The 72089-nt window shown below is 33.4% G+C and overlaps 2 protein-coding genes and 3 non-coding genes across 20 annotated transcripts; all 5 read right to left on the reverse strand.

Annotated features, from left to right (window-relative positions):
- Positions 1–7746: 7746 nt before the first annotated feature.
- LOC114301105 (small nucleolar RNA snoR80) lies at positions 7747–7869 on the reverse strand. Its single transcript, XR_003642914.2, has one exon. It is a non-coding gene; the product is annotated as a small nucleolar RNA snoR80 (small nucleolar RNA).
- Positions 7870–9922: 2053 nt separating this feature from the next.
- LOC114258007 (small nucleolar RNA Z152/R70/R12) lies at positions 9923–10043 on the reverse strand. Its single transcript, XR_003627804.2, has one exon. It is a non-coding gene; the product is annotated as a small nucleolar RNA Z152/R70/R12 (small nucleolar RNA).
- An 86-nt stretch (positions 10044–10129) lies between these two features.
- Positions 10130–10221, reverse strand: LOC145796489 (small nucleolar RNA R11/Z151). The gene has a single exon (XR_014336956.1). It is a non-coding gene; the product is annotated as a small nucleolar RNA R11/Z151 (small nucleolar RNA).
- Positions 10222–15835: 5614 nt separating this feature from the next.
- LOC114258004 (uncharacterized) lies at positions 15836–22713 on the reverse strand. 16 transcript variants are annotated; one of them, XR_014335954.1, is made up of 8 exons: positions 22448–22710; positions 21370–21424; positions 21018–21090; positions 20857–20931; positions 20286–20752; positions 20073–20184; positions 19670–19764; positions 15836–19512 (listed from the first exon to the last, which is right to left on the reverse strand). XR_014335954.1 is itself a non-coding variant. In XM_082879211.1 (3 exons), exons 1-3 carry the CDS (start codon positions 22604–22606, stop codon positions 20555–20557), a joined length of 432 nt encoding a protein of 143 aa, XP_082735337.1. In that variant the 5' UTR covers positions 22607–22704; the 3' UTR covers positions 20222–20554. The 16 variants fall into 16 exon arrangements, 1 of the variants encoding a protein (XP_082735337.1); XR_014335959.1 differs by lacking the exon at positions 21018–21090 and having other exon boundaries at positions 22448–22712; XR_014335956.1 differs by lacking the exon at positions 21370–21424.
- A 16242-nt stretch (positions 22714–38955) lies between these two features.
- LOC114257999 (peroxidase 3) lies at positions 38956–42125 on the reverse strand. Its single transcript, XM_028197828.2, has 4 exons — positions 41462–42125; positions 41101–41298; positions 40833–40995; positions 38956–39531 (listed from the first exon to the last, which is right to left on the reverse strand). Exons 1-4 carry the CDS (start codon positions 41663–41665, stop codon positions 39116–39118), a joined length of 981 nt encoding a protein of 326 aa, XP_028053629.2. The 5' UTR covers positions 41666–42125; the 3' UTR covers positions 38956–39115.
- Between the last annotated feature and the right edge of the window lie 29964 nt (positions 42126–72089).

Raw genomic sequence — 72089 nt, forward strand, 5'->3', positions numbered from 1 at the left:
CCTTAGGTATGAGAGGGGAAGGTCAATAATGAGCACCCCCGCCCACCCGATCAAAGATCGGCCTTTACTAACCATGATATGAATTTTATTTTATTTATATGTTCATGTTCTGATTAGTTAATAAATCCTAAAATTTATTATGTGAGGCATACAAGTATAGACTATGTCACCCATTTTGGAACAACTTGATTTCATGTAGTTTTGAAAGAGTTTCGAAAATGTATAACCCAAATAAATTGAGTTTACAAACATGAAAATCAACATCATTCCAAATTAAGCGACACAACCTCCATCCACTGGCATTCATACAATTATATCACATAAGCAAATAGCCACATGGTAGAATGCTTAAACATAGTAAGAAAAACATACACAAACGGGATGCTAAAGCATAAAAACTTACATGTTTGACGACCCGCGAACAAGCTACAAAACAAAGTTAGTAAAACATGCATGATCTTATATACAAAATCCTAATGCAATTCACTCATGAGATGCAACTAAAGATTCAGCCTCTAAAATATGATATGTGAATCATCTCAAGAACATGAGGTAGCGCACATAATCACATAGGAATTGATTAAATCCACAAATGCAAACTTAGCCGAATCAAGATGCATGAAACATGGATGCAAAGCATAACTATGATGAAAAATAAATATGATGTTTATGTACAAATAAAGAAAGCAAGTAAAAGAACGGGATAGAAAGAAGCGGGGCGGGAAATTATTACAACGCTCTGAATAAATTATTACAAACCAGATAAGAGAGAGAGAAAGGAATATTACAACAAAATAAAAAACCTCACAAACTCTCAAAATAAAAAAAATAAAATAAAATAAAATAAAATAAAATAAAGAAACTTCATGTGCGCCGGAAAATATTTTGCTTGACGTAGGAAGACTGCTCCGATCTGTTCGGGGAAACTTATTTTTGCGGGAGCACTATTCATCCCGAGATACTATTCACTGCCGGAAGTTACTATTCATCATGACAATTACTATTCACCTTTCTTGATCGTTATTCATCTTACCGGGCATTTTTCATCCGCTGTTACTATTCATCGTCGGGGTTACTATTCACCGCCGGAAGTTACTATTTACCGCCGGAGGTTACTATTCACCACCGATCACTATTCATTTGGCGGGGTCACATCTTTTAACAAATTAGGTGGTTCGACCAACCATTTAAAGTGATAAAATTACAACAATTTATAAATAGTAAACTACAACATTTTATGTAATTACAACAGTTTATATACAACAGTAAATTACAGCAAATAAAGTAGTAAAATTAGGTGGTTCAACCGACCATTTAAAGTGATAAAATTACAACAATTTATAAATAGTAAACTACAACATTTTATGTAAATTACAACAGTTTATATACAACAGTAAATTACAGCAGATAAAGTAGTAAAATTAGGTGGTTCAACCAACCATTTAAAGCGATAAAAAAAATTATGAAAAACAATAAATAAAGTACTTAAACAAATTATATCACATTTTGAAATTAAATGAAAGTTTGCGAAAACTCACCTTTCGGGGACATGATGAATTTTCTGATTCACAAACTTTCTTTTGATTACCCTCAAGTCTGTGGAATGTGTTCTCAATTCTCAGTCAAAATTTGGAATTACAACTTTAGCGGTTCCTTCTTTCTGATTCTTTTTCTCTCAAAATTCCCTCGCACCAATTCCCTTTTTCTTATTCTCTCTCCCAATTTTTTTGACTCTTCTAATCTCTCCCCTGCCAAAATCCTCCATTCCTTCTCTGATCTTCCCCCTTTTATAGAAAATAATTGTAAGAAAAGGACAAAAGAAGAAACGGCGGTAGGAGTTGTTTTCAAAAGATGCACAGTAAAATTACTATGCACTTTATAATATAATAATATATAAAAGAGATTATTAGCATAAATACATGTACAAATACCCAGAAAAATATATAAAAACACACAAATACGTAAAATTAAAATACATGGACTAATAAAATATATTTTAGTAGGCCAAATATGCAACATAATTTGACCAAAGCGGGTCTAAAGGCACAGAAAATAAAAAGACGCACGATGGGAGTGTAGTGAATTTTTTTTCAAATGAGGAATAATACCCTTATATAATATAATATATATATATATACATATATATACAAAAGTATGGTGCGTGGGTGAAACCAGGGTACTGAATAAATTTAATAAAATATTATATAATAATATAACATAATATATATATATATATATATATATAATACATAATAAAGGGAAAGAAAATAGAGAAGGAGTCTAAAATAATTTGGCAAAAACAGGTGTAAGACTAGGATTAAAGTTTATATTCCATCTTTTTACTGAGAATTTTGTGAGATAGCATATTCCTGTTTTCATCATTGAGTAATCAAAAGAAAGCACCCAAGTCTTAGGGCCGGTCAAAATGGGGTGTCTACAATACCTTGATTACCATCTTTCGCCGTAGCAGCCAATAAACAACCTTTGTGTCTTCCTTTCAAAAAAGTTCCATCAAGCATCAACACAGGCCTACAATACTTAAAACCATGAATACATGCCTCAAAAGCGAAAACAAGCATTTGAAATGTCTTCATTTACTATCAATATCAAATTCTATATCAAAAACACTCCTCGGATTGCAAGCATTAGCGGCATCAACATACCAACGAAGATCGTCAAATGATGATGAATAGTCACCAAAAACAAGACCCCTTGCTTTTTCAACACTCATCCAAGCTCGCCGATAAGAAACTTCTGTTCCATAATAGTCCTTGAAATCACAAACCACCTCACTAACTGATGTCAAAGCCTTGTTACGAATATCACTACAAATTAGCCCACCAATCATACTTGAAGTCATCCTAGCATGTTTAATTGTACGAAAAGAAGATCCACAAGTATGAACATCATCAAATTGTTTAATAACAAAAGCTTTACTATAATTTTTCACTCTAGCATGCACGCTCCATAAACATCCCAAATCAGCCCTTCTCTTACAATGAACAGTGACACGATCCTTATTATTCTTAACAAAATCAAAATTAAAACCGGAATGAATAGAATACTTTGACAACGCATCTCGAAATTCAACAACTCCTTGAGCAAACCTTTGTCCCACTCCTTTCATACAATTAACCCACCAATCGGAGAGCAAAGGTTTCAGTTATTTTGAATAAAATGAAGGCAAGAAATCAGTTTCACAAACAACACTACTACTACTACTACTACTAGCTTCACCATCACAAATCATATAACCTTCACCCAAAGAACAACACTTTACAAAAACATCAATACGATGAATATCACAAGAAAGTGCCAGTCCAACCATAACCTCCAAATCCTCTTCACTTTCTAGACCACAAGAAGAATGTCCAGCCATTGAATACGATATATTCAAAGAACTACCAACTAACTCACTCCACTTTGCATACAATTTATATACTAAATCCTTGAAATTAAATCCATCATTATACTTGATAACCAATGTCACACCTCTAAACTTGCACATAAGAAATGTAACGCCCTAAAAATTAACCCATTATATATCATTGACATGCATTATTTAAAGAAGACATTTTATTAATTCATTCATCAGAGTATTACTAAATAATCGAATAAAATGCCCTACAGGCTTACATCTTTCCAAGCCAACACTTGGATACAAAAAAAAATACGAGTTCTAACTCAAAACAAGAAAAGCCCTAGGCTTGAGTGTTTACATGTACTAACAAATAAAAGCAAACAACAGAAAAATAGTCTTCAGAATCCAAGTCCTTCCAAGCTAAGTCCTTGGAGGTAGCTTATCCCCTGAACCTGAAAATGATGTTCCCATAAAGGGTGAGCCACAGCCCAGTAGAAATATACTAAACCACATATAAGTAACGAATAAAGCAATAGCATTCAACAGATGGTTAACCAGGATAATCAATGACTTCATTTTACAGTCTCATGACACTATTGTCTAAAATACGTTTTACTTCCCAGTTTTATCAACATGGCTCAGAACCTGGCCAAACTTACAACAGTGAATTACATATATCGTATTCACATCTTTCCAATATCAACAAACAAATGAGACTCAAGCTCAAATAAATCAAAACACTTCATACTTCCAGATTGATACACATTTTAGTGCTGTATCAATAAAACACTTCTATATAAATAAGCACACATAAAAGTGATGCTAATGGAGTCCATCCCCTATCTCCTCCCAAACAAAATCCGGTTTAGAGGTCCATCCCCTATCTTCCCCTAAACCGTGGAGTACATCCCCTATCTCCTCCCACACACAAAACAATATATGCAAATGCAATGCTCAATCAATACACATATTCTCTATCAATGCAATAGTCAAAATTTATGACTTAACCAATGTGATTAGTTTCAGTTAATCCTAATCCACATGCAATGTCTACAACAATCACAACTATCCTCCACCGATAGCCCAAAACAGTTATTTCTAAACTGAAAATAACTATGCCCACAATTCAATAGACAAATGATACAAATTATCCAATTATGCCATTTAATCAATGAATTCCCCAATTCCATGAATTTAACCATCTTTTCCCAATTCCATGAATTACTTATACAAATCAATTCAATAATTCAACTAGGGTTTTTCCCAAAATTTACCAAAGTATTCCCAACATATTAAAATACCAAAACTTAGAACGTAACCTATAAATTGGAGTAGGAAATCCCTACCTCAGAGAAAACAACCCAAATGGTGAAGACAGAGATGAGTGCCCAAAGACCAAAATGCTCCAAATTGCCAAATGTTCAGATTAAATGAAAGCTCTCGACTCCCTCTATCTTTTTAATAAAGCAACTAGGGTTGAAACACTCTCTAAACAGATCAAACCTAAGAGAGAAGGTGAGTAGGGAGAGAGAGAGGTCGAACCTAGGGTTTGGAATCAAAAGAGTATGAAAAAGACTGATCAAATCCCGCTGCTGTGTATTTAAACTGGACAGGCTCGCTCGAGCGAAGACTTGGTCGCTCGAGCGACCAGACACAGAGAATCCATGCTCGAGCCAAGGAAGCCTTGCTCGAGCCAACAACCCAAAAGCTCGCTCGAGCGAAAGAAAGCTCGATCGAGCGAAGAACTCAAACCCTCAGGTCTGAAACCAGGCTCACGCTCGAGCGAAGGAACTATTGCTCGAGCGAAGAACAAACTAACTCGCTCGAGCGAAGAAAAGCTCGCTCGAGCCAAGAATGCAAAGCTACAGGTCCAACCCAGACGCAAACTCTCGCTCGAGCGAATAACCAAAATTCTGGACAGCAACACTTGGTTTCTAAACCCAACCAACCTGAACAAACCTGCCCAACACATCCTATAATTCCAAAAGAGAAAATAAGGAACAACAACAACAACCATTATACAATGACAGAATCTACGGAACAGTCCGGATACAATAATCAAATGGGAAAAGACCGGGGTCGTTATAAGAAACAAACAATTCTCCATCACTATAAATCCTGCAACAAACAACAATTACATTTCAGAAAACAACTCAAACACCCTAAAACAAAATCAAATACAATGATAAAATTATCTTCTATTCCCATACTCACTCATAAATTTATCACTGTTGAAAAAGTTAATCCAACATCACCCCCAAAATACACAGTGATAAAATTATCACTGTATAAAATAACAAACCAACACCTGTGTTCAATCAACACAATTTCGTAACCAAAAAAAATAAAAATCTAAAATTCAATCAATAAATACATATCTCAAAACTTTCAATATCATGATCAAAACACAAATTCAATCGCAACAGAAACAACAGAGTAACAACAATATCACCACAAAATCAAAATCACCAACTCAAACTAAAAAGAACCAAAACATTGAAATTGAAATCAAAATCAAACATACCAGTCGACCTAACTCCACAACACCACAAATCACAAAATGTAGCTATACACCAAACGCGAAATCGCAAGTAGGAAGAATCACTAAACACGCAATCGCAAATCACAAATCACAAATTGCGAAGACACACCAAGCGCGAAATCAGAAATCACGAAGCTCCACAAATCGCGCAATCAGAAATCACGAAGCTCCACAAATCGCGAAATCAAAAATCACGAAGCTCCACAAATCACAAAGATACAGTAACAAATCGTGAAGTTCCACAGAAATCCAAATCACAAACACAATATTTTGATGGAAAATCCAAACAGAAACGCACCAGAACAGAGGAGGGGTAAAACGGTACAAAAAAAAAGTCTCAAGACCTGTTGGTGCACAAGATCAAAAGTCAGGACTGAGAGGGGAATAAGTGAAAAACTCAGGACCGGCCAGTAAAAAACCCTTTTTTTCTAATAATTATATGTCTATCAAGTCAAATTAACTCTTAAGTCTCATTAAATGGAATCGGTTACATGAATCCTCCTTCTCCACTCGACTCTATCAAAGACTATTTTGTTAGTCAAAATAATAAGATTCATATATCTATTTATTACACTAGCTCACGTTAATCTAGATTTGTCCTTTCTCCTAATACTTCTATTTACAATCACTGTATCGCTTCACTTCACTACTGACTCTATTGGCCTTTGTTGTATATGACCAAACTATCTCAATCTATTCTTCTTCAGCTTATCTTCTATCGGTGCTAAGGCTGCAAATGAATAGAGCTATTCACGAAAGCTAAGCTCGGCTTGGCTCGACTCATTTAGTAAACGAAGCGAGATCGAGCTCGAATAAGCTCAGCTCATTTATCTTTATTTAAATTACATAATAAACACATTATTATACATATATATTAAATAATATAAATAATATTTTTTATTTAAATAATATTTAAAAAAAATCTTGTCGAGCCGAGCTAAGTTGAACTCGAGTTTTATCAATATTAACAAACCGAGCCGAACTCAAGCCGAGCTCGAGCTCAATAAACGTGCTTGATATGCAAACAAGCCAAGCTCAAGCTCAAGTTCAAGCTCAGCTCGACTCGTCTCGGCTCGTTTACAACCCTAATCAGTGCTACTTCTACCCATTCACGAATAGACTCATTTCTAATCCTGTCTTTTATAGTCTTACTACACATCTACTTTAGCATCCTCATCTTAACAACACTCATCTTATCTACATGTTATTTTTTAGTTGCATAATATTACATCCATACAACATCACTGATCTAATAGAGGTTCTATAGAATTTTCCTTTTAGTTTAGTGGGTACTCATTTATCGCACTGTACCTCAAAAGCAATCATCTACTTAAGCCATCTCGCCTTAATTATATGGACCACATCTGCATTACTAATCGTTGTGATAATCAATCTTAGATAACGAAAATGTTTACTCTTAGGTAGTTTTTGATTCTCAATATTTACTTCTCTTTTATTTCCTTTGTTACTGTTACTAAAATTACACTCCATATACTCTATCTTAATTTTGTTTACTCTAAATCTTTTAGATTTAAGTGTTTTTCTCTAAGTCTCCAACTTAGTGTTAACTCCTTTTGTAGTCTCATCAACCAACACGATATCATCTATAAAAAAATATACACCCTGACACATCGTTCTAAATATTTCTTGTCAACTCACAACTAAAACAAAATAATTATATGTATTTGAAAAAAATAAAAAACATTTTAACATCAAGTTACAATTTTAGTAGTAATTGATTCTATGGAAGCTCAATACTAAGTGCCCAAAAAGCTTTAGACCAGTAAGAACTGGCCAAAAATAAATAATACAAGTGAACGAAACTCAAATTATGAAGTAAGAAAAATGTATGTGGTGTTTCAGGGATGAAATGGCACTGGAAAACCATAAATCAGGATAGCCACAAACACTGGCGTCCTAGCCATTATACCAAGAGGAACCAACATATTTATCCCCCAGAATTGGTAATGGACGCAACCATAACCTTCTACCGAGGACCTTTGGTTTTGCCGAAAAAAGGTTTTTGTTTCGAAAACTATAACGAACCCACCATAGTTGAAAACAAAATACAATACTAATAGAGTATCTCCATCTAAGCTTTTAAAATTTAGTACGTTCATTTATTTTTTTTTTAAGACTATAGATGACAAATTAACATATATCAATTTGATATTTCTTACAAGAAAACTTTCCACCCCATATTCCGAATTTATTGTTCTTGTGGGGAAGTATTTTGAGAATGACGCCATGTAGCCAAGGTGCCTTTGAGATGCCAGCCAAGGTGCCACATGGACGGGTCGTGTTTGCCGAGGTGACTACGGCATTACTGAGGTTCGTTGCGGTAATGTCGAAATTCGAGATATTTGAATAGGAGACAAGAGTCCTAGATAAGAGAGGATACTTAGTCTAGATAAGGATAAGGCTCTTAAGGAGTTTATCACTATCTAGCTAAGAGTCTGAGATAAGCATTATACTTGAGTCCTATAAAATGACACTTCTAGGGAACTAGGGCATTGATGGCTATAAAAGTGAGGGACCCTCGTAAGTCTAAGGTACGCTTTATTCGGTGAGTTTAGTACTTGTTTGATATCTTTGAGAGATAAATTGATTGACTTGATCGTCAGAGTGCCCCTGGGTGGGCGAGCCACCAAAGTATTCTCATCTTCTTGTTAGCAAGTGGTTGGCTTAATATGTTCTGCTGCGTGCTCTTCAGCTAAGTTCTCTGTTTGGTTATGTGGTCAGAAATCAATACCCACAATTTGGCACCGTCTGTAGGAACGTAGTATAGAATAGATGACCAACAACGGACAGGAAGTGAGAATTAGAGATGACATTTACAGTGAGGTAGAGGAACACATGGGTAGGGGTGAGCATGGTCCGGATTGGACCGGATTGGAGTAAAACCAGGACCAATCCGTTATCTACGGTTTTTGAAAAATCGGAACCAATCCAATCTGTTTAAATCATGGAACCAATCTGAACCAATCCATTTAAATACGGATTGGATCGGTTTAGGACCACGGATTCACATAGTTAAATAACAAAAATATATATATATATATATATATAACACTTTAATTTCATAAAAATATAAACATAGCGCTATATTAGTTCCTTAATAGCAAGATGTTTTCTATAATAACGACATACTGTTCTAGAATTTAAACAACCATAAGAAAACTGGTTTCACCATAAGTATTTAGACTATTACAAATTAAAACTAAAAACTAACAAATAAAAGTAATAAAAGAAGATATTATACGGTTTTAAGTTTGAGTTTAGATTTTATATAGAATAAGAGAAGATACTATGGGAGAGGATGTATAATAAAAATATAGACTATTTGTATACGGTCCGGATCGGTTCCAATCCGGAACCGTGGGATTCAATCCGGAACCAATCCGTGGACTACGGATTTTTAATTCTTCAATCCGGAACCGAACCGCGGATTCAAAAAACCAATCCAAACTTATCGGATTGGACTGGACTGGATCGGATTACGGATTTCATGGATTCCTTACTCAGCCCTGCACATGGGTCCTAATCCTGGAGGAGTAAACAATAACGAGAAGTACAAGAGGTCAACCCTAAGGTAAACAATGTCGCCAGGGGCCGAAACGGGAACAAGAAGGGTAGTTGAGATGAGTACTAGCACGAAAGCAATTTTGAATTCTTTACCATTGGACTGTGGGCTGTTGCACTTCATTTGAATAAAAAAACAAATAAAGGAAAAGACATGAAGCCTGGAGCATATCAATTGACATGCTCTGTTGATGCCAAATGCCAAGTCAATAATTGAAGTACCAGGTGAAGTTTTCAGTGATTCCAATTATTACCATTAGGCTTGCCACAGTGGATTTGAAGTATCAAATGGATCTTTATTTGATGCCAATTATTACCATTAGGCTTGCCACAGTGGATTTGAAGCATGGGTTAGAGATGCTCTAATGTTGTAAAAGATTGGAAATTGGATAGTGAGATTTAGGTAGGCAAGAATGGATGGATGGATGGAAGGAATTGGTGCTCAGTGGATGGAAAAGTCGTTTAATAGAAATTAGGCTCACGGGGGGATATATATTGTTGTCCCTTCCACTGCCTTCTATACAACACCTAACTGGTGTCTCATCTCATCATAGCATCATCCATATCCCTCTCTCTCTCTCTCTCACACCACCATTTCTCAAAACTATTTTCTAAAAACAAAACATACATCATACATAATTTTAGGGCTTCAATGTGTGTAACAAAATCCGATAATTGATAAAAAGCAGTCTCACTGAAAATTTCTAAGATAATTTTTATTTATCATCATTAGCCGACTCCCAAACACACATTAATGTATATTAATTGGGCGTTATTTTATCATTAGGCCCCTAGACCCAAAGAGACTCCTACTAGTTAGTATGAAATATCTTTCGGGTGTGTGTTTTGTGTTATCTCCTCATACTCCATAAATTTCATGGGGCTTCTCTCCCTCTTGCTCAGGAAAAATGTATCATCAATGGATTTTCAATCGTGGGTACATATGTATCCTTAACATGCCATTATTGGTATCAAACCAATAGCGATTCATACAAACTAAATCTTCTAATTGATAATTGGACCAAAGAAAGAATTTGAATTTAATTAATTTATCTCTGTCAAGATCTTATTTTCATCAAAAAATCGACTTCAATTTTTGACCTTGTTCCCATGCAAAATATTGAATTTCTTAGTCTTTGTTCTTTATGAGTGAGCTTCATGGTGAGAACTAAGGTCTTATCTCGTTGGTTCAGATTACTTAACCTCTGGGTCAAATTCTTCTCCTTTACAGATTCTTGTTTGTGTGTCTAAGATCTTGTGCTTTTTTTATGGATGAGTAGTTTTCTTTGATTTGCCTTTTTTGAACCTCCCTAGAGATGCCATTATCAAGAGTGATATTTTGTAGCTTGATTGTTTTAGAGCTTCCATGAATGTCTTGTTGTATATTGGAGATTATTCTTTCCATACATATATTTTCTTGTTTATTTTATTTTATTTTATTTTTTGGGTTAGTCTATTGGAGATGATTTTTGTTGGATGAAGACTATGCAAAGTTTGATATCAAATTTGTTGGTGCTACCGGCGAAGTTGTGTTGGGATTGTGAGGGAAGATCCTGGCGATGCCACAAACTCGACAACATTTGGTGCTGGGGGCTGCTCAGAGGTTTTTCCCATTGCACATGCTGCAAAAAACCTGGGCTATGGTGTCAAAACAGTAGGGGTGGTTCTTCCAAAACCATGAGCTAGTTGTGGGAGAATTGAGTGTTGATATAATAGGCATAATATAATATTATTTTATGACCCAGTGTGTAATTTGTTTGCTTAACTCTGACCTTATTGAGGTCTATTCAGACCATCTTCAATGCTTTATTAAATCTGACATTAAATTTAAATTTTAGTAAAAAAGTTATTATTTGGTGCTTCAACAGTTGCATCAAATCAATATCAAATTGAGAATTTACCAAATAATTCATCAAAGTATGGACAGAATACTGATTTCAGCAAATCACTGTTTGTTACCGTTGCGGGAGACCAACCGATCAACCAGCCGGTTGACCAACCGGTCGACCACTAAAAAGTTCAAACGGTTCAAAATTTATAGGTTCAAACAATTAAAAAAAAAAATTTGCCTTACCGGTCGACCAGCCAGTCGATCGACCGGTCGACCACTAAAAGGTTCAACCAGTTCAAAAAAAAAGTTTAAATAATTCAAAAAAAAAAAAAAATTTGCCCTTACCGGTCGACCGGCCTGTCGACCAACCGGTTGTCCCGGCGCAAATTTGATAAAAGTTCACCATTGGAGCAGCTGATATCAAATTGGAAAAATGAGCTATTTTTTATTCAAATTTAATGAAAAATTTGAATAATCGTTGAAGATGCTCTCAGTAGATTATGTTGGGTTAGTAGTTAATAGTTTTTTTTTTTTTTTTTAAGGGTTTGTTGCCTTTTTGGCGTGTATTGAGTTTCAATGTAATATTTAATTTTTTGGTATAAAATTTATGACTTAACAAAAACAGATAAGGGTCAGTCGTCAGCTTCTAAGGATCTAAGACCCCTAGGCTGATCAGAACCTCTAGTCGATATAAATAGCTTCATCCCCACACACACTATATATGCATATATATATATATATTTTATCTATACTAGAATATCTTAGTTTGTCCTATAGCCATCTCCCTCTTTAATGGCAAGTGTCTATTTTTTTATTTAAAAAAAAAAAAGGAAAAAAAAAGAAAGATAAAGAAGGGCATGAGACTTGACCTTCGACCTTGAATCTTGAATCTTGGAAACTTTAAATCTTGAATCTAATGAAAAGGCTCTTACTAGTTGGGATAGAGTTTGTGTCCAAATTTATCTTAATTCTTATTTTATTTTAAGAAAATTTAATGGAGTGTGTATTATATACATATTCGGTTACGATTTTTGTGATATTTGGTTAAGATTCATCGTGATGATGCTGATTATGACATTATTTTAGTTATGATTCAAGAGTACTTTAATTATATCTTATGTAGTCCTTGTTTTATTTTGAGAAAATTTAATAGAGTGTGTATCATATGCATATTTGGTTATGATTTTTATGATATTTGGTTAAGATTCATTGTGATGATCATGACATTATTTTAATTATGATTCAAGAGTGTTTTAATTATATCTTATGTATATAATATTTAGTTATAATTTCTTTTTTTAATTATGACTCTGGAATTGAGTTACTTATAAATATTATAACCTACATATATAATATATATGAAAGTGTGTCACATAGCGTTACTTTTTATTTTATTTTTATTTTCAAGAGAAGAAGGAGATGAGGAAAAAAGCATTTCTAAGATCCATAGCATAAACGGAAGCCTCAACCATAGACCGACTCCTTCAATCCACAAAGAACGGTGAACCGAACCACCACTCAAATCGTTTGATAGAGGTCTTATTTTCTTCCTTGGTTTCTTTTGCTTTATCATTTTTTCTTCGGCCCTGATTGATTAGAAAGAAAAATGAAAAATGAAAAAAAAAAAAAATAGTAAAAACTAGATAAAGTGAACTAAAAGAAAAGAAATGAAAAAAAGGAATAGAAAGAAAAATATAGAAAAATTATTCATCTACACAATTTCTCTTTTCCAAATCCCTCAAATGATGTGGCAAGTAAAATTTGAAAAATTAACTTGTATTTAAAAATTTTTTCAAAACTTTCTTTACATGCATTTTGTCTTGCCACTTCAATAAATATGCGTTTGATTGTGAAATTTAAAAAGGAATTTGAAAAAGAAAAGAGAAAATATGTGTGACAATTGGTGAAATGTAATTATATTTTATTCATATTTTACCTACTTTTTTCCTTTCTCTTTTCAAATCTCATCCCAAATCTTTCAACCAAACATAACATAAGAAGATTGTGGGAAAAAGAAATTGCATTGCTGATTTACTCTCAACTATGGAGGAACTCTTTCTAAATTTAAGGCTTCCATTTCTGCAATGATACTCTGATTTCAACTTTTCCATTGGTGCATTGTAGATAAACTATTGTATGTTCCACAGCATCCTGATCCTGCACTACACTTGGATGTGGGTCTTGATGGAATTCATTAAATTTTGGCAAGAAAAAAGATAAAGAAATTTAATATTTTTAATTATTGTAATTCTTTACATGGAGACTTTATTATTATTATTATTATTATTATTATTATTATTATTATTATTATGATTATTATTATTATTATTATTTATTTTATTTTTTTGTATTTTCTAATGATTTTTGCATGTAATTAAAATTTTGATTACAATGTTAATATGAGTTGTATAAAAAATTTAGCTAAAAGTAAATGTTAGCAAATATTTTTATCCTTACATCTCTCATTGTTACATATAATATGTCAATTTGACATTTTGTCATAAAAATAAAAGAAATAACATTTGTACCATTAGATAAAATTCAACATTTTATTACTATTCATTGCCAAATATGAAACTAGTTTACCTTTTTAACCATCATAAATGCGCTGACAGTACCAAAATTTGACAATTACATGTTTTAAGCCTTCTTTGTGGTCCTCAATAACATTGGATTTATTCTAAATGGGCTTCGTTTGGCATCTTAGATTGGGGCCAAAATAGTTATAAAATATTAAAATAGATTAAAAAGTTAATATAATGAAATGTCATATTTAAATTATAATTATTTTACTTTTTCTCTTACAAAAATAAAAAATAAAAAACAAAAAAAATACATCCCAAACAAAATTTTTTACCCCAAACTAAAATACTTAAAATGTTAAAAAGTCAACCCACTTTCTAAACGAAGACACAGTAGGTTGCGTGTTATAGATCTTTGTTTGGAAATAAACCAAATTCATATTTTGGTCTATTTTGATAATTAAGAAAAAAAGCCAATTTATTAGTTTATTGACTTATTTGGGTCATATCATCTCTCTATTTTTTTTACTTTTTTTAAAAAAAATCCAATAAACCAAAAAAAAAAATTTTCTGTTTTTGGAATAGTGAGATTTGAACTATATATTCACTCAAAATATAAGTTATACATGTTAGGAATTTTTCAGTATATAATAATAAATTTTTTGAACCGCTCATGGTTTATTTATATAGAAAATGGGGAGGTTAATGAAGTTCATTACAACGAGACTCTATTTGGTCTCAATTAAAAAAGTCTAATTTTGACTATTTGAACTAAAAATATTTTGACTGTTCGATTTTAAATAATTTGGTTGACAATTAAGAAAATTAACTTTTTTTTTTTAATAGGATCCACCTTATTAAGAAAATAAAAAAAAATTTAAAAAAATCACATTTTTTATAGGGGAAAGTCTAGTAACCTAGACTTACCACCAAGAATTTTTTGGGTGGGGGATTGTGTGGTGGAGATTAATTTATGTAGTGTGAGGTATAATGAGGCGTGGTGGAGATTAATTTTTAAGTAATTTCTGAATTGATAAGGGTAAATTTATAGTATTATTCTTTTTATAAACTGTCTTTAATTAAAAAAAAAATAGATCCATTTAGTAGAACTCAAAAGTACTTTTTTTTTTTTAAATATTAAAACAAATTCACTAAAACCAAGAAACAAAAAATTCAAATTTTACCTCAAGGCTCTCAGTAACTAAGGTTTGTTTTGAGTATACCTTAAAAGTTGATTCTTTTATTTATTAGGAAAAAATATACAAAAGTAAATAGTGTTGATGTGATTCAAATAAGTCAATAAATCAATAACAACTTATTTATGGTGTTGCCAATAAATTTTATAATATTTGTTAATGCATTGAATTTCACTACAACAAAAAAAGGCTTTTGGTGAGAGACTGATTTTGTCTCCAAACATCAAAATTTCGTCACTAAAGTGATCTGCGACGAAAAAATTTTGTCACCACGTTCATGGCCTATACGTCGTCGCTGAAAGTACCTGGTGACGAAAAACAATTTCGTCGCCTATTTTTGATTTTTGGTGACGAAATGTTTCGTCTCCGAATGTTGAATTTTTCGTCCTCTATAACATCAATTTCGTCATCAAAACTAAATGATATTTTATTTTAATTGTTTTTCACGACGAAATATTTCGTCACCAAATAGATTTTAGTGACGAAAGTTTTCCTTACCAATGATATGGATTAAGGTGACAAAAAAATTCGTCAATAAAATGAATAGAAAAGAAAATTCTTCAATGACAAAAAATATTTTGTCACCAAATATTTCAATTTAGCGACGAAATATTCAGCAAATGTGACGAAATTATTTGTTTGGCATTATATCATTAGTGACAAAATTATTCGTCATGTTTTTTGAAAACTAACCGCGACATTTTTTATTTCGTCACTAATAAAAATTAAAAAATTTGAAAATGGGGGTACTATTTTCTTCCAAAATTCTTTCTTTTCAGTAATAATTCCCTGAACATTTCAATAACCTGTTCAATAAAATATCTATTACAAATCAATACAAAAATCTGTTCATTTTCATAAACATCACAATCGAATTTCAGCATTATCCACAAAAATACACTATGAACTGCATGCGGATTATAAACATGTCTCCTAATATCCATAAAAAACGTCTACTAATATCCACAAAAATATAATATCAACCGCATGCAGATTACCAAACACATCTCCTAATATCCAACAAAAAAATGTCTACTAATATCAACAAAAATAAAATAGCAAGGGCGGATTACCCAACATGCCTTGTAATACCAACAAAAATAAAAAATTTATAACGCAACCAAAATACATGTAAGGTAATATGAACAAAAACACAAAATGAGCTACCATCTGCCCTCCAAATTACCAAACATGTCCATATCAAGTCTCGAATCGACAAAAAAATGAAACACAAAAAAAAAAATAATAATAAAAATAAAAATGTAAGTTAGACAATTATTATCTTATTCATAAAATATACAATTTAACATGCATTTTTCGAATTAGTTTTCAAATCGGGAGTCTGGGGCAAGTTCCGTAAGTTTTCACAACTTACATTGGTCCCTCCCGACGTGTTTGAGATGTTCCCCGGGCCGTCTCGTGGCTATTGCACGATTTTGGCCCCCGAAGGTCTATTTTCAAGCTTAAGTGTGAAAAAGTGTAATTTTGGACTAAGTTTTCAAACCGGGAGTCCCGTGCTAGTTCTGTAAGTTTCCATAACTCACATTGGTCCCTCCCGAGGTGTTTGAAGTGTTCCCCGGGCCATCTCGTGGCTGTTGCACGATTTTGGCCTCCAATGGCCTATTTTCAAGCTTAAGTGTAAAAAAGTGCATTTTTTGACTTAGTTTTCAAAGCGGGAGTCTCGTTCTACTTCCGTAAGTTTTCACAACTCACATTGGTCCCTCCCGAGGTGTTTGAGGTGTTTCCCGGGCCGTCTCGTGGCTGTTGCACGATTTTGGCCTCCAGTAGCCTATTTTCAAGCTTAAGTGTGAAAAAGTGCCTTTTTCGACTTAGTTTTCTAACCGGGAGTCCCGTGTTAGTACCATAAGTTTCCACAACTCACATTGGTCTCTCCCGAGGTGTTTGACGTGTTTCCCGGGCCGTCTCGTGGCTGTTGCACGATTTTGGCCTTAGGTGACCTATTTTCAAGCTTAAGTGTGAAAGAGTGCAAATTTGGACTTAGTTTTCAAACCGGGAGTCCCGTGCTAGTTTCGTAAGTTTTCACAACTTACATTAGTCCCTCCCGAGGTGTTTGATGTGTTCCCCGGGCCGTCTCGTGGTTATTGCACGATTTTGGCCCCCGATGGCCTAGTTTGAAGCTTAAGTGTGAAAAAGTACAATTTTCGACTTAGTTTTCAAACCAGGAGTCCCGTTCTAGTTCCGTAAGTTTCCACAACTCACATTGGTCCCTCTCGACGTGTTTGAGGTGTTCCCCGGGCCATCTTGTGGCTGTTGCACGATTTTAGCCTCCGGTGGCCTATTTTCAAGCTTAAGTGTGAAAAAATACATTTTTTTACTTAGTTTTCAAACCGGGAGTTCGGTGCCAGTTTCGTAAGTTTTCACAACTCGCATTGGTCCCTGCCGAGGTGTTTGACGTGTTCCACAGGTTGTCTCGTGGTTGTTGCATGATTTTGGCCCCCGATGGCCTAGTTTAAAGCTTAAGTGTGAAAAAATGCAATTTCGACTTAGTTTCCAAACTGGGAGTCCCGTGCTAGTTTCGTAAGTTTACACAACTCACATTGGTCCCTCCCGAGGTGTTTGAGGTGTTTCCTCGACCATCTCGTGGCTGTTGCACAATTTTGGCCTCCGAAGGCCTATTTTCAAGCTTAAGTGTGAAAAAGTATATTTTTGGACTTAATTTTCAAATCGGGAGTCTTGTGCTAGTTTTGTAAGTTTCCACAACTCACATTGGTCCCTCTCGATGTGTTTGATGTGTTCCCCGGGCCGTCTTGTGGCTGTTGCACGATTTTGGCCCCCGATGGCCTAGTTTGAAGCTTAAGTGTGAAAAAGTGCAATTTTTGACTTAGTTTTCAAACAGGGAGTCTCGTGCTAGTTCCGTAAGTTTTCATAACTCACATTGGTCCTTCCCGAGGTTTTTGAGGTGTTTCTTGGGCCGTCTCAAAGCTGTTGCACGATTTTGGCCTCCGGTGGCCTATTTTCAAGCTTAAGTGTGAAAAACTGTAATTTTGGACTTAGTTTTCAAACCGGGAGTCCCGTGCTAGTTCCGTAAGTTTCCACAACTCACATTGGTCCCTCCCGAGGTATTTGACGTGTTCCCTAGGCCGTCTCGTGGCTGTTGCACGATTTTGGCCCCCGATGGCCTAGTTTGAAGTTTAAGTGTGAAAAAGTACAATTTTCGACTTAGTTTTCAAACCGGGAGTCCCGTGCTAGTTCCGTTAGTTTCCACAACTCATATTGGTCCCTCCCGAGGTGTTTGAGGTGTTTCTTGGGCCATCTCGTGGCTATTGCACGATTTTGGCCCCGAAGGCCTATTTTCAAGCTTAATTGTCGCTGAAAGTGCATTTTTGGACTTAGTTTTCAAATCGGAAATCCCGTGCTATTTCCATAAGTTTTAACAACTCACATTTGTCCCTCCCGAAATGTTTGAGGTGTTTTCCGGGCCGTCTCGTGGCTGTTGTACGATTTTGGCCCCCGAAGGCCTATTTTCAAACTTAAGTGTGAAAAAATGTATTTTTGGACTTAGTTTTCAAACCGGGAGTCCCGTGCTAATTCCGTAAGTTTCCATAACTTACTTTGGTCCCTCCCGAGGTGTTTGAAGTGTTACCCGGGCCATCTCATGGCTGTTACATGATTTTGGCCTTCGATGGCCTATTTTTCAAGCTTAAGTGTGAAAAAGTGCATTTTTGTACTTAGTTTTTGAACCAGGAGTCCCGTGCTAATTCCGTAAGTTTCCACAACTTACTTTGGTCCCCCCCAAGGTGTTTGAGGTGTTACCCTGGCCGTCTCGTGGTTGTTATATGATTTTAGCCTCCGATGGCCTATTTTTGAAGCTTAAGTATGAAAAAGTGCATTTTTTGACTTAGTTTTCGAACCGGGAGTCCCGTGCTAATCCTGTAAGTTTCCACAAATTACTTTGGTCCCTCCCAAGGTGTTTGAGGTGTTACCCGAGCCATCTCATGGCTATTACATGATTTTGGCCTCCGATGGCCTATTTTTCAAGCTTAAGTGTGAAAAAGTACATTTTTGGACTTAGTTTTCGAACTGGGAGTCCTGTGCTAATTCCGTAAGTTTTCACAACTTACTTTGGTCCCTCCCGAGGTGTTTGAGGTGTTGCCCGGGCCGTCTCGTGGCTGTTGCACGATTTTGGCCTCCGATGGCCTATTTTCAAGCTTAAGTATGAAAAGTATTCTTCGTTATTATGAACTATGAATCACATGTTAGCCATGTGTCCTAAAAGCCAATCTAAAAACCATTTGTAATTTCTACCTGGTAATATTGCTGAATTCGAAATAGTATATTTCAAAATGATTATATAATATCAAAATAATAATAACAATTAATAATATAATGGTGCAGAGGATGCATTTCATATAATTGAACCGTATAATGATTTTGGTTTCCAAGGATGCTAAAAGAGGAGTTGAGCTCGCATCGAATTATCCTCAAATATGGAACGATTAACTTAATCTTCTACACAACTGGAACCATACATAGCCCATGAGAGAATGAAATTTGATATCATCAAAACACAATAATGGACCTAAAGAGGAAATTAGCATGAAATTTGAAGAATAGTATTCCACAACCATTTTCTCAAAGAAAAAAATGACATGTGTACATGTACGACTTACCAACCTAGAAAATAATGAAACGTGTGCAGTAGGCCCTATATGTATACATGGTGCTTGTGTGGATCCACAACGAGAGATGAAGAAAACCAGTGCAATTCTCTGCAATGTCACCAGCACCACCAACCTATTAAAAGGATAACCATGCTACAATTGAACAAACACCTCAATAAAAATTTATTTTTGCAGCCAAATAGAGCGAATAAATCAATAGACCGGACTCAATTTATGCCAAGAAATTAATTAATTGTGAAAAATAAGACAGAAATTGTAGGTTCTAGAGGATCAAGTGATTCATCATAAAAACATAGAACAATTGAGTGAACATTACCAAGAGCATTAAATGAAGGAATGGTAATTATGAGACCAGTTAAATAATTCAATGGAGAAAAAAATTGAGTGAACATTACCCCGAGCATTAAATGCATGGACTCAACTATTTACGAAGAACAATTGCCAAATGACTTTGGATCTCATCATGTTCACTTGAGACCTTGGAATCCAAGACCGTGGAGCCAAACACTTGACAAAAGATCAAAAAGAACCAAATGAGCTGCAGAGACATTGTAATGTTGGAACAATGTATAAACCAATACATTTAAACTGGTCCAGAGGATTAGTACCAACAGTATGTGCCAATCCCATTTGGTATTTAATCCTCTTTATTCACGACCTACATACAAAGAATTCAGATAATCTCTAGAGGACTATATGGCAACAAAGAAAGAAAACAGAGAATGTTAGTGAGGGGACCGTAACAATGTAGACAATATTATGCATAATTGAATCAATGTATATCAATAAAATTTGACACATTAGATGCTATAATCTCTCACAAGATAGAGCAAAATGGAATGTTGTCATAGGGAACAGCGTAGTTGACAGCTACAAGCTAGCATTCATTACAACGGTCAGGTATACATTTAGCGGGTTCAGACTTAGGAGGGTCGGGCCTTTTCTCTTTAGCCTTCGATGGACCAACACCAATGAGATCTGTTACCTTTCTGGTCTTCCTCACTTGGGTTGCAACTAAAACAGGATCAACATTCCCAATAACGGTTAGTATCCCCTTCTCACTATCCACCGATATCTGATCAATGCATGTTCATTCAAAATATATATAGCATCATTTTACACATGTCATAGTTCAAAACATAGTAAATTTCGACAAACTTGTCAACCCATTCTTCATACCTTGAAGTTTAGTGACGACTTCAATATATTGCTTTTGCACTTATGGCAGTGAATGTTGACTTTCACCTCTATTTTCTGCATAGAAATGGAAAGAACAAGAGACGTAAATTTGAAAGAACTAGAATGAATAATAGCGAAATTTCATTAAAACTAGGCCTTACCTTCATCTCTATGGCAGCGATAATGATTGAATTGAACTATATGTTCCCTCAACCTAGGATTAATGTTGGAAACCTATTTGTAGGAGTAAGACTATAAAAAATAATAATAATAATTAAATAAAAAATGTCAACTTAGTAAATTGTTTGACGATGATTATTTTCTTGAAGAAGGGTTCAAATCCTCCTCCCGAACAGCTCATGGTATTTTAGTGATGTAGACAAAGAAGTGAATTCCACAGGCCAATTCTTCCTAGGATATGTACTCAAACAACAAAATTAAGGTCACTAATGTCAATGGAGAGAGAGAGAGAGAGAGAGAGATTTTGACAATTCCATTATATGTATTTTATACCTTTTTTCAACAAAAAAAGGGGGGATAGGATTGAATCTGATTGAAAGATTGGCATCTGCTAACAAACCACCAAAAATCAGTACATCAAAAAAGTCCATCACTAAATTATAATCTCTCTGTGATATTTGCATCAACAGATACTATCTTTTGGATTGGTTAAATAATGTTATTATAGTTTCAAATGGATGTATTTGAATGAAATAACTCCACAATTATAGCTATTTGAAATCATCAAGATATATATAAAGCTAAACATTTTCCCAAACATTTGCAAAAATTTGTCTCCTAAATGAGTTTTATCAAAGACCAAAATGCACAAACCATTCACACTAAATTCAAGCTTTGGTATAATCATTATAAACAAATTGCAGACAATAATTCATGCTTAATTAAAGCAATGTATATACTAGTACACAAAAATTATTAAAATTTGAACACATTAGATGCCATATTCTAGAGACCACACACAAATACGTGTATGGGCAAAAATCTCATGACCGAATGCCTCAAAGAAACCTCATCAAGAATGGACGACAAGAACGCTAACTCATTTGCCTCTCTGTCATTAAGATTTCTAAAGAAATTCAAATTCCAACAGAGACATATAGGATGAAACCATAGAGGCAAATAGACACCTGATGAGACAGAGACAAGCAATGCAAACCAGAGAACAATGAACAAAATAATCCTCGCCCCTTCCAACATCCTCCCAGAAATGCATATGCTCCCCATTACCCACATTGACACAAACAATCTGATAAAATTAGACAAGAAATATGCAACTATCCACTGAGACCATTTGTTGTTGTTCTGGTGAATAGATACTCAATTTAAGAAACAACAAATTAGAAAGAAACATGTAGAAACTTGACACACCCACCAAATCCTAAATACCATATTTTATACTTTTTATTGATATTATTGCCCGTACAGATGTGATGCATCAAGTTTCTATTATAGAATATAGATTTATACACACATATATATAGATTTCTACCAAAGAAAGGGCATACAAATTGACAAGCCAAAACAATGAAAACACATATATATGCACATATATATATAGAAAAGAAGATACCTGGTGCGAAATGGACGGAGAATAGGGCTTCCGGTGGTGCCGCATCAGTGAAGCAAAACGAACAGAGAAGAGGGCTTCCAGTGGTGCGATTCGAACGGAGAGAGAGGGCTTCTGATGGTGTGATTCGAACGGAGAGAGGGGGTTTCCGGTAGTGCTCATGTGCTTGTGAGAGGGTAAGGAAGAAATCAATGAGAGGGTTTCACGAGTTCAGACCAGAGAGAGAGAGAGAAGAGACTGGATGAGAGTGAGAGAAAGAGCGCGAGAGAGGAGTGATTTGGGTAGGCTGATTTGGGAAGACAAAACGACGCCGTTTTGTCCCCTTAAATTATAGGTGACGAATTTATATTTGTCTTCGAAAATTTTTGACAATGGTGATGAAATTTTTCGTCTCTAATATGGTGCCCAAATTTTCTACCAAAATTTTCAAGGGCGGGAATTTGTTTTGCGACGAAAAATAAAATTTAGAGAGGAAAAAAAATTTCGTCACATATTATTTTATTTATTTTAAACATTTGGTGATGAAATTTTGTTTTCGTCTCTAAAAATAGTACAATTGGAGACGAAATCTTATTTTTATCATTAAAACATGTATATTTGGAGACAAAATATTTTTTCGTCATGTGTTTTCGTCACCATAGACCTTTTTTGTTGTAGTGTTTTTTAACAATTTTATGGTGGAATTACAAAACTTCAAGACTACAAACTTATAATTATGGTGGAATTACTTGAAGGTGGGGGACAAGAAAAAATAAATAAATAAATTTACAAAAATATGAAGGTGTGAGTGAATTTGTGATGGGGTGTAAGTGAAAAGTTGTGAAGATGCAAGTCTCATTTACACCTCCTCCATGTTTATATATATTCTTTTTCACTGTCCAACTGTTAAGTAATTCTTCCTATAATAATCTACTTAGAATTTATCTAGAAGTAAGAATCAATAGTTCAAATTTATTTCATTCATGGACCCTACAATTTATCAATTTAATTTTCGCCACACATACCCATTCTCGATAAATTCTAGGACTATAAAGCTTTTTTGTTACTAATAGGATAGCTAAGCAAAAATAAGGTTTTTTAATTATCATATATATATGAGTGTTTTTTTCTTTTTTATGTGACACACTTTAAGAACTTACTTTTTTCTAAAAAAACTCACATCAGCATGTGTTTTCTATTTATATATAAAATTCTACACAAACTTAATTTTAATTATAATAACCAATTTTTTATAGATTCTATTTGAGAAATACTTATTTTTCATATAGTTTTCATAACCAATTTTATATGGACTCTATTTGAGAAGTATTTATTTTTCATATATTTTTCATTATGTATTCAGTTTTGTCATTGTCAGATTTCTTTTATATAATTGATATTTTTATTTAATTATTGTGATATTTGAATTTTTTTAATCTCAATATATAAATAAATAAATAAAACAGAGTATACTTAATTATGTGCATCGTATGATCAAATAATATTTTTTCCTTTCTTATGTGGCATATTCTAAGGCCTTACTTATTTTTAAAAAGAAAAAAAAAATCACATTAGCATGCCTTTCTTATTTATATATAAAATTTTACACAAATTAAATTTCAATTAAATAACCAATTTTATATAGACTTTAATTTGAGAAATACTTATTTTTAATAACCAATGTTATATGGATCTATTTGAGAAATACGTATTTTCCATATATGTTTATCGTGTATTTAGTTTTGTCGTTATTAGATTTCTTTTGTATAATTGATATGTCAATTTAATTATTATGATATTTGGAAAAACAAAATTATCTCGATATACAAGTAATAAATAAATAAGACAGAATGTGCTTAATTATGTGTATCGCACTGATCAAATTAATTTTTTTTATATTTTTTATTTTTTGTCTATCTTATTGATGTCTTATTATTAATTTATATTTAATTTTTTATTTAACATGAAATTATTTATTACAAAATATTTATATTTAATTTAAATTTTATTTACTTATATACAATATGTATGAATAATTAAAAAAGAATATTAAAAAAAAAGAAAGAGAAAATTGGTGAAAAATCCAGTTTAGCAATTGTCTAAGGTAAAGTCCTCTTCATCCTACTCTTGTATTGTACTTCTCATCTTTAATCTAGTGCTACAAAATTACAACTTACCTAAAATCCCAAAGATCAAACCATCATCAATCAATCAATCTCCCTAATTATGATGAAAAGATTAGAAACTAGACATTAAAATTAGAACGGATCGGAGGGATTGAAAACCTAACCTTGAGACCGAAAATATGAACGTTAAGTCTAAAATCAAAGGTTTTCTAGAAGATCGGCCTTGCATTATCGCTGGAGCCAGAGAAGAACTCTGTCACCACAGCGAGAAAGAGAAAAAGCTGCAAAATCAGAGTATGGTGAGGTGCGAATGTGAGAGTGAGAGAGAGAGAGAGAGAGAGAGAGAGAGAGAGAGAGAGAGAGAGAGAGAGAGAAAGAGAGATGTAGCTAACGGTGGAGATTTCGACGGAGACATCGTAGATCTCGTGTGCTCTAGAGCTGCAAACAAGCCAGGCCAAGCTGAGCCAAGCTGAGTTTTAGTATGTTTGGACTTGTTTATTAAGATTTTAACGAACTCGAACTTGAGCTCAATAAAAATTTAACAAACCGAGCTCGACCCGAGTTGGCTTAGGCTTGACTCGAGCTCGAGACTATTCACGAGTTTTAAAGAGTCAAAAAATTTATAAATTCATACTTGAGTATGAGACTAAAGTTACAATTAAAACTTTGATTATATAATTATATATACAATATATATAAGCATTCTAAAAATAAATAAATATTTTACCAAAATAATAATATCTACTATCACTATTATATAAATGTACTATCTATAGTTAACTATTATTTACATTTATATTTTTTAAATATACAAATAACATATTTATCTTATTTTTTATACATATTTTTATATTGTTTAATATATAAATAATAAATATTAAATGACCAGCTAACGAGCTGAGTGTACAAGCCAAACTTTAGAATGTTTGGGCTTATTTATTAAAAATTTAACTAGCTCGAGCTCGAGCTCAAACTCAAACGCAAAAAAAAATTAACAAACCAAGTTCGAACGAGCTCTTACCAACTTGATTCTATTCACGAGCTCTTACCGAGCCGAACTCGAGTCTATTCACGAACAACTCTATTCAGTTGCAGTCCTAGTGTGCTTTGATTGTTATGATCCAAACCAACACCAACTTGATTCGACTAGATCTGGAAGGACGGTGGTGGTGGAAAGAAAGACGGTGGTTGGCATCGATTTGAGCTCGTCGAGAAGCATGGTGGCTCACAATGGAAAGCTCGATGGAGGTGTGAAAGCTTTCTAACGAGACGATAGTGGTGAGCCAAATGGTGGTGCCTCGCTGCGTGGAGTTGTCGTTGAAGCCACCACTGATGGTGGCGGCGAACAGTCAAACAGTGAGAAGAGAAAGTGGAAGAGAAGACAGAGAGCCACTATGTAGGGTTTGGGATTTGGACCGTTTATAGGATATATATATATATATATATAAAGAAAGGGTATTTTGACCATTTTGTTTTAACTTGTTCTTTTAGACAAAATATTTTAACGCCTGGACTTTTGACCAAATAAAATTACAAATTGGATTTATGAACTGAGTATCCTAAAAAAAATCAATACTCTACATAATTAATTTATGTATTTTCTTTTTAATCTAATCACAACATATTTATATTTAATTTTTTAAATAAATTTTGTGTAGTTCTATTTCTACATATTTTTTTTTCAAATAAATATAAATATAAATATAAAAATAAATAACTAAAATCACTTTTACCTTTATATTACTAATTTTCTTTCTAATTTAACTATTATTTTTATTAACAAAATGGGTATTTAGTTTACTATTTTATAATTTAATAGATATCATATAAAACTATTATATGATAATTATATTTTTATAACACAATAGAACTAAAATTATCAAAATAAACAAATAATTTAACTAAATTTATTATATATATGTATTCAAGTAACACTTTTATAGAATGATAAGGCTAAGATTATTAAAATAAATAATTAAAATTTTATTTTAAATTAAAATTAATGTTATTCTTTTGTAACACATATCTATATAATAAGGGAAGAAGGTTTTTGAATTTTTGATGGGACTTTTGTTTATTTGTCAAAGTATGAACCGTTAGATTGGTTCAATCCCATGGTTGAAAATGTTCCCCTCACTTGGACATTTCAATGGTTCAGATTTTTTGGGTGAATATTAATGGTTAAGATCAATTTTCCTCACTTTTGTTTATTACAGAGACATTTCAATGGTTCAGTTTCCCTCACTTTTGTTTACACGGACATCTTTTCTCTCTCTCTCTCTCTCTCATTTTGATTTCAAAATTTGAAGCTCCGCTCTCTCACACCTCTTCCTCTTTCCACCAAGCTTTCTCTCTCCGGTGGTGATTAGCTCCGACGGAATATAGCCCCGGTGGTGATATCCGGAATATAGCTACATCTGCCTCAATCTCTGTCTCCTCTCTCCCTACATAGCTCCAAGGTACAAAATTATCCTCCATGTTGTTTTTTTTTAGGTGGTGTAAGAATCCAATGTTTCCCCCCTCTTCTATTTCTAGAATATTGATCCATCTGCCTCAATATCTTCTTTTATTTCTCCCCCTTCTATTTGGGTTTTGAAAATAGGGGTGAAAGTTGTAGTGATTAACCCTAATGAAATCTAGAAAACCCAATATGTTGTTTTAGTGATTAACCCTAATGAAATCCATAATCAATATGTTGTTCTAGAATTGGGTATTATGAATTTCTTTTGTATACATAAAATCGGTTTAAAGTTGTATGTAAATGCTAGGTTTTGAATTTCTAGAATTGGGTATTATGAATTTCTTTTGTATACATAAATTTTTTTTAAAGTTGTATGTAAATGATAGGTTTTGTAAATGCTAGGTTTTAAAGTTGTATATACATGATTCCTGGGGGAAGTAAAAATTTAAAATTCAAGAGAAGACAAAAATAATTAAAACAAAAAATTAAAAAAAAAAGGAAGAACAAAGAAAGAAAGAAAAGCTTTCATTAACACATAACCCACAAAGAAATTAATCAAAATTTCAGAGTATATAAGTGAGAAAAAGCTTGGAGATTGAAAGTAAGAAAGTTTGAGGAGACTAATTTCAGGTTGAGAGGGCACAACTCAACTTTGTATAGAGTGTATATGTTGGTTGTTGAGTCTTTTGCCAAACGCTGCTCTCTTTCTTTCTTTTTTTTTTTTTTTGGATGTATTCTGCAGAGTACTCTACTCTTTGTACCCTTGTTTCACATTAATTTGATTTTGTTCCTTTGCCGATTAGAGAAAACCTTACAGCCTATCAGAAATCAATCCATAAACACTTAAATGTATGTGTGTGTGTGTGTGTATCTATATATGTATGTATGTACATGAAGGTTTTTAGAACTTTTGGAGGGTGGTGGAACAGGGCCAGTCCTGGTCCCCATGGCTCCGCCTCAGCCTCAGGTGGTAGTAATTTTTCCATACAACCCCCTAATGATTTTTCTGTTAAGATAGATGCACTACTTCATATGCATCAACAGTGGAATGAGCTCTCTCACACACACACACACACACACACAGAGGTAGCATCAAATGAATATAAAACCCAAATTAATCATCACGTGAAAATAATAAGAAACAACCAAGCAGCACATAAGTAGACAGAGAGAGACACTCGACACATTCCCAAAAAAAGAAAAAAAAAAAAAGCAAATATTTTTCGTGGGAAATCCTTCTGTGTATATTTTTTGATAGATATAATAATCTCCAAATACAAACTACTCTAGGCCTTTTCCCAACTAAAGAAAAAAGAATTGTTAGGTTTTATTCTTGGCAATCCCGTTTGACAAAACTCCTTTCAGTTGTATTTATTTTCGCACTTTTATTTCAGTGATGCTATGAGTGTTTAGATGCAAATCCAACCCGAATTGTGCCTTTTAGAGAAGTTTGTGATGATAAAGCTTTCAATATTGCCACTTCGCTGATTATGACGGGGATCCAGGGGGCAGCGCCCTTTGGCGGGTCCGGGACAGCACCACGGCGGGGTCGAGAGGCAGCGCCCCCGAAGCCAAATGCAAAAATGCATTCAAAATTGCCTATCCGCTCGAGTGGCATACCCGCGCTCGAGCGGAGAATGCTGGGTTTCAGAAGTTTGTCAGGTCTGTAAAAATACTGGATAGTGTGATTTTGCGCTCGAGCGAGTTCTATAGCGCTCGAGCGGACCTCTGTTATATCACGCGCATATTTTGCTGAAGACGCTCGAGCGGGATGTTGGGTGCTCGAGCGGACCGCGCGAACACAGTTTTCCAGATTTCAATAAGGATTAGGTTTTCTTCCAAATCTAGGATTTCTTTTGGTTTTCTATAAGTAGTTGGTTTTCTCCCAAAACTATACTACTTCAATAACTCCTCCAGATCTTCTTTTTGGTTCTTAAGGTTTATATCTGGGGATATTTTGTTAGTTTTCTTTGATGTTTTATTGAGTATTCAACTCATGGTTTAAAGAGAGTACAACAAAGGTTTTGTTTGCTATACAAAAGAGAGAGTTGTTCTTCGGTGGATTCTAAATAATTCGAGCCTGAAGCTTTGGTGGATTCCGGGGTGGCTCATTGTAAAGACAATTCTGAGGTGAAGACGGGTTGGAAGAGGCACATAGAAGTTGGTTCAATTAGGCGTGGATTCGCTAGGTAATTGAGAGTATATCTGTGTAATTCCTTTAAATCTTCTTAGTGGATTGTTTTGTGGCTGTTGCCCGTGGTTTTTTTGTCATAGTTGGAGGTGTCCAATTGTGGTTTTTTCCACGTAAAATCGTTGTGTCTCTTTGTCTTGATTGTTTGATTGGGATTGTTATATTCTGCTTAAAATTGATACATAATCACAAATCAACATCTAGGGGATTTCTAGATTTTTCAATTGGTATCAGAGCAGGTCATTCTATTTTTTTAAAAAAAAATTCTTTTAGAACGAGATCTTGTTTGATTTGTGATAATGGATTCAATTCGTGAGGGAAATTCTATGGTTCGACCACCCCTACTTGACGGATCCAATTATTCTTTTTGGAAAGCTCGGATAAGATCGTTTTTGAAATCTATAGATGAAAAAGTTTGGCAATCTGTCATGAATGGGTGGACCGAACCAACAATTACCGGTGATGAAGTAACTTTCCCCAAACCAATTGATAAGTGGGACACAACTGATTACCAAAATAGTAGCTGGAATAGTAAAGCTATCAATTCTCTCTTTTACGCTGTCACACCTGAAGAGTTTAGTCGTATTTGCAATTGTGAAGTCGCAAAAGAGGCTTGGGATATCTTACAAACTATTCATGAGGGTACTCCTTCGGTTAAATGCTCAAAACTTCAAAGGCTCATGTCTAGTTTCGAAAACCTTTCAATGAAAGATAATGAGACCTTTGATGAATTTTATGCGAAGTTGAGTGACATTGTAAATTCCAGCTTCAATTTAGGTGAAAAAATACCAGAATCCAAAGTTGTGGGAAAAATTTTGAGATCCTTGCCCGATCGGTTCCAACCAAAAGTTACAGCTATTGAGGAGGCTCAAGATGTTGACAACCTCAAGCTAGATCAGTTAGTTGGAAATCTCCAAACTTATGAGGCACATAGGAATTTCAAAAAGAAACAAAAAGATATTGCTTTTAGTAGTGCTCATAAAGTTAGAGAGGATTCTGATGAGGATTGTGATATAGATTCTAAGATTACGGCTGCTTTTGTTAAATAATTTAAAAAATCTTTTTTGACAAAGAATCCTAATCTTTTGGAATCTACTCATTCTCATAAATCTAAAGGCAAAGATAAACTCAAAATTAACTCTATAGCCAAGAAGGAGAAAGGAAAGATACAAGGGAACTCTGAAAGACTCCAATGCTATAAATGCTAAGTATTTGCCCACTTTGCTTTAGAATGCCCTACTCGTTTGAGGAAGAAAAAAGCCCTCGCCATCACTTGGGATGATGAATCAGAATCTGATGAAGATGAAAGTGACAACGAAGATCAAGGCGAAGAGGGACATAAACAATTCCTTGCTTTCATGGTGGCTTCCGAAGCTGAAGGACAAACAGATTCTCCGAAGAGGTCAGTTGAGAATACCACTGATGATGAATCCTCGGAGAGTGATCATGAAGAGCTTGAGCAAGCTTATGAAAAGTTGTATAAGAAATCTCTTAACTTATTCAAATTGAATGACAAACTCACAAAGAAACTCAAAGCATGTGAAAGTGAGAATGTCAAACTTAAGGAGGAAATTTCCGAGGCCAGGATTAATGCCATCAAGGTAGCTGATGATCGACAAGTTCTTTGTGCAAAACTGTTGACTTATGAGACAGAAAGGAATGAGCTACTGCAAACCCATGCCATGTATGAAGAAAAGATTGAATCTCTTGAGATGTCACAAGTTGCTTTGGAAGAACTAATGATCAAGAAAGAGGAAGAGCTCAAGTCTGCTATGGCTACCATTGGTCTTTGGAACAAAAGATCAAAGACTTTGGAGGATATCATTGGGTCTCAACAAATGAGTTGTGACAAGAGTGGCATTGGCTTTGGTGGTAAGAAAGAGCAAAACCAGAGTGCTTCAACATCTCATGATACAAGAACTCAAGGAAAGAGAGAACAAAAAATTCAACATAATGATGGACTTCTTAAACTTCCTAGAGTTGGTAAGGTAAAAGAAAAAAAGGTACACTCTGTACATCCTGTTTTTATTTGTCATCATTGTGGTATGCATGGTCATATTCGCCCTTATTGTTATAAGTTGTATGGGAAAGTGTATTTGCCTAGACCTAGGAATAGGAAGTTAGAAACCATGTCGAGACGGGTTCCTATTGCAGTGGAAAGGAACCACAACGTCAAGACACCACCCAAGAATTGCAATTCTCACAACTTTGTTCGTACTAAAGTAGTTTGGGTAAGAAAATTTGACTTGTGTTAATTTGTTTATTTGTTTTAGCTTTTGGGTTTTTGTGTGTTGTTTTTTAAATAAAAAAAAAATGTGTGCTTGTTCATTTATTTTGTCTTGCTTTATTTTTGAAAAGAAAAAAAGAAAAAAAATCCCAAAAAGATTTTTTTTAGTATGGTTTTGCAAGCTTGAAATTTTTGAGTGGTCCTTAGTGCATATTGGATTTGATAAGAATATCCATTACATGTTAATATATGTGTGCTTTCTGTGGTTATTACTCGTTTTGGAGTGTGTGTTTTTTGATTAGTATGTCTCATTCTGTACACACTCTTGGATTAGCAAATTTTGGAGTCTTCCGCCTTAGTGATTATTTTATCTCTATGGACTTCTGTCATTGATCTTTTGCGTTTCTAGAGGAATTGACCGATACTAGCATATCTTGGGTGATGTTGAGTCTCTTAACCACCTTCCATCTTTTTGCATCTCCACGGCTTTCCCCTCTATTCTTTGCAGTCTAGCCATGAGGAAAAGGCTACATCAGAGTCACCAACTAGGCCATCCTTATTATATCCATGCTTCTCTGGTTTGGTTTCCATACTCTTGAGCGTGACAGCCACCAATGATTGTGTAAAAGAAAAAGAACAAGAAAAATAAAGAGAAGAAGACAAAATATGCAAAAGAAAGAAAAAATGTACAAAAGAAAGAAAGAAAAAAAAGGGAAAAGATTCATTGATTGAGGGGGAGCCTCCGCCTTTACTCACTAAATACCCCTTGATTCCTAGTGGTTTGAATTTCCTTTGTTGTGCTTAGATTCTCTTACCAGAGGTCCAACTTTCATATTACTACTAGAATTGAATCTAGTGTTTGTCGAACTCCAAGAGTCACACACACACTTTTATCATGGGATCTATGCTTTTCACATAATGCATCACTTTCTTGCATGAGGAATCTTCTACAGACTGTGCACATTGTGTTTACTAGTAATTGTGCTTCTTGGATAATCTTATGTGTTTTAAGGTACTAATCTGAAATTCCTTGCTTGCTCCACCATATTATTTTTATCGTTTTCTTCTTGTTCACTGTTTTCAGTGTTTGTGGTTGCTTTTAGTGAAAGGGAGTTTGGTTTTTCATTGCAAGAGTTGTTTAGCATGAACACTTTGATATGTTTGGTAAGGGAGATTGGCCATATGTTTTGCATGTTGCTATGCACTATTTGCCCTTCTTGTATGTTCCTGGTATTTACATCGTCATATCATTGCTTGTGTGGTTTATGATCTTGTTTTTGTTATTTGAGAGTTGTTGTTCATGAGTCTTAGTTTTCATCTATTCATGTTTTCCATCTCATGTTTCAAGAAAATCGTGCCATATGTCCATTGTTTTTTCATATACTCTTGTGGGACTAATAGTTGTTTTGGAGATTGTGGCACTAATAACTGTTTTGCATATCATAACCTTGAGAAAGAAGTTGGCTTTTGTTAGCTGTAATGGGTTGGGGTGTTTAGGATTTTATTTGTTAGGTGTGTTTTGTCACGGCATTGCCAAAGGGGGAGATTGTTAGGTTTTGTTCTTGGCAATCTCGTTTGACAAAACTCCTTTCAGTTGTATTTATTTTCGCACTTTTATTTCAGTGAGGCTATGAGTGTTTAGATGCAAATCCAACCCGAATTGTGCCTTTCAGAGAAGTTTGTGATGATAAAGCTTTCAAGATTGCCACTTCGCTGATTATGACGGGGATCGAGCTACCCGGTCAGCTCGCGGGGGTCCAGGGGGCAGCGCCCCTTGGCGGGTCCGGGGCAGCACCACGGCGGGGTCGAGGGGCAGCGCCCCCGAAGCAAAATGCAAAAATGCATTCAAAATTGCCTGTCCGCTCGAGCGGACATACCCGCGCTCGAGCGGAGAATGCTGGGTTTCAGAAGTTTGTCAGGTCTGTAAAAATACTAGATAGTGTGATTTTGCGCTCGAACGGGTTTTATAGCGCTCGAGCGGACCTCTGTTATATCACGTGCATATTTTGCTGAAGACGCTCGAGCGGGATGTTGGGCGCTCGAGCGGACCGCGCGAACACAGTTTTCCGGATTTCAATAAGGATTGCGTTTTCTTCCAAATCTAGAATTTCTTTTGGTTTTCTATAAGCAGTTGGTTTTCTCCCAAAACTATACTACTTCAATAATTCCTCCAGATCTTCTTTTTGGTTCTTAAGGTTTATATCTGGGGATATTTTGTTAGTTTTCTTTGATATTTTATTGAGTATTCAACTCATGGTTTAAAGAGAGTACATCAAAGGTTTTGTTTGCTATACAAAAGAGAGAGTTGTTCTTCGGTGGATTATGAAGAATTCGAGTCTGAAGCTTTGGTGGATTCCGAGGTGGCTCATCGTAAAGACAATTCCGAGGTGAAGACGGGTTGGAAGGGCACATAGAGGTTGGTTCAATTAGGCGTGGATTCGCTAGGTAATTGAGAGTATACCTGTGTAATTCCTTTAAATCTTCTTAGTGGATTGTTTTGTGGCTGTTGCCCGTGGTTTTTTTATCACAGTTGGAGGTGTCCAATTGTGGTTTTTTTCACGTAAAATCGTTGTGTCTCTTTGTCTTGATTGTTTGATTGGGATTGTTATATTCTGCTTAAAATTGATACATAATCACAAATCAACATCTAGGGGATTTCTAGATTTTTCAGAAAAGAAATCCAAAACTATATAGCATAGATGGATTAGTGTTTAAGTGAGTGAGTGAGTGAGTGAGTGAGTGAGTGAGTGTGTGTGTGTGAGTGATGTAAACATGTTCTTATATGTACGTATGTATCTGTTTACATGTAGTATAATCATAATAAGATGCAAGTCTTCCCATTTAATAACTTCTGCTGTGGGCAACTTATTTATGTCCTTAATTGGTTCCATATTAGTGTATCAGTTTTATGTTTTTGGGCGAAAACTTGAAAATTGAACTGCAAGTCCACATGACATTTGGTTATATATGATTAGATACGATTATGGTTACTTGATCTAAAATGGGTTTTGAAGATGGTTTTGAAATGGGTTTTGAAGATGGTTTTAATTTATAAAAGAGTAAGGATTGAAGATGGTTTTCTTTTATTAAAAATAGTTAAAGCTGATTTTAGGATAACTTTGGAATTTTTCAAAAAGATTTGTTGAAAAAAAAGAGAAAAATAGTAAGGATTGGAGTACTCCTATCAAATTAAGTTTTTAACCAAGAAGAGTAAGGATTGAATTTGATGAAAAAAGAAGAGTAAGGATTCGAAATATCATTTAGTTGTTGATGGATGGCAGATATTATTCTGAAGGGGAAGAAGAGAGTTGCAAACGTTATGCCAATTGCTACAAATCATGAGCGTGAAGAACTTGAGGCCGAACTCAAGGTATCCTATTGTTTATTCAGTTCAATTCATGTGTCTGATACATATGTGTAATACCATATATATTTGATAGTTTGAGAGAGAATTGAATCTAAATTTAATCTAATTCTTTCATTTAGGGAAGGAATGTTCTGGAGATGAATTATCCAGTTGCACCTTTTGGCACCAAGGTTTGAATTATTGGACCTTTGCTGTGTACTGTGATTTCTGCTTTACTTTAATTGTGCTTTCATTTGTATCCAGTGAGTTCTGCTTTATTTATATGCATTTTGTCCCAATCTGATATGCATTTATAAAATTAATTTGAAATGTTTGATTTCTCACATGATTTTGATTTATGAAATGGGTTTGATTCTTTAATGGGAAATGAGTGTTGATTTTCTATGGTTTTGAAAAGCTTTTGATTGATAAAATCATTGGAACGAAGACTGAAGTGAGTCTTTCTGAGTAGAGAATTCTAATTTTACATAACGAAATAGAGGGTGTTTTTTTAATAAAAAAAAAATTGGAAATTGAAAGAAGAAAAGAAACATACATTTTTTTGTGTTAGATGGGTTTATTTTTTGTGGGTTAAGAAAAGAATGGGTTGGTTTTTTGTATTAATTTTTGACATTTTAGCTAATGTTTCAAATTTAACCAATATAGATAGGAGTTAAATTAATCTTTTATCTTTATTTTTATATATGATTATGGATGTATATATATCTATACATATGATTCCAATATGTATATATATATATATATATATATCTATATATATGATTCCAAACCCCAAACCCCAAACCCCCTATATATATATATATGATTCCAAACCCCAAATCCCCTATTTATGTATGATTCCAATATGTATATATATTGAGAAGCCATGTCTAAGAAAGCCATGTCTAACAAAACCTGTGCTAATTAATTAACAAACTAAAATGGGTTTCTGCTTTCTAGGCAACCAAATAGAGGGCGTTTTTTTTTTAAATAAAAAAAATGGAAAATTGGAAGAAGAAAATAAACATACCTTCCTCTGCCTCTTAGGGCATGTTTTTTGTGTTGAATGTGTTTATTTTTTGTATTAGTTTTTGACTTTTTATCTAATGTTTCAAATTTAACCAATATAGATAGGAGTTAAATTAATCTTTGTTTTTTTTTTTTTCTGTTCTCCTTGAATGACACTTAGGGCATGCTTGATTAGTAGTATTAGTGGTACTATTTTATTAACCTATTAATCAAACAAGGCCTTAGTTTGAGCTCTGTTTTTGGTTAGTTTACTTTTTGGTTTTTGTTTTTATTTTTTTGGGACAAATTTGTTTGGGTTTACTTGCAGTGTTTATGAAAGAGATCAGGTTTTAATTACACCTAAAAGTTTTGTGTTCAACCCTTTACTTGATTGGTATATTCAATTACAACTCTATGTTTTGACATGTGTCTTGGATATTGTTGACTTGGTTAAATGGATTTGATATAGCATGAACTGGAAATTGACATTTTATTAGGATGTCTCTCTTTTATTTTATCATTGAAAATAAAACACAACATAACCATAGTATATTGCATTTGTTGTCCTATTGTTCTTTCTACTTGGGAGTTGATTATTTAAAAACTATGGTTCAATTGGCAAGGGAAAACATATGTGCTCATTCTTTCTACTAAAGGAGGGGAATATGCTAAGATCCAGGGAGCAGGACTATGTTAAGATTAGAGGAGGAAAACATGTTAAGATTAGTTGATGGCTATTGGATGACTTTAAATCTTTTTAATTTAGCTATTTTTTAAAGCAACAATTTCTATTCTAAAGTTGTCTATAGTTGATGTAATTGATGATTTTCACATTAATTTGACACACTAGATTAGTTGCAGGAATTATTTTTTTTACAAAATTAAATTTCATCGTTTAAGCAGTTTTTCATAGGCGGTTTCATTGCTGGGATGCTATGCATTTAGTTTTTCAATTTACAATTGACTGCAAAATTCACTATTTTAGAATGACGATTCGTGTGTTTTGTTATATAGATTATCAATTTTTTGTTGAGGTGTCATTACTTTCTTCAGATTGATTGGAAAATTATTCTTTCAGATTTAATTTTCGTATCTTCATATGTAAATAATTTCTATAGACTACTATTTGTCAGGTTATACTTTGCATTTGGCCTAATTCATGTTGTCTGTTTTATGTTATTTCAATCAAATATTTGTAGTTTGAGGTACTGTGACACTCACCAATGTATTAGGTCTTAGCGTCAAACTAATGGTAAGAGTGCTAACTTAATCTTTTATTTTGAATCAGTTTATTACAATTGAGTTATTACTTTGGACATGTAAATTGATTTATTACTTTGGACATGTCAGTTGTCACTACTTTGTGTACACTTTTTTTTTTCTTTTTTTGTATAAAATTATGTTCTCTTTTATTTTCATAGGATGATGGAAATTTGCACCAAACTGTAATATGAGCTCTCTTTACTCATCTTCTTATTTCATTGAGAAAATTACAAATCAGTGAGTTTTTAAATATTTTGTGAAGTTACCACCTATTTATAATTTTTATTTAATTTGCTCTTCTTACTATACATTTTCTTTCAAGTATTGATACTAGCAATACTTTATGGTTATTAGATGACTTTAAAATCTTTTTAATTTTACTATTTTGTAAAGCAACAATTTGTATTCTATAGTTGATGTAATTGATGATTTTCACATTAATTTGACAAACCAGATGAGTTGTAGGAATTATTTTTTTTACCATTTAAGTGGTTTTTCATAATCGATTTTATGAAAAATGTATTGCTATATTGTTGGGATGCTATAGCACGGAGTTGATTTCTTCTTCATGATATGATGTATTTAGTTTTTCAATGCTTTTCGTATCTTGATTGGAAAATTATTTCAAAATATTTGATCTCCGTATCTTAATTTGTAAACAATTTCTAAAGACTACTATTTGCGAGGTTATGGTGTTTATGTTCTGTGTATTATATTATTTTAATAAGATATTTGTGGTTCGGAGTACTGTGACACTCACCAGTGTATTAGGTGTTAGCTACAAACTAATGGTAGGAGTGCTGACTTGAATTTTTATCAGGTGCTACAGACTCTACAAATTTTAATATGATACGTACAAATTACAACTATATTTTAATCTCAATATTATTTACACCGTGCCTTTAGGTACAGGCATACACTAGTTATAATATAATACAACATAAGTTATAACAAAGTCATAATTTGTATATTATAGAATTTTTCGATATTTTTATTTTTTTAGAAAAAAACATTTTGATACAAGTGAAATTTATGATTTTTGGTAAATGTGATTAACACATGATGATTTGATTTCAAGTTGAGAATACATTATTTTTTTTTATAACTTTAAAAAAAAAATTATTTTTATGAGCCTTTTATATAAAATTACGCACAGTGATAAAAAATTTCATTAATTATTATTAAGCTTTTAATTTTTAAAATTTTCTAAACATAAAATATTAAAACTCAAAAGTAATTTTTATTTTAAAAATAATTTTTTTGTGCGTGACACACGTCACCTAAGTTGAATATAAAACAGCGCGACATATCACATCCGGTCCAGCCATGCAAAGCCAATCTGTCAAATTTCCATCAGAATTGCTAAGCAGTACGTTTTTTGATTTGATTTGATTTTTATATTATTATTTTGTGTTGTTGTCATTTTCCTCTTAAATTTCTTTGCTTCACAAACAAAAACAAAACAGAAAATTAAAAAAATATATATATAAAAAAATATTCAGGGTCCAATATTTATAACAAAATAAATTTTTATTTTTTATTTTCATCAATTTAAATTATAATACTCTTTGAATTTATTTTTCAATTTGAACTATCTTTTTTTGAACTATCTTTTTTTCATTAAATTTAATAAAAATAATATTTTAAATATATTTTTAAACTTAAATTGAATGTAATGACTAAAATTCATATTTTTTATTAGTTTTACTTAACAGAAATAGACAAATATTTTATATTGAAATAAATCAAAATATTATGATTTAAATTGATAAAATTAAAAAATATTTTTCTTTTTCTTTTCTTTTTTCTTATTATAAGACTCAAATCCTAAAAAAAAATTATTTATAATTTTTTCAAAAGAAAAAGAACCCATGTGGTACAAGATTCTCATTTTCATTATATCCATGAACTGTCCATAAAAGAACTAGCTTTTTATTGATTGAAGCAACCAAACCCACCATAGACAAAACAGAGGATGTACACAATAAAGAACATATAATAATTCAACTCAAAATTATTCATACAACTCAATTTTATCATCAATAATGCTGCTACTAATAGCCAGCTCTGTTAACTGTTCACCACTGCACAATGCTTCCTAATCTGTCCGGCCGATCCGGTTTTAACACCGACCCGACCCATTTTCTCCATGGATAAGGCAAATTCAGAGTAGAAATTTTGGAGTGATCCACTGAGGAGTTGTGTGACGTATGTTTTTGTTGTGGAGCTTGTTCTCAAAGCTGAATCAGATTGAAACAGGCCTCTTCTCTTGAGCACAAGTGTGTAGTAGTCAAGATCAAATGTTCTGAAACTACCCGGATCCATTTCGACGAGGGTGGTGTTGTCAGTTGATGTCTTGCACTTTCTGGCTTTGAGATTTGCAGCATATTCACTGTCTAGAGCTGGGTCTTGATCACCCACACCAGTGAAGTTGTATAGACGGTTTGAGAATGATGAACAGTGGGCTACACCAATTGTGTGTGCACCTGAAAAATCAAGAGGATTAGCACCAAATCTAAAGAGCATCTTCAAAAGAAAAAAAAAAAATGCAGCAATAATAAATTCATGAAATATTATATGTAAAATGGCTCCTTTGAATCCTATGTCGGTTATAGAGCCAATTCTAATAATTATGACTGATATGTTATTCTTTTTTCTTTTCTTTTTTTAAATTATGTTGACCAAGAGATGTTGAAGTTGCATAGATTATTTGCATTGTGCCAATGTTCTTGATAATAATAATCAGAGAGGTGAGATGGCTGGTGGTATTGAATCCTGCCTATCCATGTTTACATTTTTGCTTTTTTAGAGAGCATCAATACCGAAAACAGAACTCTAGCAAGCCCAATCACCGCTACTTTGGTTGAGCACTACAGTGTTTAGACACAGAAAAAAAAAAGTTAGGGATCAAGAAATTTTTTTTGTGAAAATGATCACGAAAGAGTTATGATCCTTGGATTACCTTGATTTGTGTGTGGTGCTTTATTTTAAGTGTAATTCAAGAATTACAAAACTTTCCTGATTATTTTCATAAAAGATTTTTCATGATACCTAACATTGCTGTTATACAAATGTAGCTGGTCATTATTCGCTAGCCAATCATTTTTCTATACAATTTCTTTTTCCTCTTTCTCCCCCAATAATTTAAAGACAGAAAGAAAGTAAGAAAGAAAGAATATTTAATGACAGACTAGCAAAGTAAAGAACATTGTTGAAGAGTCTATATGAAAAAAGAGTTAGATTTTTTTTTTTTAAGTACTTTTTTCATTAGCTATTTTAACGAATATCACTAGATATATCTCATATACCCGATTCTAAAGTAAATAAATAAAAAATGCAAAATTGAAAAGGAGATACCCTAACAAGTATACATGGAACTATAATGTGAGTGGTTTTAGCTTTAACTATGCTACATACGCAAAAAAATAAATAAATAAAAATAAAAATTAGTTCAAAAAGAGGTTAGAAAATAAAATGTGTAAATTTGATTTATTTTTGATAAGACGCATATCACAATAAATTTGTAGGTAAACCCTACTTTTCATTTGAAATATATAAGTTTCTTATGAAAACGACATTTTTATAATTAAAATATTTTAATTAACATTTTATTATAAAACAATTAACTCCCAATTCAATCATATCAACAATACTATTCTGCATACAAGTTAATAGTCATGTCTACTTTTTCTATTCTTATATCATTAAATTTTGTTTCCTTCATTTTATGACCATTTTTCGAACTACGTGTTTTTTTGACTCAGTCGCTTAACCCCTTTTAGCTTACCAGAGAGCAGGACCAGATCCTTTAGATTTAGCCCCTTGGCGGCGAATTTTGTTTGGAGGGTAGAGATATTGCTAGTTGGGGCAGGGATGTTGTTCAAGGCTTCTGTGGCATTTGAGACCGTCCCATCCCGTCGACCGGTTGGTACTCTCCAAGTAGGACCTCCCTATCATTCCAAAAATAAAAATAAAAAATCAGTGAATGTATTCAAAGATTTATAAATGAGTTTTAAGACTTATAAGTTGTTTTTCATGGTTATTTGAGTACTTACAGTGACAACAATAGAGTCTCTTGTAACCAATGTAATGATATCTGCACAAGAGACTATGCCTGGACATTCTGCTTCTAGTAAGCTTTTCACTCTGTCAATGAAGCTGAAGCCTCTGACACTCAGATTTGGAGGAGCCACCTTCTCGGTTTGGTTTCCCGAAGCTGTTGTGAAATTTAGAAGAATTGACCCATCACAACCCTGGTTTTAAAAAAGGAAAAAAAACAGAAGATGAGAATTAACTCCATGCATAATCTAACACCCGAACCACTAAAAAATGGGCGATCAAAAGTGAACGAGACTCTTGCTAAAGCGAGGTCTGGAGGCCAAATAGTGAGAGAGCAGAGACAGAAGAGAAACTAACCCTGACAAAGCAGTCATGAAAGTGCATTCTTATTAAGGCAGCTGCAAGTGAAGGAGCATTTGGGATGTGCTCTTTGACAAAGTCAAGCACAATCTTCTCAGCTTTTGGACAGCTTTTATCATAGAAACCCATCTTTAGATCAGCACGAGCAGACCCTAGAAATGCAACAAGGAAAGCCAAGATCACAATTCCAAAATAACCCATTATATTTTTTCTAATGTTTGGAACAAACACTTCTCTTTCTTTCCTTTTTTTCTTTAGTTTTGTGTGAAGCACACTCTCATATCTCAACTACACAAGCACGAGAAAGTAAATTTATAGACCGCCCTCAATTGTTTAATTAGAAGTACGACAACACAGGCAATGGGACCAACTTTATTTTAGTTGGCTACGTAACTTGGCTACCTCACCATTCTTTAATGTGAGCTTGCCATAAAGAAAATGGTTAGTTAGCATTGTGCTCAGCAATGCTACAGACCCCATTGGGGATGACCCCCAGTGACCCCCAGTGTCATGTGTCGGCCTGGGGTTGGCTGAAAACTCAAAAAAAAAAAAAAAAAAAACTATTTTTTTTTTGGACCAATGGGAGGTGACCCCAGTACCCCACTGGGGGTCCAAAGCTTTATTCCATTGTGCTTACACCGACAAGTGTGTGAGATTTGGTTAATTTTGATCCCATTTGTTACATTGACCGACCTTTCTCTAAATTATATGTATGGATAACTGCAATGGAAGCAGCAACGTCCCCCCACCCGCTCCCATACTGATGCAGACATACTGACATGTACAATACTAATGCAGACATGCTGACATGTACAATTAGGCTTTTTGTAAACGGTAAAATTGGGGGATCCAAAATGGTATCATTGACTAGTTTATATGTTTTTTTTTTAATGTGTATTTATGTATTGCCTAGCATAGCGCAATATACGAGCATAATCTACTTATTTAATATAAAGGTGAGGGAGAGAGAGAGACAACAATTAAAAATAAAGCTGATTAAAGTGGTTCACCTGCTCCTAGAAATGTAGGGTCGTCAATTGCTTATCTGTCAATTTTGTTTCCCATCAATAATTGGGTACGCTGTGCCGCCTTTCAGTACCCAACTCATATAGAAATGTCTCGCGTCTATCATAAAATATGATCAATATGTGCTTTAGGGTTAAAGCAAAAAGTGTTTAAATTTCAATTTACAATCTTTATGTTTTTTTTCTTCTGAATGAGAGTTGAATAATAAAATAATTAACAAAAAAACATATACGTACCAATATATGAGATTAGATTATGAAACCTACCTATAGTATAATAGGGCATTCACGTTTGGTACGCGGACAAGGGCTAGGACACGTGCCGTGATTGTAGAATGGTCCTCTCCATTTACATCTGCCGACGGGCCATGGAGAAATGTGAACTTGTACCACTGTTCATGCCTCGTAAGAGTATAACGCATAGCACCTCACAATTGACGGTGATACTAATAGAATTAGTCCCTCACGAAGAAAAGAATCTTATATAAATTAAGAGGTGAAACACGAGAGGGTTCGGGCGGATTAAGATATTGTGTAAGTTTAATTTAAGTTGTATTGAGATTTGCATAGGTTCGTCAAAGTCTGAATTGTAATATGAGATTGTCTGTTCAAATTTGACTCGATTAAACCTGAATTGCCTGAGTTGTTCGAATTATAAATGAATTTAAAATTTTTTTTTTGTAACTACATTATTAAATTATTAAATTATTAAAATATGACTCTATTTATAATTTTTTTTATATAGAAAATTATTAATACCATCAAAACAAATAATTTATATAATGTAAAAGATATGTCGTTATAGTAGTCTTTATAATTTATAAGTGAAAATAAAAATTTAAAAAAAAAAAGATTTTATATTATTTGTATATATAATATATATTCAATATGATTTAATAATCTAAATTACTTTAATATCATATACTAGCTAATAATTTATATGTATATTTAATATTTTTATATATCTATATATGTATAATTCTGATTTCGGTTTGCTCGGGTTGTTTGACGTCTTTGCTCAAACCAACCCAAATTCTAAATTTTTGCCCAAACTCATACCGAATTTGAAAATATCTTGTCCAAGCCCTAAAAAATTCATGCTAGATTTGGTTACTTGGGTTGAGCCCACCCAAGTTGCACCCTTAATATAAACCACATTCGACTATTTGGAAGATATCATTAGAGATGTAATCGGTTCGGTACAGTCGATGTTTAAGTAGAATTTTTTATCGAATTGATAATATAGGTTTTATTATTTTAAGCACTGATATAGGTCGTTTCTCTCATCAAACCGTATTGAACCGAACCAATTGAAATGGTTTGGTTTAGTATGATTTAATCAGTTTAGAACCTTTCAAACTTGAGCCACTTTTTAATCAGTAATGATAGAGGCACCCACAAAACACAACCCCCAAAATGATTTAAACAATTTATGTCACTGTCAGATGATCAATACATCAGTGGAGGTCGTGAGAGTCATCCTTTGTGGAGGTCCCAAACATTTTCCCTTTTTAATATAGTCACCAATTTTATGTAAAAATGTTGAATTAGTTATTTGTCCACCACTTCAAACGTATCAAATCCACTCATTTAATAAATACTTTCAAATTTCTAGATTAACAAAAATACAAACAAACAAATAAAAATAATAATAAATAATAAAATTTCAAGAATAATAAGTTAGAGTTAAGATTAGAGATGTAAGAGAAATCGAAAAAACTGATCAAACCGATTGAATCGGACCGAAACGATTATATTTGGTCTATTTTTTAACAGGAATCGGTCCGTGCGATTTTTTAATTTGATTTTTTTTCTGTTTCGGTATCAGTTCAAGCACATTGTGTACTGAAATAAATTGAAACTAACTGCTTCAATATATATTGTATTTATAATATATATATATATATATATATATGTAATGATATTAATGAGTATAATAAATTATTAACCACAATGAATTAATCTTATCATCTCTATAATCTAAGTGAGTAAACTCTTATTATATATAATCTTAACTCTAACTCATTATTTTTAAAATTTTATTATTTATTATTTTTTGTTTGTTTGTATTTTTGTTAATTTAGAAATTTGAAAGTATTTATTAAATGGGTGGATTTGATACGTTTGAATTGGTGGACAAATAATTGATTCAATATTTTTATGTAAATTGGTGACTTATTAAAAAGTAGCTTAAGTTTGAAAGGTCCTAAACTGATTAAACCGTACTAAACCAAATCATTTCAATTGGTTCGATTCGGTACGGTTTGATGGGGGAAACGGTCTCTTACGTTGCTTAAAATTATAAAACCGATATTATCGGTTCGGTGAAAAATTTTACCTAAATACCAACCGTACCGAACCGATTACATCCCTAGTTAAGATTATATATAATAAGAGTTTACTCACTTAGATTATAAAGATGATAAGATTAATTCGTTGTGGTTAATAATTTATTATATTCATTAATATCATTATATAAATACAATATATGTTGAAGCAGTCGGTTTCGGTTTATTTCGGTGCACAAGGTGGTTGAGTCGATACCGAATCGAGAATAATAATAAAAAATCAAATTAAAAAACCGTATGGACCGATTCCAATTAAAAAAACAAACCAAATATAATCGTTTCAGTCCAGTTCAATCGGTTTGGTTGATTTTTTCGATTTCTTTTACATCCCTAGGTACCATATATAAATCCACATTTCACTATTTGGAAGGTATGATATTTTTTTTATCACCAATGGACCATCTTTGTTAGTAAGGGAGTTTGCTTCTCTCCTCACTGACCAGGGTTCAAATTCCTTCCTACTCAAGTGAAAATCTGATAATTTAAGGTGGATCAGATAGTTTTCTCGAGTTTAACTTGTAAAGATTGTTTGGTTTACTTTTGGGAGAGTTGTTTTTGAAAAAAAATTTGGGAAGAGAGTTTAGAAATGTTTTTAGTTTGTTTGGTAAATTAGTTTTAGAGTTTGGGAGTTTGGGATGATTTGATCTTTTGTTATAATTGAGTAGATATGTGTAAGAGAAAAAGTAATTGATTGATGTGTAAGAGAGAGAAAATAATTTTATAAATTTTTTGAGAAAAACTACAAACCAAACAAAATTTTGAAATTTTTTTTCAAAAAAAACTCCCTCAAAAATAAACCAAACAAACTCAGATTATCTTGCCTTGGAAGTGTTCGGGGCAAGAATATTTTTTTTTCATATCCTCTCGTTATTTTCTTCACCAAGCATTTCTAACTTGCCTGTTAGAGGACCCTACACACACTAGTGAGTTCTCAAAAAAAAAAGAAAAAAGAAAAAAAACAGAAAAATTCATCTCCTCTGATTATTTTCTTCACCAAGCATTTCTAACTTGACCGTTAGAGGACCCTACACTCACCACTGAGTTCTCAAATGTCTGTTTGCAAGTCTTTAGGAGGACAAGTCCAAAATTGCCTACTAAAGTCTAGCTCAGTCACTAATCCAGCTCAACCTATAAGCCATCTATTTACTGATACGATCACTATTGTCATTCTCTGTTAACTAATGGGTCTAGATATTTTTACTTGTTGCAGAAGTTTTGGTTAGAAAGCACAACTACATATGAAAGTGAGGGATGATTTTGCAATTTAATCCTATTGTCCGTAACACGTCTTAACAAACATGACCTATGGTATGTTTGATAATTGAATTATCTTTGATTGGATTGGATATGATAAGTTATATTATAGGAATATACAAGATATATGATTAATGAAATTATTAGATAGGATTATGAGGTATAATTGGATTAGACAAAAATTTAGACGAGGAGAGTGGAGATTATTTGTCTATTTCATTCAACAGGAAAAAAAAATTAATTATTTTTTATTTTTTGGATGCAGATTATCTCCGGTCTATTTTGTGGACTAGACAATACTATTTGGGCCCGTGGGGCCTATCATGAGTCCAATTTTGATAATTTGAACCATTCAATGTGTAAATTTCGTTGAGTGCTTCATCTCTGTAAAAAAATCATGTTGATCGAATATCGATAGTCACTTGATCAGAATATATTTTTATCAACAATTTATTTTTAAAATCATATTTACTATTGATAAAAATATGATCTGATCAAGTGGCTATCGATATCCGATCAATGTAATTTTTTGTACAAGAAGAAAGTACTCGACGAATTATACATATCAAACAATTCGAATTATCAAAATTAAACACGTGATAGGTCTTATAAACCCAATAATACGCTTCAATTTAAGACTGGAGACGAGCCTCATCTTTTTTTTACTGTTGAATAAAAGAGACAATATCACATTTTATTTGTTATTACTATGTCCCCATTATTTATTTATTTTTTATTATTTAATTAATCTTTCAAAGAAGTATCAAAGATTTTCGAAGCATTTATGCCAAATGCATGAGACATCGGCCATAAAGAACATAGGGACCAGCCAGCTATCGGCCACCCAAAAATTCCTCACCAAATTAGAAAAATTTAAGTCGGGGGCCATGCTTCCTGCTTTGTGGCATCCCATCGGAATCCACGCCTGTCCGCAGTCAGCCCACGGCGCATCAACACTATCCACGTGACCCTTTTCAATTTCAAACTTTTAATTGTATCTCATAATGAATTATATTTTTTTTTCGTCCTTTAAATCTATAAAAAAAAAAAATAATTAAACAATAGACTTTTCTCAATAAAATTAATTAGTGTGTTCTTTTCTCAATATAATTGATTGATGAGGGTATTTTGACCAAATATGATTTTTTTTTTTTCTTAAGAGTTTAAGGACCTTTATAGATAATTGTATCCTTTATATATTTAATTTTAGTGCGAATTATATTAATAGACTCTGTAGTTTAGGAATTGTGTCACTTTGATCTATAACCTTTCAATTGTAATATATTTGAGTCTGAATTTTGAATCTCATTTCAAATAAGGACAATTAAAGATACCATTACTCAATTTTAAAGACAAAGTCGTCAATTTGATAATGTATAAACTAATTTGATAAAAATAAATGTTAAATTTTTTTTTGAATTTTTAAAAATTATTTCTACCCACCAAAGATAAAATTATACAAAAATGATAAATCTTTTACATTTTTAATTTTTTTACCAAATTAATTTTTGTCGTAAGTGTTTCGATGATGATCATGTAATGAGTGACTATTTTTGTTGATGTTTTAGGATAGTTATCATATAATAGATGGTGGAATTTGTTGTTAACAGATATTTTTGAATAGCTATCACGTAATGAATGGTTATTAAGATTCTAAGTGTAATCGATATATTTAATATATGAAATGTTTTTTAGTTTTGAATATTTTGATTTAATGGATTAGTTTAATAATGATATTAAAGTTGTTGCCATATTGGACATTTGAAAAATAGAAACTAATTTAACAAAAATAAATATTAAAAAAAATTATTTTAATTTTTTTTTCTACCCTCCCAAAAGATAAAATTATATAAAACAGAATATGTTTTTAATTTTTTTTTCAGCAATTTAATTTTTAGTTCCTTAAAAAAGAAATTTGAAAATAAATTCTGAAAACTAAACTAAACAGAACTTTATAACCAAGAAAGTTTCAGCATTATTAATTTTAAAAAAGACCATTACATTTCAAATAGCATGCAAATTAATCAACACAAAATAAGTGGTATGATGATTTTGTCCTTAAAATGGACCGTTTGCAAATGAAAGCATATTTGATTGTTCTTATTTGGAACCAGATTCAAAATTAGAAACAAATGTTTCACAATTGAAAAGCCAGATATAAAAATGACACAAATTTTAAACTATAGGGATTGTTAATATAATTTGCCCTTAATTTAATTTGTCATGCACAAGTCTGTGTAATTGTAAGCATGCAAAATTTTAGCCAACTATAAATTGCCACGTGTTATAAAGACAAAAAAATATAACAATTATTGGTAAGTAAAATATTATTATATGTGAAAAGATTTTAATTTTATATTACACGAATAGTCAAATCACAAGTTGTCACACGTTAAAGTAATGCAATCTTGAATCACAAGTTATCACATGTCAAAGTAATGCAATCTTGAAGATGACAACCTTTAGACCAATTAAAATAAGCTACCTAGAACATGGTTTTGTAGGAAAAGGAAATAAAAATATCAAATAGAACTGCATGGCCTCAAAATAAATATTAATTTTTATCTCTTTAAATAAATAAATAAATAAATAAAGAGATAATTATTAAACAAAGTCTTCTCATCAAGACTTTCTCGACCCATACTTATAAATAGGGGTGATGTACAATCAAATGAAGGATACACACACATACATTCTACATACATCAAGCAAGAGGGAGTTGTACAGATCAAAGCTTCTAAGGTATTAAAGAGCTTCATTGTTCAAGTCTCGTCATCGTCTTGTTCCATTAAATTGGAAAAAATTTCGCCATTTGATTCGGGATCAAGCTGTTAAGCTTGCGAGTCAATTGATTTCGTTTCTATCTTTTTTGCTCTATTTGGAGAGGATTTCGCCATTTGATTTGAGAGTACGTTGTCAAACACTTGAGTTAATCTTTTGAGAAGAAGAATCAAAGGATTAGTTTTCTTTGATTAAAAATTTATCATAAGTTGTACTCGCTTTATTCAAAATCAATAAAATTGAATCTTTATTATTATGATTTTCTATGTTTATTTTAGAAAACGAACTGTGTGTGTACAATATCACTTCAAAAGAAAAATATGGTGAATATGATGTGCCGATGTCGATTCAATTCTTGTCCCTCCCACCATATCAAATTAATCATCATCCCTTCATACCATCTTGGCTTAATGGTGATGTTTGGTTAGAGAATTTGATAAGCCTCATTTTAATTAGATAGATAATATAAGAAAGTAAAAGGAAAAAAAAATTATGTGTTTATTTAGATAGATAGTCCTAAAAGGTAATGAAATACAACTCAAATTAGCTTAGTTAGGCTAACAATTTTTTGCAAAATATATAGCAAAATTTATTTTTTTCCACAAATCTTGATAATGGTTATTTTATTTTCCTTTTTGCTCATATTTCTTTCTACAATTCCTTATTATGCAGTGATTATGTTCATTCCTATCATTTTCTTACAAATTTTTTCATCTATTCAAATGCATGCAAAAAAAAAAAAATTTACTTTTTTCCTTTCTTTCGCTTCACTGTCTACAATTTCATTTTATAGCATCCGTTTCTTTCTAAACAAACGGAGCCTAAGGGAAATGAAAAGGAAAAAAAGAAATATAATTCCACATTTTATTTGGTTATATTGAAAAACATGAGGAAAAGAAAGTAAGAGGGAAATGCAATCCTATTTTTTATCTTTTGGTTTACTTAAGCTGTGTTTGGTTCATGAATTTAGACAGAAATTTGGAAAGAAAAAAGGAAAAGATATGTAAAACATAGGTGAAATATAGTAATATTTCATGTGCATTTCACCTACATTTTCTCTTTCTAAATCCCTTTCCAAATTTATAAAACAAACATAGCCTTAGACTTTTTTCTTTCTCTATTTTCCAACTTCACCAAACATAATTTAGAATTCAACTCTTTCTCCCTTTCTTTTTATTTCACTTTACTTTTCTATTTCTCTTATTCAATCCTCAAACTAAATACAACCTAAGACGTGGATGTAGATTGTGAAAGGCTAACATTCATGCTTTTGTGACCTTTCACTACAACATTTTTTTAGTTTAGTGACATTTGAAAGTGCCACAAAACTATTGGTTTAATGACGTTTTTTAATCTTGTGAAATTTTGAACAAGTGTCATTTGTATCCGTGCCACGGTAGATACTAGTGCCGCGGTAGATACTTGCAAGTGTCACTACACCATCATGTCTAAAAACTTTCAATGACATTTTGATGTCATGGTAGATATTATTTGTGGCACTATCTAGCGCCATTAAACAAAGATTTAGTGACACTTATAAGTGTCATTACACCATCAAGACTAAAACCTTTCAGTGACACTTTAATGTCATGGTAGGCACTATTCGTGACGCTATCAAGTGCCATTCGTGACGATAATTCGTTGTAGAACAATTTGATTCGCTTTTGTGGAGACTCGAACTGCCAACCTCCCACACCATAAACCTTATACACCACACTCTTCCCAATACACCTCTATAGCACCACATGATTATATATGCAACATATGTTATTTATATAGTACATACATCCATATTAATATAAAAGTATATGCACAAACATAATTATTTTATTGAACATAATTTATGTAAAATAAACTATTTACTAGCAAAATAAAAAAGACCACTTTTGGCGACTAAAAATTTTTAGTCGCCAATTCTATACTTTTGGCTACTAATTATTTTTTAGTTGCTAAAAAACTTAACTTTTGCCGACCAAAATCAGATTTGGTCGCCGAAAATGCACTTTCAGCTACCAAAATTTTGGTCGCCAAAAAATTTAGTTCCCGCATTAGGATTTTAGTTTTCCCGCGCTAAAAATGACCACTTTTGGCGACTAAACTTATTTTTTTGTCGCCAATTGTAGACTTTTGGCTACTAAAATTTTTTTAATCACCAAAAAGCTTTACTTTTGGCTACAAAATTTTTTTAGTCGGTAAAACCCATATAATCAGCAACCAAACTTAGGGGTGAGCAGCAGATATACCGATCCACCAAAACCGACCGAACTGAACCGATCTGCCTCATTTTGGACGGATGCGTGATGACAAGCGGACGATTGCAGATTGATTTTCTCCAATCCGCCAATCTGGCGGACGGATGGCGGATTTGAGATTCCTTTGGCCGCAACCGAACCGCCAAACCGCGAGCACCCCTAGTAATTTATAAGACTTTGTGTTTTCAGTTTGTTTAAATATTCTGTTTGTATTTTCAATTAAAAAACAGTTTAAATATTCTGTTGAAAAAAAGTTTTCAACTTGAATATCTTTTTTAAATTGAAAAAAATAAACATATTATTTATCTATATTTTTTTGTTTTTAAATCTATCTCTAAAAATAATAAATAGAAAATATGATATATGCTGGTTGATTTTTGTTTTCAAAAACAGATATAGATGTAACAATACAGAGACATACAATATCTACTACTGCTCTGTTCATGGTTTTGATAGTTTGAATTGTTTTTATATTTTAAAAATCACAGATTGTAATACTTTATGTGGATGAGGCATGTTGTGATTGTAGTATGTGGATAAGGCATGCAGTGATTGTGATATTCTAAAGTTTAAACTTTCTTGCTTTGGATGAGGCACACAATGATTGTAATATTTTTTAAGTTATTGACTGAATACTTTTTTCTTCTTTTTTTGAGGAAGCGCACCAATTGAATTATGTTGAAAATTTATAAAATTTTAAACCGCCAAACCGATTCGCATCCATCCGTCAAACCGCTAATCTGCTCAATCCACATCCGCCAGATTGGCGGACGGATACGGATTGATTTTCTCCAATCTGCCAATCTGGCGAACAGATGGCGGATTAGAGGTTCCGTGGCCGCAACCGACCCGCGCCCACCCTTAACCAAACTTATTTTTAGTCGCCAATTGTAGACTTTTGGCTACTAAATTTTTTTAGTCGCCAAAAAGCTTTACTTTGGGCTACTAAAAATTTTTTAGTCACTAAAACCCATATAATCAGCGACCAAACTTAGTTTTAGTCGCCAATTATAGACTTTTGGCTACCAAAATTGTTTAGTCGCCAAAAAGCTTTACTTTTGGCTACTAATGCTGTTTTGGTCGCTGAAAGCTATACTTTCGGTGACAAAATTCTTTTTGGTCAGGAAATTTAGTCACCAAATGTGCTTTTTCCTGTAGTGTATATTGAGGTTAATTTATTTATTTTTAATCATTTACTGCATTTTAAAAATTTAGTAAATATATTAGCATTTTTTCTTTTTTCAAAAATGCCATTATAAGCTTGGAAATTTTTTGGCTTAGCGGCATTTCTCAAAATGCTATAAAATATTTGTTTATAACACTTTTCATCCAAGTGCCATAAAAAGTAATTTGCACCTACCTAGTGTCCTGACATTTTTTAAAAAATGCCATTGCTACTAAAGTTTAGTGGCATCTGTTGGTAAATGTCACGAACATAATTTTTTGTGTCATTATTTTATAAAATGTCATAAAATTGATGTGACATTTCTTTATTGAAATGGCACTAGAGCCTTATATGTTTGTGGTTCTGTGGCATTTTTCTTAAACATTTAATGCCAATTTTTATTTTTGTGGCATTTTCTAAAAACATGCCACTAGTGTAGTGTCACTAAAGTGTAAATTTGTTGTAGTGACATTTTTGTTGTAGTGAAGTGACACTTTTTTTAATTGAAATGCCACTAGAGCCTTGTATGTTTGTGGCTCTATGACATTTTTCTAAAAAATGCCACCAAATATTTTTTTTGTGACATTTTTAAAGAACATGCCACTAGTATGATGTCACTAAAATGTGTTTTTATTGTAGTGTTTGAGAGGATCAATTGATCTTACATTTGATTGATATTATTTTTTTCTCTTTTCCTTCTAGAGTTACTTTAACCTAAACCAGCTCATAATGTTTCTAATATTGTTGTCAAATTGGGATATGAATCGTGTATTATTTTAATTTTTCTGAATTGTGTATCACATCGTATCTTGTGTCATAAGATACTTTAATACTTTTAGAAGTAGGTAGAAAAATAAATATAGTTATAAAAAATAAATATTTTATGAGAATAAAGCACTAAAAAATGTATAATTTTGTAACATTGATATTATTTAATAGATTTTGATGAGAAAATTATAAAAATATTAATTTTATAAATTAAAAAAAAAAGAAAAGAAAAGAAAAGAAGAATAGACATCTAAATAAAAAAATTATGATATTTAAAAGTTTGAAAAGTAGAAAGTAAAAATAACACTGAATGCATGTGATAACTCCTAAGTTTATAGCGGTAATTTGATTATATCTTTTTTTTTAAAAAAATTATGCCATTTTCACAATTAACTCTTGCATGCGCAAGCTAACGCGGATGGACCCCTTAAATGTATGTTTGAATCCGTCAAGGGCATCCAGGAGGCATCAACCTTCCACACATTTGGGTAAGAATAGTTTTTTTTAAATAAATATTATGAAAATAACATACAAATTCGCTTTTTAGATTTAATGATGTGTAAGTTATATAATTAGTTAACAATTAGAGAAGATATGGGAAAGAGCGTTACTTTTAATATCCTAATTGATTGTCACATTATGGATTTGGGATGACTGTTGTATTTGGGGCACAGCAGTCACTGTTGTGCAATCAAATGTATTTTGGGGTCTATTTTGATGATCTGAACTGCTTACATTTTGGAGTACATTGATTATATCATACTTGTAAAACTTTAAGTTAATCGGATATCGTTAACCCTTTCATCCAATCATATTTGTATTCATTTTAATACTTTTAAATCACAATTGTCATTTATTTTTTTAGTTACAAATGTGAGTGGATGAAAAAATTAACGATATCCGATTAATTTCATTTTTCGCAGGTATATTCTACTCGATGTGCGCTAAAATATGAATAATTCGAATCATCAAAATGGACCTCGAAATAAGCCTATTTAACTGCATAATAGTGGCTGGGCACAACAGCCACCCCAAAACCTCACATTACTGGGTTTCAAAATTATATTTACTGTTTTTGTCTTCAATAACAATGCTCTAAATATTATTAGGTAGAATTTGATTCTTTGTTTCCCATGGAAAAGTGAGCTAACATTTGGTTTCCAATCTTAGAATCCAATTTTGACATTTAAATATATATATATATATATATATATATATTTGTCAATTTATTAAAAAAATTTAGACATACATAATTTAGATCCACCTAGAAAGTAAAAATATAAGTAAACAATCTACAAAAACAAATTCATTAAAAGCAAAAAAAAAATTACAAAATGTATTCCTCACATATACTTTACTTGTTAGATGCATCAAAAAGATAAAAAAATTTAACTAAAATATAAAATAATAAAATCACTAAATACAACATCAAAATGTCAAAAACAGTATTTTAACTTGAAATCAAACAAGATAAGTCTTTTTTTAACTATTTTGTTGGATCTAGCCGTTATCCTTCCACGCATACCATTTAAATGTAAGAAATATAAATGTCGATTTGGTTATGTTTCCATTTTGCGTTTTAATTTAATTTTTTTTACAGAAAATATAATATTTATTTAAGGATGAAATACTAATAAATCTCAAATAGTGTGAACTATTTGGTCCTCCATTTTTTCTTATGAGCCCAAAGGTCTCATTCTAGTACGAATTACATAAAGGGACGAACATAAATGTGCGTGTGTTATGTGTTGAAGGACAAATGTGAGTTTTCTCATAATGTTGAAATTACTAAATGTAACACTTCAAAAAAATTCTTTAATGTACTTTTTCCAAACATAACACTCCAATATAACACACTACAAAATTTCTTAGTGTATTTTTTTTCTAAATGTAACACTGCAATCAATGTAATACTAAAAAAATTCGTTAGTGTATTTTTTCTAAACGTAACATGCCAATCTAACATACTAAAAAACTCCTTAGTCTATATTTCTCAAACGTAACAACATAATATTTCACAAAAATTTCTTAGTGTACTTTTCCCAAACGTAACACTCCAATCAATGTAACAAACAAAAACTCCTTAGTGTATTTTTTCTAAACATAATACTCCATTGTAATATACTAAAAAACTCCTTAGTGTAATTTTCTCAAACGTAATAACGTGACATTATATTTCTCAAACGTAACAACATAATATTCCAAAAAAAATTTGTAGTGTATTTTTCCCAAACTTAACACTCCAATCAATGTAACAAACAAAAACTCCTTAGTGTACTTTTTCTAAACATAATATTCCATTGTAATACACTAAAAAACTCTTTAGTGTAATTTTCTCAAACGTAATAACATAACATTTTAAAAAAAAACCTCTTTAATGTATTTTTTTCAAATGTAACACTTCAATCAATGTAACACACAAAAGCTTCTTAGTGTACTTTTTTTTTCCCAAACATAACACTCTAATATAACACTTCAACGTAACACAGAAAAACACACTAACATAAACGTAGATTTTTACGCACGACAACAACACTTCAGGCATTAATTCCTCCAAAAAGAATCTTTCTCACCTTACTTTTCCTTTTCCATTTCCATCCCAAAAATAAATCAAAAAATTAAAGAAATAAATAAATCACAAAAGGACTTTTGCTCAAACTCAAATGGTACCAAATGAAATCAAATAAATAAAATTATGGATAAATTTTCCTTTATTTAATAGACCATTCTTTATATTTTAAAAAAAATTGAAAATTTTAATTTTTTTCCCCTAAAAATAACCTCTTTCTAAGAAACACCCCAAAAAAATTATTTTTTCACAAAAATAAAATAATGAACATTTTAAAAAATATAAGAAATAAAAATACAGCCAAAAAAAAAATATTGTCCAAGCACTCTCATATCTTGGATTGGGGGGATGGACGCTCCCATGCAATTATATATGGGAACATATAGTGATCTCAGTTTTGACCCAACTCTTGTGGTATTCCGGACTTGGGTTTAATGCTTTCATATTCTCATTTACCTCTTTCCTCCCTTGTATCTCTTGAATTTGGCCTTTGGGTTATTGTGGTTGCGTTTGAAACAGGTTAGTCACTTGTTTTTCCTAAGACTTGTTGCCCAGATTTTTGCACTTTCGCTCGAGCGGGTTGCGTGTATTTTGGTCCTCTGCTCGAGTGGCCTTTCTTGCACTCGAGTGGGATATGTGAACTTTCAGTACGTTGCACATTGCAAAAGTACTAGAGGGATGTTTTTCACGCTCGAACGGCATCTCTTACGCTCGAGTGGGTGGATGCTCGAGCGGCCTTCCTTGCACTCGAGCGGGTTGTATGTTGTTTGCATAAATACTGGATGCATGTATTTTATGCTCGAGCAGAACACTTTTGTGCTCGAGTGGAACAAAACTTTGTGTCTGACGCTCGAGCATCAACTTTTCCACTCGAGCGGACTGCATGTTTATCAGATCGCGAAAGTGACATTTTAAATCACTTTTTCTCTCTCTAAAAAACTTTCCAAAAACCTAGATTGAGACTCACCCTCTCTAAAATACTCTCTCTCTTTACATTTTGGCCTAGATCCTTTGATCTCTTCATCATTGTACCCTTGAGAAAAAGTTGTAGCATCTCAAGATCTACATTTTGAACCAAATAAAGTTAGGTTTGGGCATCTTTGAAGATCCTCCTTGTTACTTGGGTCTTCTAAACTTTGAGGTAGGGATTTTTTTACACCTTCCTATAATATTTAGCTCAGTTATTTGTCTCTTGTGTAACAATGGTGTGATTTGGGGCTGATTTAGGCAAACTTAGGGTTTGGGTGAAACATGAAAGAGAGGTTTTTGGTGAAAATGAAATAAATGAGTTTGGGGACTGAAAATATGTTCATGTTGTGTCACAATGGTGGGTTTTGGTACTTGGGTTAATATTTGGAAAAAGGGGGGGTTTTGCCCTAGTTGAATCAAATTGTCATTTTGTACTAATAATTGAAATTGACATTGAAAATGTGAAATTAGATGATCGTTGATATAAATGGTGGAATTGAATATGTATTACTTCACACCATTGGGAGTTTGGAATAAACTATCTATTTGAGATTGAATATCTATCTAGATATAACTGTATTGGGCTATCGGTGGAGGTTAACTTTGATTGTTGTAGAAATTGCATATGAATTAGGTGAATTGAAACCAATCTTTTGATGGTTGTCATTGAATATGACTGTCTAAATACATTGTACATGTATGATTATTTGGGAGGAGAAAGGGGATGTACTCCATGTATGATTATATGTTTAAATACATTGTATATGTATGATTGTTTGGGAGAAGAAACGGGACGGCCTCTATTATAATAAAGTTGGTCGGAGTGTCCTGGTGAAAGACCCGAAATTATACATGGGTGCCTAACCCGTGGACGAAATATCCGTAAAATGGCTATTGTAATGCTTGTATAGCCTACATTTACATGGGTCTCGTTTGACGGCTACCAACAGACGAAATATCCGTGAAATGGAAGTTTGAAGAGTTTATGCATATGTGTTGTATGATTTGAAAATTATGGAGTTGTAGCCTCAGTTGAGTTGTTGAGAAATAACAAAATTGACTCATGAATTGAGACAAATAAGTAAACGGAATATGAATTGAAAGTAAATGGATTAAGACTTGAAATTGATATCTTATGAGTATATAAAGTTGTGAAAGGTTTTACCACAAGTATTGTTTATGCACTTTGTACTTATATCTCTGCTAAACTTCATATATTGTATTAGCTTATTCCTATTGGGTTGTGGTTCACCCTATTTGGGATAAACATTTTCAGGTAATGATGGGATGCCTCTACCAAGGCAATAGCGTGGGAGAGATTTTCGGGAGCAAGGCTTCTTATTTTGGTTGTGTATTTTTGTAAAGCCAATGGCTTAAAATGTAATGAGCGAAACTCACTTTTGTTGTAACCAAGTCAAGGCTTTGAAAGATGTAAGCCAATAGGGCATTTAATTATGTTAAACTCTTTTGTATCATTAACTTCAAGTAATGAAATGACTATTTACTCTGATTTATGTTGTTATTTATATATGTTTGGGTTGTATTTATTGTATTAATTTGGGACGTTATAACTTGGTATCAGAGCATACCGGGTTTGAATACTTTGAGTACGTAGAAAGCGGTTAGTATCACAATGGGTTTGTCTCGCTTGCCAGAGACTTAAGCTTGAACGATATGTGCTTATATGACAACATGCTTATGTGACTATTTGCGTATGGGATTGAATTTCTAGGATGTTGATTGGGTCTACGGGTTTCTAAGAGTCTTGTTAGAAAGGCACTTGATCACTGCTATTTCTAATTAGAACTCTAAAAACGCCGCGAGACGGTCATTATCCGGAGATGAAATTCGTATGTGTTTATGTGATTATGTGCTTATGTGCAGTGAATCACTGTTGTCCAATGTATTAGAACGTGAGTGAGTTAGCTTCGGTACATTTGTAAATGTGTTAATCTCTTTGTTACTTTCATTAGGATGTTAGGACTTGGTCGTGAAGGTAGACGTGGTAGGCCTAGGAGGCACGAGATGCCTATATCGGATGAAATCCCGGTTCAGGAGGAAAGTGTTGGTTAGGCCAACGTGGTCAAGCCAGTAGGTTAACAAGCAATGGGCGCCCTAGCCCGTGAAATGACCGGAGCTTTGCGAGAGTCCATGGACATTCTTAGGACTGAGAATCAAGTCCAAGCCCAAGCAGCTAAAGCACGGCCGTCTTTTTTGAAGAGGAAGTTCTTCCGGTTGAATCCGAACAAGTTTTTGGGTGACCCAAAGGAGCCACTGAAGGCAGATGAGTGGCTTGAATAGATGGTGAAGACATTTGAGATGCTTAGCATCGAAGACGGAGGTTTGAGAGTGACTTTGGCGTCCTTTCAGCTGAAGGGAGACGCAGGTCAATGGTAGAAGTATAAGCGGGGACGCATTGGAGAAACTTGGAAGGCTTTTGTCGACGCCTTCCAGGAAAAGTACTTACTTCCCACAGTTAGAAAGAAATTGAGGGATTAGTTTTCTAAGCTCAAGCAGTTGAACACACCTGTGGCTGAGTTTGAGGCCACTTTGACTAGCCTCTCTAGGTTTTCACCTGAGTTACTGGCGACTGAGAAGCGCCGTTGTCTAGAGTTTGAGAAGCGGTTAAGGACCAGACTCATGTTCAGAGTGGCCGGGTCTATGATTAGAGACTATGAGCGCCTTGTGGAGGCAATGGCCAATCTTGAGACTTTCATGCAGGCTGAGGAGGAGAGGATGAGGGGCTCCAAGAGGAGTTAGGACAGTCAGGGGGACGGCAAGAGGCAAAGGGGTTCTAACCCTCAGTCGTCCCAGGGAGCTCAGTCGAGGTCCACTTTTCCACTACCAGGTTTGGGTTCTGGGAGAAGTGATCAGGGAGGTAACTTGTTTCAAATGTGGTCAGTTAGGCTCCAAGTCCCCAGCTTGCCCGCAGAGAGAAAGAGGGCAGCGAATAGCATTGTCTTCGGCTTGTTCTTAGGGCTAGAGTTAGGGTAAAGGGCAGCCGCACACTTGTTATCAGTGTGGACAAGTGGGGCACCTGAAGAGGCCTTGCCCACAGTTGGGTGGCATATCTGGTGCATCTAGTTCGAGGCAAACACAGAGTCACCAGTCTACACAGTCAGCACAGGCCTCGATGGCCAATCAGGGAGCCTCTTCGGCTCAGTCAGTGCATCAGGCATATGCTCCGAGGGGTGAACAGGTTGAGCAAAGACCTACAGGGCGTGTGTATGCAGTTACGGCACTAGACCTTACATATGCTCCTTCTGTAGTGAGAGGTACCTTCTTGTTTTGCAATTCAGTTGTTAATGTGTTGATTGATACGGGTGCATCCCATTTATTTATCTCGTCTGCATTTGCATCAATTTTGGGGTTGGAGTGGGTACAGTTAGCATCTGCCATTTGTGTAGAGTCACCTATTGGTGGTGAGGTTATCCTAAAATAGGGGTGTCGGGGTTGTGACATAGAGGTTGCCGGTCGTCAACTCCTATTTGCATTTGTATTGCTTGATATGTCTAGTTTTGACGTCATCTTTGGTATGGACTGGTTATCGTCATACCGGGCGGTTATAGATTGCTACCGTCAGATAGTTACTGTATGTACCTTGAGCGGTGATCGCTTTTTATTTCTTAGGGGACCGAGTGGATAGAGTTTTATCACCGGTATATGATCCGCGTGGGCGGAGTGAACTCAGTTATCTCCTTGCTAGCTTCTTGGGTGGTGAGTAGGAAGAAGTCCAAGGTCGAATTCCCGAGAGTAGTTTGTGAATACCCAAATGTCTTTTCCAAGGACCTTACTAGTTTGCCACCTCACCGAGAGATAGAGTTCTCAATTGATCTAGTGCCTAGCACAGCACCGATTTCTATGGCACTGTATCAATTTGCACCAGCTGAGTTGAGTGAGTTGAAAATTCAACTTTCGGAGTTGTTAGATAAGGGTTTTATCCGCCCTAGTACTTCACCTTGGGGAGTGCCGGCCCTCTTTGTCAAAAAGAAAGATAGAGCCTTGCAACTTTGCATCGATTACAGAAAATTGAACCGGGTTACTGTTGAGAACAAGTACCCAATACCTCGTATAGATGATCTGTTCGATTAGTTAAAAGGGTCTTGTTACTTCTCTAAGATAGACCGGAGATCAGGTTATCATTAGTTGAGGGTAAGGGAGGAGGATATCCCGAAGACGACATTCCGTACGCGGTATGGCCACTATGAGTTTCTTGTGATGCCTTTTGAGCTAACTAATGCTCCAGCGGTGTTTATGGGTCTGATGAACCGGATCTTTCGTGAGTTCCTAGATCGTTTAATGGTCGTGTTCGTGGACAACATTTTGATTTATTCACCTTCCGAGGAGGAACACGAGGAATACTTACGAGTAGTGCTTGAATTGCTTAAAGCCCATAAGTTGTATGTTAAATTTGAAAAATGTGAGTTTTGGCTGAAAGAAGTTAAGTTCTTAGGTCATGTGGTGTTCGGGGAAGAGGTAACTGTAGATTTATCCAAAATAGAAGTAGTGCAAGATTGGGCATAACCTAATAATGCTTTCGAGATCCGTAGTTTCTTGGGGCTGGCCAAGTATTACTGTCGGTTCATGAAGGATTTCTCTAGGCTAGCCTCACCTTTCACTAGACTGACGAGGAAGGGAGTTAAATTTGTGTGGAACGAGACTTGTGAAAAGTCGTTCCAGGAACTTAAGGTTAGACTCACCACTGTTCCGGTCTTGATTATTCCGGAGAGGGGTTTGGGTTACTAAGTATATTGTGATGCCTCACGGGAAGGTTTGGGTTGTGTTTTGATGCAAAAGGGAAAAGTAGTAGCCTATGGCTCGCGGCAGTTGAAAACACACGAGAGAAACTACCCTACTCAAGATTTGGAGGCATTATCTGTATGGTGAGAAATTTGAGGTGTTTTCCAATCATAAGAGTCTGAATTATCTGTTTACTTAGAAAGACATAAATTTGAGGCAGAAAATGTGGATGGAATTCATAGAAGATTATGAATTTGAGTTGCATTATCATCCGAGGAAGGCCGATGTTGTGGCCGACGCCTTGAATAGGAAATCTATTAGCAGCTTAGCTTGTATCGCCATCCAGGAATAGGAGATGTTGGGTACTTTTGGGAAGTTTGACTTGCATCTTGGCGAGTCCGTTGAACCTGCAGCCTTGTTTTCTGTAGTTGCACAACCCACACTTGTGAATCGAGTGTTAGAGGCGCAGAAGGGTGATCTTGAAGTAGAAACCATCAAGGAGAAGATCTCCAATGGGAAGGTAGAAATAGGTTTGAATGTGTATTTTGACCAGAGTGTGAGATACCGTGATCGTTTATTCATGCAAGAGTCTTGCCGAGAGGAAATACTCCGAGAGTTTCACCATTCATGCCTTGCGGTACATTCGAGAGGCACAAAGATGTATCATGACTTGAGCCGCCAGTTTTGGTGGAGAGGTATGAAGAAGGATGTAGCCGTGTTTGTATCGAAATGCCTTACTTGTCAACAAGTGAAGGCCGAGCATCAGAGGCCAGCAGGTTTGTTACAACCCTTGCCTATAGCCGAGTGGAAATGAGAGCATGTCACAATGAATTTTGTTGTGGGCCTTCTGAGGACTCAACGGGATAGTGATGCCATTTGGGTGGTAGTTGACCGGTTAACCAAGTCTGTGCACTTCTTACCTATACGCGTGAGTGGTTCAGTAGACTATCTTGCCAACTTGTATATCAGGAACATAGTGAGGTTGCACGGAGTCCCTGTAACGATTGTTTCGGATAGAGATCTGCGTTTCATAGCTTGATTGTGGCAAAGCTTGCAGAGTGCCTTGGGCACTAGATTGACCTTTAGTACTGCATATCATCCTTAAACTGACGGACAATCCGAGCGTACTATTCAGATCCTTAAGGATATCCTTCGAGGGTTTGTTCTTGACTTTAAAGGTTCATGGGAGAGACATCTGCCCTTTGTGGAATTTGCCTATAACAATAGCTTTCAATCGAGTATTGGCATGGCACCATTCGAGACCTTGTATGGTTGACTGTGTAGATCTCCAGTGTGTTGGCCGAGGTGGGTGATGCACCTTTGTTGGGCCCAGAGTTGGTTTGGGAAACGACGGAGAAGGTAGCACTTATTCGTAAGAGGTTGGTTACAGCTCATAGTCGCCAAAAAAGTTATGCCGACCGTAGGAAGAGACCCTTGTCTTTTGAGGTGGGAGACCATGTGTTTTTTAAAATATCACCTAAGAAGGGTTTGATGAGATTTGGAAAGAGTGGGAAGTTATCCCCTCGGTTTATCGGCCCTTTTGAGATCCTTGAGCGGATTAGAGAGGTTACTTATCGTTTGGCGTTACCGCCACAACTTTCTGGAGTGCATGATGTGTTTCTATTAGTATGCTTCGGAAGTATGAGCTGGATCCATCGCACGTGTTGGATTGGACTGACTTGGAGGTAAATGAGGATGCCTCGTATGAGAAGAGACCAGTAAGAGTCTTGGATAGAAAGGATCAAGTCTTACAAGCAAGACAATCCCCTTAGTAAAGGTATTGTGAAAGCATCACGAGGTCAAGGAAGCGACTTGGGAGCGTGAGTTGGAAGTCCGAGAGAAATATCCGAACTTGTTTGTCGGTGCTTGAACATGTATTGAGATTTTAATTGTGCTGATGAAAATTATAAGCATTGTATATGTTTTAAATTTTGAGAACATTGTATATGTTATTGGCATTTTGGAAACATGAATTCAATATAAACATTGCATATGTTTTGAGAATATGAAATATTGTGTGTTGTGTCACTTTTGGAAGCATTGTATATGCTAGGTGAATTTTGAAGGTGTGGACTTGATTTAATATTGTGAATATTTTGGGAAATTGTAAATTTCATTTTAATATGGGACTTGTGCATCGAGTCAATGAGAATGGCTAACCGGAGGATGGGTCATGGTATTGAATTTGTGAGAATAACATTGTTATGAATGTTCTAATGTTAATTTTGAACTTGATTGAAAATTTTAGGGACGAAATTCTTTAAGGGGAGGAGGTTATGGTGATCTCGGTTTTGACCCGGCTCTTGTGGTATTCCGGACTCGGGTTTAATGCTTTCATATTGTTATTTACCTCTTTCATTCCTTATATCTCTTGAATTTGGCCTTTGGGTTATTGTGGTTGCGTTTGGAACAGGTTGGTCACTTACTTTTCCCATGACTTGTTGCCCAGATTTTTGCGTCTCCGCTCGAGCGGGCTACGTATATTTTGGTCCTCCACTCAAGCGGCTTTTCTTATGCTCGAGCGGGATGTGCGAACTCTCAGTACATTGCACGTCTGCAAAAGTACTAGAGGGATGTTTTTCACACTTGAGCGGCGTCTCCTACGCTCGAGCAGGTGGACGCTCGAGCGGCCTTCCTTGCGCTTGAACGGGTTGTCTGTTGTTTGCATAAATACTGGATGTGTGTATTCTATGCTCGAATAGAACACTTTTGCACTCGAGTGGAACAAAATTTTGTGTCTGACGCTCGAGCGTCAACTTCTCCGCTCGAGCGGACTACGTGTTTATCAGATCGCGAAAGTGACATTTTAAATTACTTTTTCATCCTTCTCTCTCTCAAAAACTTTCCAAAAACCTAGATTGAGATTCCCCCTCTCTAAAATACTCTCTCTCTCTATATATATATATATATTTTGGCCTAGATCCTTTGATCTCTTCACCCTTGTACCTTTGAGAAAAAGTTGGAGCATCTCAAGATCTACATTTTGAACCGAATAAAGTTAGTTTGGGCGTCTTTGAAGTTCCTCCTTGTTGCTTGGGTCTTCTAAACTTTGAGGTAGAGATTTTTCTACACCTTCCTATGATATTTAGCTTAGTTATTTGTCTCTTGTGTAACAATGGTGTGATTTGGGGCTGATTTAGGCAAACTTAGGGTTTGGGTAAAATGTAAAAGAGGGGTTTTTGGTGAAAATGAAATAAAGGATTGAAAATATGTTCATGTTGTGTCACAATGATGGGTTTTGGTACTTGGGTTGATATTTGGAAAAAATAGATTTTTGCCCTAATTGAATCAAATTGTCATTTTGTACTAATAATTGAAATTTGACATTGAAAATGCGAATTGGATGATCTTTGATATAAATGATGGAATTGAATATGTATTACTTCACACCATTGGGAGTTTGGAATAAACTATCTGTTTGAGATTGAATATCTGTTTAAATATAACTGTATTGGGCTATCGATGGAGGATAGCTTTAATTGTTGTAGAAATTGTATGTAGATTAGGTAAATTGAAACCAATCTTTTGATGGTTGTCATTGAATATGACTATGTCTAAATACATTGTATATGTATGATTATTTGGGAGGACAAAGTGGATGTACTCCATGTGTGATTTTGTGTTTGAATACATTGTATATGTATGATTGTTTGAGAGGAGAAAGGGGATGGACTCCATTATAATTAAGTTGGCCGGAGTGTCCTGGGTGAAAGACCCGAAATTATACATGGGTGTCTAGCCCGTGGACGAAATATCCGTGAAATGAAAGTTTGAAGAGTTTATGCATATGTGTTGTATGATTTGAAAATTATTGAGTTGTAGCCTCAGTTCGGTTGTTGAGAAATAACGAAATTGACTCATGAATTGAGACAGATAAACGAACGGAATATGAATTGAAAGTAAATGGATTAAGACTTGAAATTGATATCTTATGAGAATATAAAGTTGTGAAAAGTTTTACCACAAGCATTGTTTATGCACTTTGTACTTATATCTCTGCTAAACATCACATATTGTGTTAGATGATTCCTACTGGGTTGTGGCTCACCTTATTTGGGAAAAACATTTTCAGGTAATGATGGGATGCCTCCACCAAGGCAACAGCGTGGGAGGGATTTTCGGGAGCAAGAGCTTCTTATTTTGATTGTGTATTTTTGTAAAGCCAAGAGCTTAAAGATATAATGAACGAAACTCACTTTTGTTATAATCAAGTCAAGTCTTGGAAAGATGTGAGCAATAGGGCATTTAATTATGTTAAATTATTTTGTATCATTAACTTCAAGTAATGAAAGGACTATTTACTCTGATTTATGTTGCTATTTATATATGTTTGGGTTGTATTTATTATATTAATTTGGAGGCACTACAGAACACCTTGTTTAAATTTTCTTGTTTTTGTAATGATAAATGTTACGGAATTTTTTAGTAGAATTATGATAATTTATGATTTAAAAATAAAATTACGTATTTTTTTAAATAATATTACATATTTTTTGATTCAACAAATATGTAACATTATAAAAAAAAAAATACACAATTTTATTTTTAAATTACAAATTATTATAACTCTAATAAGAAAATTAGGTAACATTTTTCACAAAATATATAACAAAATGTATATCATAAGAATGTGTGATGGAGGGATTTTCTATGGGGGGATTACAAATTAGTATAGAACAATAAAAGTGAGGTCAAGTTTGGGAAGTCTCAAAAAAGTTAAAAAGTCAAAAAACTATTAAAAAAGTTAAAAAGTTATTACTATTCATCAAAAGTCAACAATTACAGCTGCAGAACTCTCAATACTAATTTTTCCCTACACATTAATTTATACAATTTTTTAATACATATTTTTCCATAAAAATTCAAAAAGTTAACCCAAACATTCATATTTTCAACCTCAACTTCTAAAAAGACAAAAAGTACACTTATTTAGGACACCCCAAACAATAAAGTGGGGGAGTGCTACTCTTTCTGTGAATTTTTTACATGGAGTTGCACCCCCTGTTTGTGTAATTCTTTTGATTATTTAAATTGAATTTTAATTCTCAAATTTTTATTTTATTTTATATATACATGCATACTAGCAATTGATATGGGTGATTTTTTCTTTTTAAAAAAATAATAATTTATAAAATAAAATTAAATTATTTATATATATATATATATATATATTATTTTTAGAAATATGATTCAATGCATGCATTACAAAAGAATAATATTAATTTTATCATAATATAAAATATGTAACATAAATAAATATATATAAGGGGTGATTTGAGAAGATGATTAAAAACTGACTTTTGGCTTTTAACCAAACTTTTTATTTTTTTGAAAAGTGATTTGGGAAGTTGGTAAAAAGTTATTTTTGGGTTAATATTTGTTTATGATGTCACATCATAATAAAATGGCCAAAATACCCCTACATAAATTAAGAAATTTACCCTCAAGTTGTAAACATGGAGGGTAGTCTTGTAATTTCAACAGCTTTTAGACAAACCTATGATCTGGCGTTTTCAGCCGCTTGTCAAATGAGTTTTTGCACAAAAAAGCCACGTTTGGCTTTTTGACAAAACGCTGAACCACCTACCAAAATCAAGATACTAATTTTAGTTGAATTGTTTATGTATAAATTTATGCGTACATATGCATAAAATTATTATTTAAAATATATTACGGAAATATGCTATATGTAATTTTTGTTCCGTTGAACTATGAAAATGTATTTTAAATAAACAAATACGTATATGATACTTTTGTACTAATAAATTGCAATAATAATAAAAATATATATTCATTTTAATATTAAAAACAATGATTAAATTGGAGGAAAAAAAAGGTCAATTAAAATTAAAGAATAATTCTAATTATTTATTTTGATAATCTTAACCATATCGCTCTATAAAAGTATTACTTAAATAAATATTTCTAATAATTTTGATTCATTTATTTATGTGTATTTTAATAATCTTAACTCTACCGTGCTATAAAAGTATAAATGAAATAAATATATAATTATTTTATATGATATTAAATTATAATATAGTAAAATAAACACTTATTTTGATATTAATAATAATAGACAAAAGTAGATAGATTAATTATGTTGAGTATTAATTTTTTTAATATTCTTTTTTAAGTTGTTTATACATATTATATATAATTATATATGTGTATATAAAGTTTAAATTAATAAAAATATTTTCCAAAAAAAATTCATGTTAAATAAGAAATAATAAAATATGAATAACGTAGTCGAAAAAAGAAGAAATATATTTAATTTTAATATAAAAGTTGAATACTTAAATAAAAGTAAAAAAATTAATTGGTAAAGTATTTTTTTTATTATATATAATTTTATTAACTTTTATTCATGAGTAGTTCATATTAAAGCCTTGTGTTGGCATATACTAAAAAAGTCAAAAAGTCACTATCTTATTTAAGTCACTTCACCTCTGTCATGACCCAAACCCGTCCCTATGGATTTAGCACCGTAACCGGCCAGTAATCCGAGATTACCGAAGGCCTGCTTAACAGTAAAACAGTAATACAGAGTACAGGGGCTGGCAGAAGCCAAAACAGTAATTAAAAGATGTCCAATGAGCTGTGATAGTCTGTATGCAAAAGACTTTTTAAAACATATTCACATTCAGGACAAAACAGTATATGCAAACATCATATACAATCATTCAGGTCAGGGACTAAGTCCCTACCATAACAGTACAGTACGAATATCATTCAGTCTATACGGTCGATACAAAACAGAGACAGAAAAGGAAGAATCTAAAATACCCCGAAGCAACCTTAGCTTGGCAGCACTTGGAACCTCAAGGTGAGGCACGATGGTTGGCTTGACAAAACAAGAGCTAATCCGACACTCCTAACTCCGGTCCGGTGCCTGAACACCTACATATATATATATATATATATATAAACAGTAAGCTAAAGCCCAGTCAATAACATATGCGTAAAGAGGTTAAGAATGAATATCCTTTCAGTATTGAAAACATTCATTTATCAGTATATCAGTCATTCAGTTTGTGGCTCATAATTCATGCCATAACAGTCATTCAGAAACTATAATAGTCATATGTGGTACATCCAATAGCAAAACAGTACAGTAGGTCTTAACAGATCGAGCAGTCAATGATGGCCATCATATCAGTAAACAGTAGTGGTCCCAAACATGGGAGCCGACAGAGATCTCTGTAACAGTAGCAGTAACAGTTCAGTAACAGTAAATTGCTATGGATGTCACGAATACAGTTCACAAATAGGACAAACATTCATTCAATAAACAGTGTCATTTCATAAAGCAGTATAGTCATTTGTTCAGAAAATAATCTCAATTGAACATATCTTTACAACATTGTTACTCACAGAGCACTGGGCTATAAGCAGCTAGAGCGTCCTCGGATGCCAACCCTACAGTTACAGAACGAACAAACACTAAGCTACAAAGTTGGGAAAATAATAACTTAATCCCTAATTTGCCTCGGTGTGGTTCTACATCAATATCCTCACTAAGATGCCTTAAATTAGGCCTAGGAGTGCTTAGAATGGAATGGGGATGCAAAGATGCACTTTAAAACACTTTTCAAAATTTTCAGAAAACAGGGGTCTCGCTCGAGCGTAGCTTTCCACGCTTGAGCGAACATGCAGACAAAGGAGCTCCGCTTGAGCGTGACTTCCGTCGCTCGAGCGGACTGTAAGCTACAGTAAAAATACTGGATGCACAAAAATCACGCTCGACGGGCGCTCGATCCACGCTCGAGCGTGAGACACAAGTCCTCGCTCGAGCGTGAACTCTCTCGCTCGAGCGGACTATAAACACATGCAAAGTACTGGATACACGCATTTCATGCTCGAGCGTCACTTTCTTCGCTCGAGCGGACTGCATGAACTCAGTGTACGCTCGAGCGTGGAGTTTCTCGCTCGAGCGTGAGTCCAAAATCTAGAATTTCTAGATTTGAACCTCAAGCTCAAAACTCAACTTTAATGCATCAAATTCGATCCTTTTGGGCTAATTTTCTGGAAAACACTTGTAAACTCATAGTATAACATGATTCAAAGCTCAATTTGTAAAATCAAGGCCTAAAGGTGAGTCAATTAAACCCATTTTCAAACACAACTTCAAGAACATGAAGTGTAAGCAACATGCAGGAATTTAAACAACTTTAAAGCTTTAAATACTTGTTCAAAAGAGTCAATTTCCTCAAGAACATGATGAATTCATGAACTATACTCAAGATATGAACATGCATGTAACAAATTTCATGAAAATAACCTCAAAATGCTAGAACATGTACATGCATGCATTATTTAAGCTTCAATTCAACAATCTAAACCAAAACTTGACTCCAATCTCTAAACTTCCATGAAACATGCAAGAACTAATTTAATTTCACAATTAAAAGGGTAAAATCCTTACTTAGGTTCCTCAATTTCAAGTCTAGAGGCTCAATTATGCAATTAACCTTCAATATCTTCAAGTTTCCAAGCTAAATGCCTAGATGAACTCAATTTCTCCTATCTCTCTCTCTCTAGTCGGTTGTGCTCAAGAAATGGGCTGATGAAGTGTTGTAATGCTAGTATATAGAGATCAAATAAAAGGCTCATGAAAGTCCACTAAGTGGCATTCTCGTAAATAAGTCCAACTCTTGTAAATTAGCATTATTTAATCCAATTTAAATATACCAAATCACATTTCAACTAAATATATCATAAAATCACATTAATTCTAATTAGCATAAAACACTAATCAATTTCAGATTCGGCCGCCAATAAGACCTTCAATTTGCAGTTTAAAACATAAAACATGAATAGATCATTTAACGATTAACAGATAGAAATGCATTTAAACTAATACACTCAATCAATCAGTTCATAATTTCAGTCAATCAGTCAGTTAATATGCTTAATCATAGATTAGCACTGATCAGTGGTGAGGGTTGTCACAACCTCTCTACCACATCACTTCAAACTAGGGGTGGGCGCGGGTCAGTTGCGGTCACAAAACTTCCAATCCGCTATCCGTCTGTCAGATTGGCAGATTGGAAAAAATTAATCCGCATTCGTCCGCCAATCCGACGGATGTGGATTGAGCGGATTGGCGGATGGATGCGAATCGGTTTGGTGGTTTGAAATTTTATAAATTTTCAACATAGTTAACTTGTGCACTTCCTCAAAAAAAAAGAAAAAAAAAAAGAAAGAAAGTATTACAGTCAATGACTTAAAAAAGTATTCAGTGTGTTTGGTTTGAGTTTTTTTGATTAAGTTTTTTGAAAACTGAGTTTTTTTGTTCGTGTTTTTTTGTTTTTAGTGAATATTTTTAAAATTTTAAATATTTTTTTTGGTTTTCTAGAGGCACCTTACTTAGATGTATTTAAAAAGTAAAAAATTTGTAAAAAAATATTTTAAAAAATTAATAAATACATAAAATACAAAATATGTACGGAATTCTCGTATTTTTTTTTTATATTTTTGGTATTTAGTGAATTTTCAAAAGGTTTCTTTCACAAATTTTTTACTTTTTAGGTATATTTATGTTAGGTATGTCTAAAAAGTAAAAAAAAATGCTTAAAATATTAAAAAAATTTAGTAAAAATAAAAAAATACGAAAAACAAGAAAGTAGAATTTTCTGAAAAGAGTTTTTGGAAAACTCTAACCAAACATGGTGATTACAATTATTGCATGCATCATCCAAAGAAAGAAAGTTTGAAACTTTAGAATATCACAATCACTGCAAGCCTCATCCATATATTACAATCACAGCATGCCTCATCCAAATAAAGTACTACAATCTGTGGTTCTTAAAATATAAAAACAATTCAAACCACCAAAACTATAAACAGAGTAATAGTAGAAATTGTATGTCTCTGTATTGTTACATTTATATATGTTTTTGAAAACAAAAATCAACCAGCATATATCATATTTTTTATTTATTACTTTTAGAGTTAGATTTAAAAATTAAAAAATATAGATAAATAATACGTTTATTTTTTTCAATTCAAAAAATATATTCAAGTTGAAAACTTTTTTTCAACAGAATATTTGAACTCTTTTTCAATTGAAAATACAAACAAAATATTTAAATAAATTGAAAACACAAAATCTTAAAAATTACTAAGGGTACTCGCGGTTTGGCAGTTCGGTTGCGGCCAAAGGAATCTCAAATCCGTCATCTGTCCGCCAAATTGACGGATTGGAGAAAATCAATCCGCAACCGTCTGCTCGTCATCACGCATCCATCCAAAATGCGACGGATCGGTTCGGTTCGGTCGATTTTGGCGGATCGGTATATCCGCTGCTCACCCTTACTTCAAACCCAACATATACCCAACCCAACCCATATTTTATAAAAATTCAAAAGTACACTTATTTAGAACATCCCAAACTACCCCTAAGCCTCCGTTTGGGAAGTGGGTTGGCTTTTTGACTTTTTTGACTATTTTAGTCAGGGCTAAAAAACTTGGTTTGGAAATGACGTTTTGACTTTTTGGTTTTTTTAATTTTTTTGTGAGAGAATAGTGTAATGATTATGGGTTGGATGTGATATTTTGTTTGTTGTGGTTAAAATAGCCTATTTTATCTTTTATGACTAAAATAGCCAAAAAAAACTCTTGCCAAAAAGAGCCTAAGTATATCTCTTTTAAATATTATCTTTTAGAATTAATTACAGATAAGGGTATTACTTGGCAATATCAACAAAAGAAAAATTTTAAAGATAAATAGTACTATTTTTTTATAATAT

This window comes from Camellia sinensis, chromosome 7, assembly GCF_055761805.1.
Source record: "Camellia sinensis isolate YWXY chromosome 7, ASM5576180v1, whole genome shotgun sequence".
NCBI lineage: Eukaryota > Viridiplantae > Streptophyta > Magnoliopsida > Ericales > Theaceae > Camellia > Camellia sinensis.

Coding starts and splice junctions, on each gene's coding strand:
- LOC114258004 (XM_082879211.1), bottom strand. CDS start 22,606: ATGAGCACTACCGGAAACCCCCTCTCTCCGTTCGAATCACACCATCAG. Junction 20,932..22,447: donor CTCCGTCCATTTCGCACCAG/GTATCTTCTTTT, acceptor ATTTCTATGCAG/AAAATAGAGGTGAAAGTCAA. Junction 20,753..20,856: donor AGTCGTCACTAAACTTCAAG/GTATGAAGAATG, acceptor TGCATTGATCAG/ATATCGGTGGATAGTGAGAA.
- LOC114257999 (XM_028197828.2), bottom strand. CDS start 41,665: ATGGGTTATTTTGGAATTGTGATCTTGGCTTTCCTTGTTGCATTTCTA. Junction 40,996..41,100: donor GAGACTCTATTGTTGTCACT/GTAAGTACTCAA, acceptor TTGGAATGATAG/GGAGGTCCTACTTGGAGAGT. Junction 39,532..40,832: donor GGATCTGGTCCTGCTCTCTG/GTAAGCTAAAAG, acceptor TTGATTTTTCAG/GTGCACACACAATTGGTGTA.